The 72089-nt window shown below is 39.2% G+C and overlaps 2 protein-coding genes and 2 non-coding genes across 4 annotated transcripts; 1 reads left to right on the forward strand and 3 right to left on the reverse strand.

Moving 5' to 3' along the window:
* Positions 1 to 24210: 24210 nt before the first annotated feature.
* On the reverse strand, positions 24211 to 24317 carry LOC145013472 (small nucleolar RNA R71). Its single transcript, XR_013665030.1, has one exon. It is a non-coding gene; the product is annotated as a small nucleolar RNA R71 (small nucleolar RNA).
* A 1282-nt stretch (positions 24318 to 25599) lies between these two features.
* On the forward strand, positions 25600 to 26082 carry LOC145009432 (uncharacterized). Its single transcript, XM_078968127.1, has one exon. The coding sequence runs from the start codon at positions 25600 to 25602 to the stop codon at positions 26080 to 26082; it is 483 nt and encodes a 160-aa protein (XP_078824253.1).
* Positions 26083 to 45975: 19893 nt separating this feature from the next.
* On the reverse strand, positions 45976 to 47404 carry LOC145008009 (uncharacterized). The gene has a single exon (XM_078966619.1). It carries the CDS (start codon positions 46830 to 46832, stop codon positions 46095 to 46097), a length of 738 nt encoding a protein of 245 aa, XP_078822745.1. The 5' UTR covers positions 46833 to 47404; the 3' UTR covers positions 45976 to 46094.
* A 23494-nt stretch (positions 47405 to 70898) lies between these two features.
* Positions 70899 to 71005, reverse strand: LOC145013482 (small nucleolar RNA R71). The gene has a single exon (XR_013665039.1). It is a non-coding gene; the product is annotated as a small nucleolar RNA R71 (small nucleolar RNA).
* Between the last annotated feature and the right edge of the window lie 1084 nt (positions 71006 to 72089).

Consider the following 72089-nt stretch of genomic DNA (forward strand, 5'->3'; position numbering starts at 1 on the left):
CGGGCAAGTTAGGCCCCAGATTCATTGGTCTATTCAGGGTTTTGGTTTGGGTGGGTCGGGTTGCTTATCGGTTTGACCTTCCAGCAGAGCTCAGTCGGATTCACATCACGTTCCATGTTTCTCAGTTGCAGAATTTCATGGTGGATGAGGCGGCAGTGGTACCCCTTGAGGATATTCATGTCGATGATAGCCAAAATTACGTTGAGAAGCCAATGGAGATCCTGGATCGCAAGACAAAGGAACTGAGGAATAAGAAAGTCAATTTAGTGAAGATTCAGTGGCAGCATAGAAAGGGTTCAAAGAGAACGTGGGAGTCCGAGGAGGAGATGAGGGAACACTACCCAGAGTTATTTTCGGAAGCAACGGCAGCAGCAGACATTGAGGACGAAGTCTAATTCAAGTAGGGGTGAATTATAATGATCGAATCTCGAGGTATTAATTAATTAATTCTTCTTAATTTATAGTTAGGCCTAGGATAAATAAAAAGGACTTTTGGATTGGACTCAAGCATTTGGACAAAATATTTAGGCTGCCTATAAGACATACGCTAGGCGTAGCGTGGGTGTACGCGGGGAGTAGTGGTCTGCAACGGATGTGGGGGACGCGCACACTTATGCGGAGCGTACCAGGAGTACACGCAGAGTATGTGAGCATATAGCAAACCCTAATTTTTAGGGTTTAAGTCATATAAATACCCCCATTATAGCCTCACCCTAGCTTCTTACCAGTCCCCTCATCCTCAGAGAACCCTTATTGCGCCCCATACTCCATTGTTGTGAGTGTTTGACCCTTGTGAGCTCATTTTGGTGAAGGAAAGTGTTGAAGAAGAAAATGAGAGGTTGGAGGAGAAGCCTTTGAGTGCTTTGAGCTCAAGATCTATATTAAACTCATCTTTTGGCATCTAAAGGAGGTATAGAGCTCTTAACTTTATTCATCAAAGTCTAGATCTAAGGTTTTGGAAGTTTTGGGCCTCTTTAGGTCCAAAGTTTGGACCTTGGCCTTACAACTTCGAATTTGAGCTTAGGGTTGCCACCCTTGAGGCTCAATAAGTTCTTTTATCTGTAAAGTTGCAAGCTTTGAGGCCATTATGAGGCCATGCATGAGATCAAGCCATTCCTATAAGATTTAGTTGTCATTACTCCATGTTTGGGATCATTTGGTGGGTTGCAAGCCACCAAGTGATCGAATTTATGTATTAGAATGATGAAAGAGACTTGGATATGGAGTTGTAGCTTTTGGGACTAAGTATTAAGTGCTTAATGTGGAAAACAGCTTAACAAGGCAGTATGTTGGGCGTACCAGCTAGTACGCACAACGTATAATCCATACAGTAGTTACACGATGTGTATAGATGAGTACGCCCTACTTACTCAGCAGAATGGGGCCTTTGCGTTTTGGGCCTCGGATTGGGCCAATTATTGGACTTTTTAGCTATTGGGCCTCAGTAAGTCCATCAGAAGTCAGATTTTGGACCAAGGGCATATTTGGGCTTATGTAAGGCCCATATGAAGAGTTAGGCCCAATTTAGAAAATTGGGCCATTAGTGGGCCATTGGTGGACTTAGGAGGATTGGTTGGATTTGGGCCTTGGAGTGAGAGTCCAAAGTTAGAGCAGGGGTAATTTTATTAATTTACCCTTAGTAGTATCCTCAGTGTTCTTACTATGTATTATTGTATAGAGTTGGCACGGGAGACGTGGGAGCATCAAGCGGAGATTACCTCACTCGAGTTTTCAGCAGCCAGATTGAAAGGTGAGTTTTCCTCCCGTAGGAACGGGTCCAAGGCACCAATGCCGACCCGTTTAAGTAGTAGAGTATGTCAGGGTTATCCCGATGCAGTTTATATGTTTTCGGACCTCGGTCCGATGCCGGGGCGGTCCCGAGAAGTAGTTGTGTATGCTTGATGTCTTTGTGATTCATGCATGTTTATGTGTTATGTGTTATTTGTTACGGACTTCGGTTTGATGCTGGAGAAAACCTGATGCAGTTTGCGTGATTATGCTATGTGATATGATATATGTTATGCAGTGTTTGTGTCGGGGTAAGCCTGATGCCGGAGCAAGCCCAATGTCGGGGTTATCCCGATGCTGAACAGGATTCCGATGTCGGGTAAGCCAATGTCGGGATTCGTCCCGATGTAGTGGGAGTAGTCCCAGAGTTATGTTGTTTGTTATATGTGTTTTGTATGGTATGTGGTAGTTTGGGGGAGCTCACTAAGCTTCGTGCTTACAGTTTCAGTTTTGGTTTCAGGTACTTCAGCTAGTAAAGGGAAGGGCTCGAGCTGATGGCATTGCATGCACCACCATTGATCAACCTGGGAGTTTACTCTGATTTCATTATGAGACTGTTATTTGTTATCAAATATTATGAGTTTTGAGATACTTTATTTTACGGTTAATTCTATGGCTATGACATTTATGTTTGATAAATGATTTTAAAAACGAAAATTTTGGCTTCTATTTGTGGGATGTTTCATGCTCGGACGAATAAACCCTAGGCCTAGCAGCTCCTCAAGCTGCATAGATAGCTCCTTCATATCGGGCGGAGCTAGCCGGTATGGTGCTTTGGCTATCGGTGCAGGACCCGATACCAAATCTATATAAAACTCTACCTGCCTCTTCGTAGGCACCCCTGGGTACTCTTCAGGAAAGACATCCTGAAAATCTCGTACAATTGGAATACTACCCAAATATGTCGTAAGCTCAACCCTCGTATCTGAGATGTACGCCAAAAATCCCGAATAACCCTGATGGAGAAGTCTCCTAGCTCTCACAGCCGAATAGAGGGTTTGCCCCTGCGAGGTCCACTCTCCATGAATAGCCAGTTCTCCTCCACTTGGGGTTCGAACTCTCACCAGATGGCACTCACAATCTATCATGGCCCCATTGACCCCCAACCAGTCCATCCCAATGATCAACTTCAGTCCCCGCAACGGTATCGGTACCAGATCAACCCAAAACCTCTCCCCAAACACATTCAGGACACAGTCCCGGTATACCCTCGAAACACTCACTGTTCAATCATTTGGAATATCGACCACAAGTGGGGAATCCAACGTTCCCAGAGCATCCCGGAACTTCTTGCTAAGTGCAAGAGATAGAAATGATCGGTAGCTCCTGAATCAAACAAAATGTGAGCAGACATACCGTTGACCAAAAAGGTCCCTATATAGGAGCACGTATATACATATAAGAAAAACAAATCAATATCAAACATGCATAGTAAAATACGTACAGGCACGACATCTGGCGTTGCCCAAGCCTCCTCGGTAGTCAACTGAAATGTGTGGCTTTTCACCGCAAGAGCATCCGCCTTTTATGGCCAGTATGGTCGCAGTGAAAACAAATCAAGCCTTTCTTGGGGCAATCCTTGCTCATGTGGCCCGGCTGGCCACATGCATAGCATCCCGAGCTTGCTGCTCGGCAGGCCCCACTGTGCGGCTTACCGCACTTGGCACATCGACCACGACCATGCTGGCCCCTACTAGAAGAATCCAAGGTCTTAGGCTTTTTATCCTGACCTGCAGCTACCTGAACCTGCTCCAACTTTTGCTTAGTGCTAAGCTCCAACTCCATCTCCCGCTCTCGAGTCTTCTCCACCATCTCATTCAGGGTCTTCCACCCAGTAAAGCTCATGAACTCCCGGATATCATCCCTCGGAATGGAATGCTACCTCTTCCTCCTCATATCCTCATCCGCAGCATACTATGGGATCAACAGTTCTCGTTGCCGAAACTTGGCAGTGATCTCCGCTACAGTCTTGGTAGTCAGCTGGAGCTCCTAAGACTCCCTCGCTAACCATTGCACCTCAATAGATGGTGAAAAATCCATATCAAAGTGTCTGAAAAACTCAGCCTACATCATCACATCCACACCGACTGCTCCCATTTGGCTAGCAACTCCTCCCACCAGTCACTGGCTCGGTCCCTCAACATACACGAGGAAAACCCCACTTTCTCTGCATCGGATCAAAACCTTGTGCATTGGGTGTTCTCCATGTCATCCACCTAGCGTCGACTAGCTATGAGGTCTCCGACTCCAAAGAACTCAGGCGCTCCACACGCTTTGAACTCCCTGAATGAGGGAGCTCGAGCCCTAACCAGGCCCGCAGCAATCTCGGATCGGAAGGACCTGAGCCGCTCCTCCAAGATCTCCATCATCCATTCCTTAACTGTCGTAAAGATCACTAGGGTAGCTTCAAGGATGTCTCTTGTAACCTCAGTCGTGATAAGCTCGCGTAACCTCTCATTAATGGGCTCGATATCGTAACCCGATCTTGATCCTGATCCTGATCACCCAACACCATGTCGTGTCACCACCATACTGCACTTTAATGTCATAAAACATAATGATCAGGATGTCCAAAGAGGGGATCCTCCCACACCGGTTCTCCTTAGAGCTTCCAGATCTAACATTGGTTCGGGTACATATCTTATGCTTTCAGTAGTACGGGCCCAATACTACCTTCCACACCTACCTGTACCTTCCCCAAGGCTCTACCTGATAAGTCTAATTCGTCCCAAAACAAAACATATCTCATAGGCTACTACATAACTCAAATCCTAGGTTGTCCTAAGATTTGCTCCATCCATATTAAACTAGAACTCAATCATACCAGGTTCCCTTACGCATGCAAATTATAAGCAGAACATGATCAAATAGACTTTCGAATAAGACTCTACCCTAAGACCACAACCAGACAAGGAATAGGAAATAATGCCAAATCATTCATTCATAGAAAGATTCATATGATTATCATAATCTAAATATCAGTATAACATGGCTAACATATAGGGGAACTACTTACTTGAGCTTGACCGATCACGCACATTGCACTCTCCTTTTTTTCCATTTTAAGAAGTTGTTAACTTTTAATTTTTGAAAACAGTTTTACCATTTCCTTAGTTTGAGTCTTGACACATCCGAGAGTGTGCCCCGAATCCCTCAAACCAAGGCTTTGATTGTAACGCCCCGAATCTCAGGTATTAATTTTATAGCTTTATTTTCATACTCAAAGGTCTACTCGATGAGTTGGATCCCCTGACTCATCGAGTAGGAACGTTTTTGGCCATGTGTTTAAGTGACCAACTCGACCAGTTGGAGGACACGACTCGACGAGTTGCAGTTGAAGGATGAAACCCTAATTTATGGGGTTTTGCACCCTATTTAAAGGATCCCTTTCCTCCTTAGCCTCCCCTTGCAGCCCCTTGTGAGTCCAGAAACCCTAATTTGTGTGTGTGCTCCATTCTTGTGTGATTCTCAATCTTGGAAGGTGATTTTCAAGGAGAATACTTGAAGTATAATAGGATTAGTGCAAGAGGATTTAGTGGATCTGACTCTTTCGCTTCTTGGCATCATTTTGAAGGTAACAAGTCGTTACCTTGACCTTCCCTCTTTATAGATCTCTCTATGTTGATGATTAGGGCTTTTCTAGTATATATCTTAACCATTTTCGAGTACGGGCCAGGATCTGAAGTTGCAACTTCAGATCTGAGCTTATCTTGGTCTCTATAGCTATAAAATCTCCAGCTTTAGCAAGTATGAACCTTTCCTTTTGAGTTAAACCCCATTATAAGCTCGGATTTGACATGCTAAGCCTATTGAGCCTTGCATGCACGTAAAGTTTGAAATTTTACATGATAAACATGCCTTGGGAAGCTTGATATGCAATACGGAGCTTTGGAATGGCTTAAAAAGCATCTGAATGGAGAAAAAATTGAAGGGACTCAACGAGTTGCATGGCCAACTCGGCGAATCTGATGAAGATTTTCGTGCAAGGATTTCTGCATGCATTTGGCGAGTTGGCTAGGTTTTTCCCGAATTTTGAACATGCATGAACTCGGCGAGTTACAGGGAAACTCGACGAGTCAACAGGGGATTTCATGAATACTCGGGCTCTAGAAGGACTCGACGAGTCAGTGAACTGCACTCGACGAGTTGGGTCAACATAGACTGTTGAACTTGACCATTTATATCGCCATATGTATACATGATTTTAGGCAATGTTTACTTATATTTTTATACATATATTGGTTATTTGCATTGAATAATGATACTTAAAAGTTTAAATTGTACTTTGCAGCCAAATAGAAGCATTCTTGAAGAAAATGGATTAAAAATGACAAAGCTTGGAACTTTGGAAGCTTGGAGAATAAAAGAAGTAGAAACCCACATAAACAGCTCAATTCACGACAGGATTGAAGACTTACGACGTGAGTTAGAATGTTCCAGAAGATAAGATGCGCGTAGAAGACTCCTTGTCCAACACAGATTATTACTATATTCATGTCATGAGACATATCAGCTCACGCCGTGAATACGGAAAATTTAGAAACTATATATTTTCTTGTTCCCTACGACTTTAAGAACTTTTGGCTGACTTGGAGAGTTTCTGGAGTCGAAAATTAGAAGGAGAGAAGGTCTGGAAATTGGTTGTATACCAAGGAAGAAGGAAGAGTTCATACTTAGCTTAATAATTTGGTATATTTAAACATGATTAAGACTATGGTTTGTTTATGTTTGTTTGATAAGATGTCTAGCTAAATCTAGTTGCTTCTGTTAGTTAGATGAAGCTGGAACTCATGGTTTAATACTTTATTAATCTAGACTTTGCTTGTTGGTTATGTCTTGTGTTTGACTGGTATTCCTAGCATGTTTGATTTGCTAATTTAATTGATTAAACTTCTTATTCTGTGTAGTTAATGACCATTATTCTGCATGAATTTGAACCCCTAGTAATTTAGTGAACATTAGATTATTAGTGCTAAGATTGAACAAATCTTAGTTAAGGAATTGAATTAATAAATTAGGCTATGCTAGAGAACTCATGTTATGACCATAATTTGTGTTTGTTAATCTAATCTTACATAGCTCCAATATTATTCAACAATTGATTATGTGTTAAATTATGTGTAACCATGCATAGATATACATTAATTAATTGACAATTAGTAAAATTAGAACTGAATTGCTAATAATGTTTTAATTGGTAACCAACAGGAATTGTCATAATCAATTTATAAACCTTTGAGGGAAAGCGGATTCGAACTAACATAAGTGTTTTGCTTATTGATTGAATTTTGTTAAGAGATTAAGTTCATCTAAACTTGCAAAATTAGATAAAACCACTACTTTACTAGGAAATTAGGTTAATTTAATAGTAGGTAAATTAATTAGTTAAAATTGTTCCCTATGATCGACATCCGACTTACCCAAACTATTCTATAAATCGACTGGGTACACTGCATAGGTGCATTTTAGTTAGTTAAGTTAGTTAGGTTATAAATTTAAAATTAGGAGGTACTTTTGTGCACATCAAGTTTTTGGCGCCGTTGCCGGGGAACGACGCATTTAATTGTTAATTTATTTGCTTTAAATTAATCGATCCTTTTCGTGCAGTAAAACCTGCAAAAAGTTAGTTTTCAATTTAGTTTATTTTCTTCCAGTACTGAACTCATGTCGTGAGCGTTATTGACTCACGACGTGAATCCAGTAGTTTCCAGTTTTCTTTGTTTCTGTAACACCGTAAATTTCAAAAAAAAAATTTCAAATTTTTTTATAAAACATAATTCATTTAATATTCCGAAAACAACCATTTTCAATCATTCAATCCAAGTAATACAAAATCCCAATATCTCAAAATCATAAATCTCGTGTGTGTGTACTAATCAAGACGACGCCTTCCCGCGGTCGTCACTAGTACCTGAAACAATTAACATCAAACACTGTAAGCACAAAGCTTAGTGAGTTCCCCAAAATACCACATAAAACACATATTAGCCACTCGAGGCTATAACTCTATGGGTCCGTGCACCCAGACTCTGTGAACCCTCAGGTTCTAACTCTGTGAACCTTCCGGTTCTAACTCTGTAAACATGCACAACATAAATCACATAGAAATAATGCAGTACAACACATAACATACATAGCGTACAAATACTCTGTCACATAACTCTGGTTACCTACTCAAGGTAAAGCATAGTGAGAAGACTCACCTCGCGTATCTCGGAATCACTAGCGCTCGATCTCGCGAGCTATCGTCCTCCTGCAACACAAACATATCTCTACTTAATACCACCTTTAACCTGGCTGACTAACACTACAAAGTCAAACTAGTCAACTCTGGACAACGGTCAAAGTCAACCCCTGACTGACTCTACTCGCCGAGTCAACCCGATGACTCGCCGAGTCCCCAAGCTCAGAACTTCCCTCAATCTGCGACCTGACTCGCCGAGTCACCCCGAGACTCGCCGAGTCCAACAACTCTGAGTCCACTCGCACCCAACTCACCGAATCATCCCTTAACTCACCGATTCTCGACTCAACCAGAAAATATTGGGACTCTTCGACAAGACTCGCCGAGTCCAAGAACAGACTCGCCGAGTCTAAGGCTATCTTCAACCTTCTCACCGAGTTGTTCATCCAACTCATCGAGTTCCAGCTCATCTTAAAGCAACTCGTCGAGTCCACCCTTGTGACTCGCCGAGTACCACCGGTCTGAATCCATACAGAAGCGTTCCAGGCCATGCAATTGATCCAAAACATAGATCTAGCCTCCTACAACCCATCCATCACGTAAAGTGGCAAACTTTACGTGAATCCAAAGAGATCTAGGCCTTATACACTTTAGAGCTAGGGTTTGGGACATGATGGCTTGACTAAGCACTCAAATACAGGGACTTTAATGCACTCTAGACCTTCCCCCTTCCAGATCTGAGGTAGCAACCTCAGATCTAACCTCCAAACTCCAAAACATACCAAGATAAGCTCCCATAAACCCCAAAATGATGAATCCATATGAGTAACAGCCCAAGAACAAGATATTACCTCAAAAGAACCCCCCAACTGCAATGAAACTCGAATCCAAGCAAAGCCCCTTGCTCCAAGCCTCCAAACTCCCAAGATTTCTTCAACAAAAACCCTTCAAGCTCCTAAATGCACTTTGATCCACACACCCACGAATGCTAAGGGTTTCTGGACTTGAGGATGAGTAAAGAGGCTAGGGAAATGGATGTTAAGTTCTTTATATAGGGCTCAACCCCGAGAATTAGGGTTTTCTCCACTCAGCACCTACTCGCTGAGTCCATCTTTGGACTCGCCGAGTCCATCTTTGGACTCGCCGAGTAGGCCACTTGACACGCAACCAAAATCGCGACCCTACTCGCCGAGTCCACCGATGGACTCGCCGAGTTTCCCTTCAAGATTTACACTTTTAGCCCTTCAACTCTACTCTTGATATTTCGGGGTGTTACAATTCTCCCCCACTTAAATTAGGCTTCGTCCTCGAAGCCTATGGCAACTCATCTCCAAAAATACTCCCACACCACGCCACCTGGCCTTAACCGAACCGGGTCCCTCAAGGCATACCCAACGAAACTCGAACTCACTTTCTCTTTCCTTGCGGTGTCCTGACCACCGTCTCAACCCGGGCACCGGCTTTACCCTCTGATATCCACACACAACAACTGAGTACTTCCCATGATGCATCACTGCTCCAAATCTCAACAATCACTCGACCCATATGAGCTAGAAAACCATGAACCACCGGATCCCTGATCCGAATCCCACTCTATCCATTCCATGCTGACCGAAAGACCCATTCTTCAATCTCAGAGTAACTCCCACGAGTCCTCTTCTTGCAATCACACACACATGCTGCACCAGTCCTCGCACTCTCGAGTTAGGAAAACCCGTCGCACTGACGACATCTCCAACATCCTCAGGGGAACCACCACTACACACACGACTCCCTGATCAGAATCAAGCTGGGAGTCCCAGACTCCATCCCTGTATCCATCCATAGACTCTTGGCTTTACACCCGTGGAATCCCTTCCGCATCCTCAGCAGTCACCCCAACATGATGTCATTCCATATCACCACCGCAATCACGCTGCTCAATGACTACCGATCTAATTGTTGGATAAGGTGTCTAAGTCCATAACTATTTCTGGTATGTACTTGACCCGACCCGACATGGTCCATTTGGGTTGCATGGCATCATGCAATTGGATAGACTAAATGAGAGAAATAACACTTGAAGATTATTAATATATTATAAGTTCTAATATATTAATAATATTATTTGATTAGTTTGATCAAGGATTAATTTAGAATTAATTATGTGATCAAAAGATAACTAATTAAATATATGGGTTGATTATGTAAATCATCCATATCTTGTATAGTGGGCTAAAAGGCTCCATGGACTATCAAGTTGGGTTCCACCCATAGGATGCTCCATGGGAGTTACAAACCCATGGGTCATGGAAATGAAGAGTCATGACACATTAGGGTTTAACCCTAGATGTGTCAACACTATATAAGTATCATGTTCTCCACCCAAAATAGACTACACTAAGAAACAAGAGGGCTTGGCCGATTTTGAGAAGTGTGTGTTCTCTCATAAGTTCTTCCAAGAGCATTTGGTGTTGTGTGAAGCATTTGAGGCATCACACTTGGGGTGCTAGGCTCACAAGGTTTCAAGGAACACAAACAACAACAAGGTAAGTTATTCTATCTATACTTTATGTTAAAATTGTTCCCCATGTATGCTAGATAGGAATATAACCTTGGAATTCAACTTTGCATGATAATTAGACAAACATAGATCCAAGGTTATTAGGGTTGCATGTACACTTAGGAAGTGTTAGAATGCTCTAAACCCATCAGTGGTATCAGAGCCTAGGCTTGTTTGCTCTTATTTGTGCTTAAAAGTTGAAAAAAGAATTGGAAATCTTGCTGTCTGCGAATGGACTCGTCGAGTCTATAGGGGGACTCGTCGAGTTCATGAGTATCTTCAACCAACTCGACGAGTGAGTTCATGCACTCGGCGAGTAAGGTCGACTGATTGCAGAATTTCGATTTAGTTGCTGGAAATGAATTAGAAACATTACCCTAAACTGTTTTGGTAATTGAAAACTTGTTTTTGGTGGTGTAATGTCTTTGCTAATTCATTTACAAACAACTAGTTATCAAAATTACAAGTTTTAAATGTAATTTTTGATTGTGTTCATATTCATGTTCTTGTTCTTATGATGTTTTAGATGATCATAGGAATTATTTGTAACCTATGTGGTAGATTAATTCTTGATCATAATGTGTTTTAATGGAGTCCATAACTTATCCTTAAGTTATGGAAAACCAAGAGTCACACTTGAGTTAAAACCATTAAAACAAATACAAGAGTTAGAAAAATGAAGAATCTTCATTTTATTACTCTATTAAACTCATAAGTTACAAGAAATGAAAAGTTTTGAAAGTTACAAAACTTGCCCTCAAGTTTTGGAACAAGTAAAGTTAAGTTAAAACTTTAAGTTCCAACCCCTAGAATTTTAAAAGTTAAAATTCAATCCTTATACTTATATTATGATGATTTAATAATTATATATATATATATATATATATATATATATATATATATATATATATATATATATATATATATATATATATATGTATAAGAATAAAGTCGTCTTACCGCTAGTACGCCTCATTCACAAAGCCGGTCTATAAGGTGGGTATAAGGTTGTTGCCTATAAAATGGTGACTTAATGGGTGTTTACTCTCACCCACCGCTTGCTTGACTGGTGGAGGGTCGTTAGCCGAACGGGTAAGACAAGGACTTATAAATTCTCATTCAAAGTATGATGAATATAATAAAGTAACTAAATGTTTTATTAAATTCCCAATCTTAGTTACTTTAGGAAAATGTGAATAAGGTGCTAATCCATGAAATTACACTTTACACTTTGTCTAAGTCGTTGGTGGAGCGTGTGTGGTTAACCGGCACACTAACTTGGACTTAACAAGGTAGGTAAAGGGTGACTTAAGGTTTATTATAGTATCGGTGGAGCGTGTGTGGTTTACCGGCACATCGATTGAGTGATAAACTTTAAGGGTACCAAGTGATTTGCATGGTTACTTCACACCTCGTTTTGTGATCCTCGGTATCCCAGTCACAAAACTTGGAGGGCACTCTCGAGATTGAAACATGCCTTTGAAAAGTTCATTGGATCTCAAAGAATCAAGAATTTCTAAAACCAATAAAAACTAAATATCTAATATTTCGGTTTTCGTGGTGGAAATTGGTGAATCGTCATTCACCTACCTTTCAAATATGGTATAGCTTAGATTACGGCATACCTCTTCTAAGTTATATTATATTGTGATTGGATCCTAGCCTTAATATTACATTTGGGTGTTTTATTAAGGACTCTCTTAAATCTATACTAAGCTTGTTCTTCCTTTTCAGATGTCTTCAAATAATGCTTCTGGCTCGAATCCTAATGGCTCCTTTACTCTTATGAGTCTGTGTGGGAAAGTCACCTTTGATGGATCCAACTTCAATAAATGGATCAGAAACATCAGGATGATTACCCGCTACGAGGACAAAGAATATGTCCTTGACAAGGAGCTTAAGGAAATTGATGAGTCCACTGCAACTCCCCAGGAGATCGCTGACTTTCATACTCATGAAAGAGATGCAACCAAGGTGGCTTGCATCATGTTGGCCACAATGACAGCTGAACTCCAAAAGTCTTATGAGGATTTCTACCCTTATGAAATGCACCAAGATTTGATGGAAAGATACCATCAAAGTGCACAACAAGAGAGGTACGAAGTCATCTGCTCCATGATAACAACCATGATGAAGGACGGAGATTCTGTCACGAGCCACATGCAGAAAATGCAAAGGTATGTGGATCGTTTGCAGAAGCCTAATGTGAACTTCCCTGAGGAGCTTGCAATAGATATCATTTTGCACTCCTTACCATCGTGCTATGATCAATTCCACATGACATATCACATGAACAAGGAAGAGGTCACCCTCAGCAAACTTCAGGGACTTCTCAACACCGCAGAAACAGGTCTTAAGGGGAAGTCGGTTTCTATCACTCCTACTCCAGACTCAACTCCGGTCTTGGCAATCGAGCAAAGTCGAGGGAGGAAGAGAAAGAGATCTTCGAAGGGTACCAAGGCTCGGACCCTTGATGGCTCTTCTTCAAGTGGAACCAAGAAAGGTTTCATTACTCCTTCTTCTGACCCAAAAGAGGCTGAATGCTTCTATTGCCATGAAAAAGCTCATTGGAAGCGGAACTGCCCAAAGTACCAGTATGATGTGAAGGATGGGAAAGTCAAACCCAACCATGCAGGTATTTACACTATCATTTCTAATAACTCACCCCATTCGAAATCTTGGGTCCTTGATACCGGTTGTGGTATTCATATTTGTTGTGACTTGCAGGGACTAGGAAGAAGTGAGAATGTGGAGCAAGGAAGAATAAACTTAATCATGGGGAATAGGAAAGTTACATCTGTCACCAAGATTGGAGTTTATACTTTATCGCTAAGTAGTGGGTTAAATTTAGATTTGAATAAATGTTGTTATTCGCCAGAAATGGCAAGAAATATTATTTCCTTTCATGCATTGTACAAACAAGGTTTCACCTTTTCGTTTGATAATGAAGTTGGTTCGATTAATGCTTTCTTTAATAATGTTCTTTATTTTAAAGCATTACCTTGTGATGGTGTGTATGAAGCTGTATCTGTTGTAGATAACTTAGGAAATAATGTTCTGTGTATTGATTCTACTAATAATAATAACTTGGATAAAGCATCATTATGGCATTGTCGTCTTGGACATATAAGCAAGAAACGCATAGGCCAACTCCAAAAGGATGGAGTCTTGGAGTCATTTGACCTAAAGTCAAATGATAGTTGCGAATCATGCTTACTTGGAAAAATGACAAAGTCACCCTTCACAGGCTCGTGTGAAAGGGGTGAAGGTTTGTTGGACCTTATACACACGGATGTGTGTGGGCCATTCAAACATGCCACAAGGGATGCTAATCGTTATTATTTGACTTTTACTGATGATTACAGTAGATATGGATATGTCTACTTAATCAAGCATAAGTCAGAGACTTTCGAGAAGTTTAAGGAATTTAAACAGGAAGTCGAGAATCAATTGGGCCGGAACATTAAGATGCTTCGATCCGATCGGGGTGGTGAGTATCTTAGTTCAGAGTTCCTCGACTATCTAAAGGAATGTGGGATTGTCTCACAATTGACACCTCCCAGGACACCGCAGTTGAATGGTGTGGCTGAGAGGCGTAATCGAACCTTGTTGGACATGGTTCGTTCCATGATGAGTCGAGCTTTGCTACCAATCTCATTCTGGGGGTATGCCTTAGAAACTGCCGCCCATATCCTTAATCTAGTCCCTACAAAGAAAGTTGCCAAAACTCCTCACGAGATGTGGACTGGTAAAGTACCTAAACTAGACCACATCAAGATTTGGGGTTGCGAGGCTTTCGTGAGACGCGAGACTCATGATAAGCTCAAACCCCGAAGCGAGAGGTGTATTTTCATCGGCTACCCATAGTAATCCTTTGGTTACCTCTTCTACAGACCTAGTGACAATGTGGTCTTTGTAGCAAGAAGAGGAGTCTTTCGAGAAAGAGAGTTTATAAGCCAAGGAGACAGTGGGAGGCAAGTTGATCTTGAAGAAATTCAAGAGTCAAGTGGTGAAGGAACTTCAAACTCTAGCCCTCAACTTGAGGAGGAAACTCCTGTTGAGCCAATTGACGAATCTGTACCTCTGAGGCGTTCCACGAGAGTTAGGAGTGCACCTGAGCATTACTATGGATTCCATATTACTGCAGAAGGTGACACACTTATTAGTGATGGGACACTAGTAAGTCAAGATGACCCTAACAGCTACGAGGAAACCATGGCAGGCCCCGAGTCTGCTAAATGGAAAGAGGCTATGGATAGCGAGATACAATCCATGTATGACAATCAAGTTTGGAACTTGGTTGAGAATGTACCAGGTCGAAAGACTGTAGGGTGCAAATGGGTCTTCAAGAAGAAGACCGACATGGATGGTAAAGTACACACTTATAAGGCTAGACTGGTTGCAAAGGGCTTCTCTCAAATTCCTGGAGTGGATTATGATGAGACCTTTTTCTCCGGTAGCCAAGATTAAGTCTATTCGGGTTCTGTTAGCCATAGCCGCATTTCATGACTATGAAATTTGGCAAATGGATGTCAAAACCGCTTTCCTTAATGGGAAGTTGGCTGAAGATGTTTACATGAGTCAGCCAGAGGGTTTTGTCAGCAACAAGTACCCTAATAGAGTGTGTAAGCTTGAGAAATCCATTTATGGATTAAAGCAAGCACCTCGCAGATGGAATCTTTGCTTTGATGAAAAGGTCAAGGAATTTGGTTTTTCTAGGAGTGAAGATGAATCTTGTGTATATATCAAGGCTAGTGGGAGTATAGTTAGCTTTTTGGTATTGTATGTGGATGACATACTACTCATAGGAAACGACATTCCAACCCTGCAGGAAGTAAAGTCCTTGCTTGGAAAGTGTTTCGCTATGAAGGACCTTGGTGAAGCTGCCTATATTTTGGGGATAAGGATCTTGAGAGATCGGAGTAAAAGACTAATTGGACTTAGTCAAAGTACCTACTTGGATAAGGTGCTGAAGAGATTCAGAATGCAAGACTCCAAAAAAGGAGAGTTGCCCATCCAGAGTAACGCCAAACTGAGTAAGACACAAAGCCCTAGCACTGAGGCTGAGATAGCACAAATGAGTCGAGTACCTTATGCTTCGGCTGTAGGATCGATCATGTATGCTATGACGTGTACTCGACCTGATGTAGCTTTTGCCCTGAGCATGGTTAGCAGGTTTCAGGGGAACCCTGGCTAGGCACACTGGACTGCGGTAAAGAATATTCTCAAGTACCTACGAAGGACTAAGGACTGGGTCCTTACCCTCGGTGGGAGTGATGACTTGAGAGTTGTAGGGTATAGTGATGCTAGCTTCCAGACTGATAGGGATAACTTCCGCTCTCAGTCGGGCTGGGTCTTTACCCTAAATGGAGGAGCAATTTCTTGGAAGAGTTCCAAGCAAGAGACAGTGGCAGATTCTACTTGTGAATCAGAGTATATTGCAGCTAGCGAGGCGGCAAAGGAGGCGTTATGGCTGAGGAACTTCATTGGAGACCTTGGAGTTGTACCAGCTATTAAAGAGCCAATGGAAATTTTCTGTGATAGTGAAAGTGATGTTGCCTTAGCCAAGGAACCAAGGGATCACGGGAGATCCAGACACATCGATAGAAAATACCATTTCATCATACATCGGATCGAAGAAGGACTCCTCGTGGCAAAGAGGGTATCATCATATGAGAATCCGGCAGATCCCCTCATGAAGGGACTGACTCGGGTTAAGCATCTCCAGCATGCTCGGAGCATAGGGATGAAGGATGATATTAGATTTAGTAGTTAGATAACCTCAAAATTTGTAAAGTGTAATTGACATTTGATGATGAATAAAAGTGTTTTATTTATGAGTAAAGTGTTGCTATATCTTGTCGATCGTTTACTATATTTCTTTTGCATGTTTTGACTTCCAGAATAATTTTGTTTGGTATAACACTTATTCAAACCTCCACAGTCGGTCATATGTCGGAAGTAGGTATGAATCAAGACTGTCATGTTTGGTTGTAGAGGTCTTGGACAAGGCTACAACAATCATGAGTGCTCATAAGTTCTGAGCATTGGACTCAACCCACGCTCACTGGAATCACTTCATGGAATTCTATCTCGAGTGATCGTGAGACGGTAATATCATATAAGTCTTTAAACCTAGAGATATGATTTGTTACTTACAAGTTGGTTATGCATTGATTGTACGAAAAATGCATTGGTAACTCGATGTTATAAATCGCGCTCTTGTGTGTAATTCAATGAGTAGTAGAACAAACATATGAGTCGAAGTTTATCTGTTCCTTCTTGGATTAGAAGCTGATATCTGGGCCCCTCGATGATTTTGTTTTGACCTATGTACCGGGCCCGGTCAGAACTAAAATTGATGTGTTCAATGAAGTTCTTTGTCAAACAAATCAGAAATCGGGAAACAAATTGTTGGACAATAAGTAAGACATTGTTCCATGTATTTGTCCGACTGATATCTAGAACAGAGGATTATATGATCACTTATCTTAAATGGCGTACCATCATCTTCTCAGTTTCGAGAAACCTTGTAAAGAGCTACGATTGCCGATCGGTTCCTGAAGTCATATTTGCAGTAATAGTTATTAGACTTATCCAAGTGGGAGACTGTTGGATAAGGTGTCTAAGTCCATAACTATTTCTGGTATGTACTTGACCCGACCCGGCATGGTCCATTTGGGTTGCATGGCATCATGCAATTGGATAGACTAAATGAGAGAAATAACACTTGAATATTATTAATATATTATAAGTTCTAATATATTAATAATATTATTTGATTAGTTTGATCAAGGATTAATTTAGAATTAATTATGTGATCAAAAGATAACTAATTAAATATATGGGTTGATTATGTAAATCATCCATATCTTGTATAGTGGGCTAAAAGGCTCCATGGACTATCAAGTTGGGTTCCACCCATAGGATGCTCCATGGGAGTTACAAACCCATGGGTCATGGAAATGAAGAGTCGTGACACATTAGGGTTTAACCCTAGATGTGTCAACACTATATAAGTATCATGTTCTCCACCCAAAATCGACTACACTAAGAAACAAGAGGGCTTGGCCGATTTTGAGAAGTGTGTGTTCTCTCATAAGTTCTTCCAAGAGCATTTGGTGTTGTGTGAAGCATTTGAGGCATCACACTTGGGGTGCTAGGCTCACAAGGTTTCAAGGAACACAAACAACAACAAGGTAAGTTATTCTATCTATACTTTATGTTAAAATTGTTCCCCATGTATGCTAGATAGGAATATAACCTTGGAATTCAACTTTGCATGATAATTAGACAAACATAGATCCAAGGTTATTAGGGTTGCATGTACACTTAGGAAGTGTTAGAATGCTCTAAACCCATCACTAATGACACCTCCTCCCATACAACAGCTCAAAGGGTGGCACACTGGTGGTCAACTGATGGTTGTTGTTGCAGGAAAGCTCTACCAAGGGTAAATACGTGTCACAACTCTCTCCGAAATCTATTAAATATATGCCCGAAGTATGTCCTCGAGCGTTTGAATCATTCGCTTGCTCTGCAGTGTCCTCAGACATCACCAAGGTAAACTCTACCTCATTTCTCATATCCCTCTTCGATACTGAACACCAGATCAGCTTTTGGCCCCACAGCTGAACCTCCAAAGGTCACACATATCATGACCCAAGATATCACACCAACTTCCTCCGTTTGACCAATATTCCGGCCCAGTGACACGCAAGTCACTAAATTCCCTTCTCCTCATACGAAAAATACAATCCGATCGAAGATTGAATCAACTCTGACCTCTGGAGTCTGCTGCGCATATCTCTTGCGCACCTTGCAGAATCTCTCGACAGAAGCAGAGGCCCCAGCCTCACCCCGGTTTAACCACTAGGCTCTGAAACTCAATATTAGGGCTACTCAAGCCTAAAACTCCTCTGCATCGTACACTGATCAGAGAACACTCCATCATCACACTCTCTTGCTGTCTAGCGAGTTCTATGGCTTCCTGCAATATCACGACAGCTTCTGACTAGTGAGTACTACGATTCCTCGTAGCACCACAACGTCAACCGACTAGTGAGTACTACGGCTCCCCGCAGTACCACGACTCCCACTCTCTGACTTGTGAGTACTACAGATCCCTGTAGCATCACAACACCCTCTGACTGGCGAATACTATAGCTCCCCGTAGTATCACGTCTCTCACTCTCTGACTTGTGAGTACTACAGCTCCCTGTAGCATCACAAAACTCCCTGATTGGCGAATACTACAGCTCCCCGTAGTATCACGACTCTTTCTCTTTCTCTGGCTTGCGAGTACTACGGCTCCCCGTAGCATCACAACACCCTCATTCTCATTACAATGCCACACTATGCTCACTAACTCATGCACCGAAGACTATCATAGGTAGTTACACACTTGCCCCAGTATGCATTACAGACTCTAGCGGCAACCGCTATACACAGAACCCATCTCTGCGGAGATCCACTTCCTTAAATAACTCCCTCTTGATGACAATACGCGAAGGGCCCCTACTGGAACCCTAGATACATGATACATCACTAGTCGCTTCAAACTCAAAACTCTAAATAACTCCGAAATCAAGACGCTATACGCGGAAACCACGGAATACCATCACCGAACATCACAATGTCCTGCCTCTACCACTGATTCTCCTACTCCCAGCACCATACATATACAACAATACATTCCTCTGAGCCTCATAATAATTCTTCATTGTACCCAATGCGCAACTTCAGTGTATCCAGACACTCACTTGGAATACAAAGAAAGCATTAATGCTTCACAACACACTGATGATCCTCCGGAATCCTTTCCTCTACTGCTCAGAATCCACGCAAGAATACACATACCGACCCGGAAGTTGGCTGCTCGATGATCTTCTAACCACCCCAAAAAGGAATAAACAATGCATACTTCGACCCAGAAGTTCTCGACTGCCCATACTGTCATCACGAGCCTTCCACTTGAAACGATCCTGACCACCACCAGATTCCTTTCCATTCACCACCTGCCGTGGAGACACCCATCTCTCTCTCAGACATATACCACCTGCATTTTCTCGCCCTGCAACTTTCCCTGATCACCAATGACCCTGATCCCATGAATTCAAGCCGCAGGTTCCTGTATTCAACCTTTAACCGCTCTTGCACAGATCTCTGGTTCCCTCAATAAATACCCGGTTCTCCCCCACTAGGGTTCGAATCGTCCCCAATTGGCATACAACCATCCTGCCAATTATTTTTACCAGCATAATCGCACCTGCCCCTGGCAAGTGCTGCGCAACGCCCGAAAATCCCTTTTAAGGAAATCAATTGATCTCATGGACTCTAATCCTCAGATGAAATCCTCAAGAACTTCTTGTCACGATGGCCTCTAGTCGTTCTAGGTCTCGTACCAATCCAATACAAAACAACTCAACTGCCCAATAACATCACTGACCCATAGACTGAACCACGAATCATCATACTCCCCCACCTCGACTCATCAACCAATGTTCCAACACATGGATCGTCCCAAGAACAGGGACCTACTCCTATATTCAATACCCAACATAGAACGAAAACCACTGCACTAATAAACTCTACTGGACTCCCCACTGATACCACTACAATACGCCCTACTATACTCAAATAGGTGTAACGTGGTCCTCGACTATCTCAGTCCTAACTGACTATCTGCTCATGATACTCACTGCCTCGTGATACTCTCGAGGAAAATCATCATCAATGACAACCTGCAGGGTTTACCCCCAAACCCAAAACCTAAACATCATGCCTCTCATGTTTCGCACACGAACATAAATAACACTACTCAGGTCATAGAAGGTGACATCTCCTCTATCGATTGATTGCTCAACTCAGACCGAAATTCTCCCCTCCCTCTGACTCCTTACCAAAATACTCTGAAAGGCCCTCAACCTCCCTCTCAAAGGATGCCTCTTTGAACTCAATCATGGCCCACATGCCTAAAACCCATAGCACCCAATCATTACCTAATCAATCGAGACCGGAGAACCATAAGCATCATTCACTACGAACTATGGTACCCATCCCATGACATCTCTTCTCAATATTCTCTGGTGTATGGTACCCGAACCATAGCATCAATCCTTCATCTACTCCGATGTATGGTACTCGAACCATAACATCACTCCTCAATCTGCTTCGATGTATGGTACTCGAACCATGACATTACTCCTCCATCTATTCCGATGTATGGTACTCGAACCATAACATCAATCCTCCACCTGCTCCGATGTATGGTACTCGAACCATAACATCACTCTTCAATACGCTCATTAGAAACTTCAGAATACCCCCTGTATCAAGTATGGATCCTCTGCTTTCAGTAGTACGGGCCCATACTACCTGCCACATCTACCCATACATTCCACACGGACTATCCCAGAGCTTCTAAGTAGCTGCTTGACTTTCTCGATCCCCAATTCCGTCACGTGCTTGCTCTCCAGCGAAATTCTCTACTCTGCCAACGCACTCAGCTGGCTACAGATACTCCCTAGGCTCTTCCTAGATTCTCACCCTTCTCTGCCATCAGCTGCTGAAGAGCTCCTAATGATGCCAGCCATCTACCTCCTGAATATCATCATATTCGCTTGGTAGCTGACTCCCATCATCAAGATTTCCACAAAGCACGAAGCAAGCAGCATTCGAGCATCGAAAGATGTATATATCTCACTCTGGGTGATAACTCCGCTTGCTCAGCTCATCCCCGAAAGTACCACCGAACTCTGCAACTCTTCCCCTCTTGGGTTTTAACTACTCCTTTGCTAAGTACCACGGTACTTATCTAGGTATCTCCCCTAGATTACTCTTCTACTCGAATCCCCTCAAGGATTCCAACTAAATATTCTCACTCATCACATACTCAAAAGCACATCGCATAAAACAACAATCCCTAGGCTAAGGCATCACAAATCAGGCCACTCTAGTCCTAAGATATGGAATACCTAGCCTGTCTCTAGCATGCAATAATATCTCATAAAGTGCATCATAAATATCTCATAACACAAAAGTAAGGGTATTTTGTGGATTCACCGTTCGGGCGCTGGCTGACCGTACACACCTTCCACTCTGCTTGTCTCCAAAACTTTTTTATTCTTTTTAGAAAATTTGTAGTTATGGTTGTAAAATTTCTCAAATCCTCGGTTTGAGTTCAAATACGCCCGAAGGTGCATCCGAATCCCTAAAACCAAGGCTCTGATACCAAATTGTAACACCGTAAATTTCAAAAAAAAAATCAAATTTTTTTTTAAAACATAATTCATTTAATATTCAGAAAACAACCATTTTCAATTGTTCAATCCAAGTAATACAAAATCCCAAGATCTCAAAATCATAAATCCCGTGCATGTGTACTGATCAAGCCGGCGCCTTCCCGTGGTCGTCACTAGTACCTGAAACAATTAACATCAAACACTGTAAGCACAAAGCTTAGTGAGTTCCCCAAAATACCACATAAAACACATATTAGCCACTCGAGGCTATAACTCTGTGGGTCCGTGCACCCAGACTCTGTGAACCCTCAGGTTCTAACTCTATGAACCTTCCGATTCTAACTCTGTAAACAGGCACAGCATAAATCACATAGAAATAATGCAGTACAACACATAACATACATAGCATACAAATACTCTGTCACATAACTCTGGTTACCTACTCAAGGTAAAGCATAGTGAGAAGACTCACCTCGCGTATCTCGGAATCACTAGCGCTTGATCTCCCGAGCTATCGTCCTCTTACAACACAAGCATATCTCTAATTAATACCACCTTAATCCTGGCTGACTAACACTACAAAGTCAAACTAGTCAACTCTGGACAACGGTCAAAGTCAACCCCTGACTGACTCTACTCACCGAGTCAACCCGATGACTCGCCGAGTCCCCAAGCTCAGAACTTCCCTCAATTCGCGACCTGACTCGTCGAGTCACCCTGAGACTCGCCGAGTCCAACAACTCTGAGTCCACTCGCACCCAACTCACCGAATCATCCCTTAACTCACCGATTCTCGACTCAACCAGAAAATATTGGGACTCTTCAACAAGACTCGCCGAGTCCAAGAACAGACTCGCCGAGTCTAAGGCTATCTTCAACCTTCTCACCGAGTTGTTCATCCAACTCATCGAGTTCCAGCTCATCTTCAAGCAACTCGTCGAGTCCACCCTTGTGACTCGCCGAGTACCACCGGTCTGAATCCATACAGAAGCGTTCCAGGCCATGCAATTGATCCAAAACATAGATCTAGCCTCCTACAACCCATCCATCACGTAAAGTGGCAAACTTTACGTGAATCCAAAGAGATCTAGGCCTTATACACTTTAGAGCTAGGGTTTGGGACATGATGGCTTCACTAAGCACTCAAACACAGGGACTTTAATGCACTCTAGACCTTCCCCTTTCCAGATCTGAGGTAGCAACCTCAGATCTAACCTCCAAACTCCAAAACATACCAAGATAAGCTCCCATAAACCCCAAAATGATGAATCCATATGAGTAACAGCCCAAGAACAAGATATTACCTCAAAAGAACCCCCCCAACTGCAATGAAACTCGAATCCAAGCAAAGCCCCTTGCTCCAAGCCTCCAAACTCCCAAGATTTCTTCAACAAAAACCCTTCAAGCTCCCAAATGCACTTTGATCCACACACCCACGAATGCTAAGGGTTTCTGGACTTGAGGATGAGTAAAGAGGCTAGGGAAATAGATGTTAAGTTCTTTATATAGGGCTCAACCCCGAGAATTAGGGTTTTCTCCACTCAGCACCTACTCGCTGAGTCCATCTTTGGACTCGCCGAGTAGGCCACTTGACACATGACCAAAATCGCGACCCTACTCGCTGAGTCCATCCATGGACTCGCCGAGTTGCCCTTCAAGATTTACACTTTTAACCCTTCAACTCTACTCTTGATATTTCGGGGTGTTACAGTTTTTCTGTTTTAGTTCATTTTTACATTTTTATTTTTGTTTATTTTGTAGAAGCTCATGACTAGAGGTTCCAACACACCTTTGGTGCCACCACTTGAAGATCCAGAGTCAACCATTCACAAGAAGTCGGATAAGGACGCAAGATTGAACCAAACACCAAAAAAGTCATCCATCAAAGATCTCAAATCAGTCTTTGGAAAGAATTCAGGAAAGAAAGTGGGAGAATCTAGTACATCCTCAAAGGACAGAAACAAGATTGAAGACTTTGATCAAAAATATAACCCACGAGAGTTCGAGTACTAATCCGATCTTGAATTTTCATTACATAGAAGTGAATATGAGGACGAGCCTAATAACGAGATGGTGGATATTGCGGATATGTCCATGGGAGATTACAAAAAGCAAATTAGAGATGATGTTGGTCTTGGCCTAATACAACCTGCAATTCCTGCAACTACCTCATTCGAACTGAAAGGGCACATCCTTAATGCACTAAGGGATGTACCACTTTCTGGAAAGGATCATGAGGATGCTTACAAGCATTTACATGAATTAAATGACATAGCATATTATTTCAATGTCCCAAATGTTCCTAGAGAGACAGTCTTGTTAAGGATGCTACCAGTCACTTTTAAGGGAGCTACTAAAGACTGGCTAAAGGCACTACCACCAGGTGCAATCACTACTTGGGCCCAAATGTGCGAACAGTTTTTAGAAATTTTTTCCCACCTTCCAAGATAGCTAAACTCAATAAGGCAATAGAAAATTTTGAGCAAAATCCGGGTGAGTCAATTTATGAGGCATGGGAGCGCTACAAGGGATTGTTGAGAAATTGTCCTCAAAATGACCCCAATATTCAAAATAAAGTGTCAATATTTTATGATGGTGTAAATTTCATGACAAGGCAACTCCTTGATTCTCAAGGACCACTAACTAAGAAAAATCTGGGGGAAGTTAAGGAATCAGTTGAAGAATTTGCAAAGCATTCTCGTGAGTACCACAATCCAAGAAATGAAGGAGTGAACAGAAGTGGGGGAATTATGGAAAATATTCTAGTGAACTCCAAATGAAGGAGTGATAAACCAAAACAATCTGAATTTTTCTATTCAGACCGGTCCCACGTCGTGAGCATAGAGGGCTCATGTCGTGAGTTCGGTGCTTCAGCAATAATATTATTTTCGATTTTTGACTTCTTCGGTTTTGGTTCATCTAGTTTTGGCTCCTTCTCTAATGCTTCTAAGAACTCAGAAATGGCCTCATCTTCAGTCTCGATCAGCTTGACATGGGATTGTGTTTGTTTTTCGGGAAATTTTGAGGATAATTTGTTGTTCACTAAATTTGTTAGTTGACTAAGTTGGGCTTCAAGATTATAGATCGATGCTTGATGATTTCTTAATGACGCTTGCTGATCAATCATCATTGCATGTTGTTCTTTCATCATCCTCATGTGCTCTTTCAGCACTGCATCAATATCACCATGCCTTTTCTCAGAAGCTTCCATAAATTGGGTTAACATGTTTTCGAAATCAACTTTCTTCTCGGCTGGTGGTTACTCTTTTTGATAAAAGTATCGACCTGTCTGCTTATATTTTTCTTCTTTTTGCTTCCTGTATTCATCATATGACAACCACTCCTTCTTTGGTTTTCTCCAGTCTCCATCATATTTATCCCCACTATAATAGCAAACTTGAGCTTTTTTTATACCCATTGTCATCTAAGTGGCAATCTTTGGTCAAGTGTGGACCATTACACCTTTCACATCCAACCCTTATAGCATATATTGTCTGTTCAAGTGTGGACCATTACACCTTTCACATCCAACCCTTATAGCATATATTGTCTCGTGAGTACCACAATCCAAGAAATGAAGGAGTGCAAAGCATTCTCGTCCTCCTTTACCGTTTCCATCTCGAGCTAATCTTAGTCCACTGGAATGGGAACATTTGGAGTTTATAAAGCACGTAAATGGTATTCCTATTAATACTCCATTTATTGAGTCATTATCGAAAATTCCCAAGTACGCGAAGTTCCTACATGATTTGGTGGACACTCTTCAACAATTGAAGACAAATTCCAAGGTTATTCTTAGTGAACAAAGTTCAAAAGTAATATTGGGAGAATTACCTAAGACAATGGGAGATCCTGGACGCCTCACTCTTCCGTGTGAGTTTAGGAATCATCTGAAGACCTATGCTTTAGCTGATTCTGGGGCTAGTATAAATTTTATGCCTTATTCATTTTATCAGAAGCTAAATATTCAGAACTTGAAGGCTACAAAAATGACTATTCACATGGTAAACCGTTTAGTGATGCAACCCAGGGGCATTATGGAAAATATTCTAGTAAATATTGGGAATTTTGTTTTTCTAATTGACTTTGTGGTTTCAGATATGCAAGAAGAACCCAATGTTCCAATTATTCTTGGTCGCCCATTACTTAATAATATAGGTGCCTTGGTTGATATTCACGAGTACAAGCTCACTTTGAGAGTTGGAAATGAAAAGGAAACTTTTGGAGTAGAAGATGGTTTCCAAGGTAGGGATGTTCAAGGTGAGGTTTTCAATATTGATGAAGAATATGAACTTGGAGAGTTGGGGAATTTAATGGAAGAATAATTAAAGAAAATTCAACAAGTCAAACGCACAAAACCAAGAGCATTTGTTCCATTTTTTGTTAAAGTGCTAGCTTATACGAATCCAACTACTTGGGTAAGCGAGGAACGTAACAAATTATCGAGTGACAAGGATGAAGACGAGGTTACTTCAAAGGAAAAGAGCTTGGTTATGGATGAAAAGATACTTCTTGCGGAGTTGGGATAAGAGGAAAAAGTAGACAACAACTTTCAAGTAAATAAAGGGTCCAAAAGAAAGCTCAATGCAAATGAACTTAAAGCTAAAAAGGAGAATTCGAAAAAGACATATAAAGGCCGATTTCAAGCTTACAAAAAGCGATGGAAGGAGAAAAATGTTCAGTTGGTGATGGACTCTTTGGACAACTCAACATAAGGAGGCACGGAGTCTGGCTCACGACTCTATAAAAAAGAAGCGCTTCTCGGGAGGCAACCCGAGTCCGGTTTGAATTTTCGTTTTATTTTAGTTTTTAGTAAAATTGATCATCTCATCATCTAAGTAATATAATGAATGGTAAAAACATTAAGTGTGGCATCCCTGAACTAAGAGGTAATTAATTAAGATTTATACTAAATAAAAAGATAGATTTAATATGCAATTATCTGATCAGATATAAACTCACGACGTGAGCATGTATGCTTCACGACGTGAGTCTAGAAGGAATTTATGGACCTGGCTCTATTATCCCAATGGTTATATTAAGCCCACTTGTTGTTAATCAAATGGCCCAAATGACTAATCCACGAGAACTCACAACATGAATTCTTAAGAACTCACGATGTGAACTATGAAACACACGGGACCACAAATTAAAGACATAAACCATTTGACCCAAACCACGTTCTTATTCCCCATGAAGTGAGAATGGTTCCTGGTCCCCCCCCCCTTTATTTCGATTTCGTCCTATTCCACCAAATAATCCATTTTTGCTTACGTAATCTACACTTTAAGGTATTTCTTTCTAACTTCTTATGGTTAATTCTGCTTTAATTGTTAAGTAAAGGGGCTAGGGTTTGTGTTTAGTTTAAATGGTGAAATTATGCCCTAAAAATTGTGTTATACCTCCTGCATGTTATTTGTTTATGCTTAGAATCAACATAGGAGTAAACCCCAACAACATTCTTGGATTGATTTTGGCACTACCGTGACCTATTTATATGGGCAGGACGAACTCACGACATGAGTTCTTAGGAATTCACGACGTGAATTCTAGGTGTATCAGAACTGATGTTGTTTAAAACCTAATGTGCTGGAAAATTTTGTTTTTTTTTTGTTGTTTCTTTGTTTTTTCAGAAAATGGCTCCTAGGCGTGAAATTCCAGCTGAGGTGGCTAACTTGCACCCATTTTGTGTATTCCCAACGAATGTATCGAGGGATGTTCTCACACGCTATAACAATCGGTTAGGTTGGTTAAACAACCGAGAGTTTGTGATCGCCCCGATTGTAAAATGGAAAAGATTAAGAGAATTTGGATTGGTTAATAGGATGAACCCATTTCTTACGGAACTATTTATAGGGAATGGGTATTCTTTCACGTGCAAGGGGTGGAACAATTTTTTCGCTATTCAAGAACGGGTTTATAAGGAGTTGCGCGTGGAATTTTTCTCTACCGTGGCATTTCACAAAAATGTCCAAGATCTCACTTTTCCACAAGCATTAGTTTTCCGTTTAGGCGGAGAATATCATGAGTGTAGCTTGGTTGAGTTTTCGTGGAGAATAGGTTTGTATGAGGCTCACGAGGCCATGTCTCCCGAGTTCGATATGTTTTTACGGGAGGCTGTCCGTGGTTATGAGGGAGAAACATCGGGGCTTCAATTATGGGGCAATATCTCATCGGATGTGTTCAATTTTAGGGTGTCACCGAAAAGTAGTATCAAGCCGCCCATTCACCGTCTTATTCACTGTTTCATCACCGTTTCCATTCACCACAAGCGTCGTGGGCTCCCCCAGGGTCTTAGACCTATGCGCCATTGGATCCCGCACATGGTCTTAGTTGCTTGACATGGGCTCCCCCACGTGTTCTTTACCTGGAATGTCATCGGCTCCCCCGCATGGTCTGATATCTGACTGCCACGGGCTCCCCCGAGATCTTCTATACTTAGCATATCACATATCGCATAACAAATTAATATATTATGCAACACATAATGGGTCGGCCTTGGTGCCTTCGACCCATTGATATGGTGAGGAGACTCACCTCTCAAGAAATGATGAACTGATAAAGTTAATCCCAACTTACAGCTCCAACTCAACTGCCTACAATCATCATGTGACTAACTTTGTCAAAATCCTGAGATTCCAGAAATACCCTTAAGGTCAAACTTAGTCAACCATAGTCAAAGTCAAGGTCAACAGTCCATGTTGACCCCAACTCGTCGAGTGCATCTAGCAACTCGTCGAGTTCCTTCAGAGTCTAGAATACCAAAAACTCCAGTTAACTCACTAAGTTACCATAGTAACTTGTTGAGTTCTTCAGTGTCCAGGAGACCAAAAAGTTTCATCAACTCGTCGATTCATCTCACCCATTCGCCAAGTTCACTCAGAATCAAAAAAGGCAGGTAAACCAGTCCAACTCGTCGAGTTGGTTATGCAACTCGTCGAGTTCCTTCAAACTTTTTTATGTTCAGTCCTTTCCACTTGAATCCAAAGCTCCAAACTACAGATCCAGTCCCCTAAGGTGTAGTTACCACATAAAGTTGCCAGCTTTACGTGCAATCAAGGCCTTAAGAGGCTAAAACACACAAAACTAAGCTTATGAAGGGGTTTATGGAATGGAGAAAGGCCAAGGCTTGATAAAGCTTGAATCTTTAGCCCCAAGGAGGCCTAAGGTGTCCAAATCTGAAGTCACAACTTCAAATCATGCTCAACTCCGAAAGTGGCTCCCAAAATGGGTTAAAAATGCACTAAACTCCCATAGGAGGAGATCTAAGAAACAAGAGGTCAAGGTAGAGATTTTTTACCTCCAAATGGATGCTAACACAGGGTAGATGTCGGATCTATAGCCTCCTCCTCACTTCAATCCCTTCAAACTTCGAGTTTCCTTCCAAAGAGCACAAGATTCACTCTCCAAAGCTCATACACACTCAAGAAAGCACTAAGGCACGACTAGGGTTTCTCTCTAGACAGTAAGGACGATGAGAGAGGCCATAGATGAGCCATAAGTTTCTTAATAGGGTACAAACCCCTGAAAATTAGGGTTTCCCTTTACATCATCTACTCGTCGAGTTGGGCCGTTCAACTCGTCGAGTAGATCCTAAATCCCGCCTCCAAAATGATCTCTACTCGACGAGTTGGAGCTCCCCAACTTGTCGAGTTCTAGTCTAAAACCCTAAAATCTTGAAAAGTAATTGATACCTGAAACGAGCAGTACAGGAGCTCTTTAAACAACAACCCAACACCAAATAAATCACTAATATAAGCATAAAACCTTAGATCTAGAACTAATGACTCATAAAGCTTAAAGCTTGAATACTTACATAGGTCCATAAGGTGTTCAGAAAGGTGAGACTAACTTTCTTCTTGACTTCTTGCTTCACCAAGAGCACAAACTTCTCCTTCAAAGTGTAAGAACAACCAAGATAAGCTCAAGCAACACAAATGAGGCTAGGATTTGGTGGAAATTTTCTGAGGGTAATGGGGCCCGAGGGTTGAACAAACCCTAGACATAACATTCTATTTATAAGGCTTGAAATATGAGATCCAAGGTTTTGGGCCCAGGCAACGTGACTTAGGCTTGGTCTCGACGTGCCCAGCGCGACGTGATTAGGTATGGTCTCGGCACGACAATCCACAATTCCTAAATCTTAACTTGAACCATCCAAATTAAATTAAATAGTTTATACCTACAAAAAGGGCGTTACACACATCTCACTAAGAAGGTTTTTATGATCATTTACATAGACTGTAAATTTATTAAATCGCATAAAATCTTCCCTAAATGTAACCTTGCGTAAACTAAAATGTAATTTAAATAGACTCAAACAGAAATATTTTCAAAAAATTTGGATATCTTCAAAATTTTCAAATCACGTTTTCACATGAAAATACTTCGAAAATAATAATGAAAATATAAAATTACCACAAAAAGTTATTTTCAAAATAAGTTTATATCAAATAACATATTCTAAGAAATATAACTTAGTTCCAAAAGTTAGAAACTCGTAATTTTGAGGTTGATTTACGTCAAAAAAATCGAATTTCAAAGCCGAATTTTCGAACCTTGTTTGGAAATTATATCTCAACTTCACAAATTTTGATTTTCGAAGCACCTAAGAAATCAAATTTCAAAAATGACATTTTCTCAAGATCATAGTCATAGTCATGATGATATTTCCGGAAAACATGATTATAATGTGAGACACAATTTTGTTTTTGTGGCCAATGAGTTCATAATCAATATCTCTTAAAAATATATTATCACAATAACAATTTTAATACATTTTTTTAAGAGTGAGTTACCATAAGATTTTATCTAGAGCTTTTAAGAGCTTCAATTTTTATCCTTAAAGAAAATCTTCAATTAAAGAAAATGCTCTCTTTAGGAGTATAAACTTATAATTATTATTTTATAAAAAAAAAAAAAAAAAAAAAAAAAAAAAAAAAAAAAAAAAAACCTGCAAACTCACGAATAATTTCAAGTAATATTTAAAGAAAAAAATTGAATCATATTATGACAAAATATTTATTGTTGCCTCTAAAAATTATGAATTTTTTTACGAATGTGTCATTTTATATAATTTTATAAATTTCAAAAGTTTATAGATAATCTCTAAATATTATTAAAAGAGAAATCTTATGACTTCATCTTAAATAATTTGGATCCTTGAGTGTATTTCAATCTTATTTTTTCCACCCATAAATCAAATTACTGACATCATCTTCCCCATATAGAATGTATTTAATTACAATATATTATTTCCAATCGTCAAACAATAACTTACATTAGTAATGGGATTTATGAATCTTTGATGATTGTTGATAATTTTGGAAATAATGTTTTGAATATTGATTCGTCTACTAGTCTAGACAAAGCATGCTTGTGGCATTGTCGCCTTGGCCATGTCAACAAGAAACGCATAGCCCAACTCCAAAAGGATGGAGTGTTGGAGTCATTCGACCTTAGGGACGATGACACGTGTGAGTCTTGTTTACTTGGGAAGATGACCAAGTCACCCTTTACTAGCACTTGTGAAAGGGGTGAGGGTTTATTGGATCTCATACACACTGATGTGTGTGGGCCCTTTAGATCCACCACAAGGGATGCTTGCCGCTTCTATGTGACTTTTACAGATGATTATAGCAGATATGGATATATCTACTTGATCAAGCAAAAGTCGGAAACCTTTGAAAAGTTCAAAGAGTTTAAGAATGAAGTGGAGAATCAGCTGGGCAGGAAAATCAAGATGCTTCGGTCAAACCGAGGAGGAGAGTACCTAAGTCTTGAGTTTCACGACTATCTAAAAGAATGTGGAATCGTTTCGCAATTGACGCCTCCAAGGACGCCACAATTGAATGGTGTGGCTGAGAGACGTAATCGGACCTTGTTGGACATGGTTCGTTCTATGATGAGTCGGACTTCGTTACCAATAGCTTTCTGGGGGTATGCCTTAGAGACTGCCGCCCATATACTTAACTTAGTTCCCACTAAGAAGGTTTCCAAGACTCCTCACGAGATGTGGACAGGGAAGGCTCCCTCGTTGACACATATTAAGGTTTGGGGTTGCGAGGCTTTCGTACGACGAGAGACTCACGACAAACTAGAACCTCGTAGTGAGAAGTGTTATTTCATCGGCTATCCGCAGAAGTCTTTTGGCTACCTTTTCTATAGACCAAGTGACAATGTTGTTTTTGTTGCTAGAAGAGGAGTTTTCCGAGAAAAGGAATTGATAGGCCAAGAAGACAGTGGGAGGCAAATTGAAATTGAAGAAATTCAAGATCAAAGCGATGAAGGAACCTCTGACACTGGCACTCAACTTGAGGAGGAAACTCCTGTTGAACCTGTTGACGTGTCCTTACCTCTTCGACGTTCCTCTAGGGCTAGTGTTCCACCCCAGTTTTATGGTTTCCATATTACTACTGAAGGGGATACGTTTATTAGTGATAGTACACTAGTAAATTTGGATGAACCTAGCAGCTATAGGGAAGCCATGGCAGGCCCAGAGTCCGCAAAATGGAAAGAGGCTATGGACAGCGAGATTCAGTCCATGTACGACAACCAAGTTTGGAATTTGGTTGATAATGTACCGGGTCGTAAGACAGTCGGATGCAAGTGGATCTTCAAGAAGAAGACGGACATGGATGGGAAAGTGCATACTTATAAAGCGCGATTGGTTGCGAAGGGTTTTACTCAAACTCCCGGAGTTGACTATGATGAGACCTTCTCACCAGTTGCGAAGATAAAGTCTATTAGGGTGATGCTTGCCATAGCTGCGTTTCATGATTATGAAATATGGCAGATGGACGTGAAGACCGCTTTCCTTAATGGAAAGTTGGCTGAGGATGTCTACATGAATCAGCCAGTGGGTTTTGTCGATGTGAAGCATCCGAATAGAGTATGCAAGCTTGAGAAATCTATTTATGGATTGAAACAAGCATCTCGCAGATGGAATCTTTGTTTTGATGAGAAGGTTAAAGAGTTTGGCTTTCTGCGAAGCGAAGATGAATCTTGTGTGTATGTCAAAGCCAGTGGGAGTATAATAAGCTTCCTCGTATTGTATGTCGACGACATATTACTCATAGGAAACGATATCCCAACCTTGCAGGAGGTCAAGTCCTGGCTTGGGAAATGTTTCGCTATGAAGGACCTCGGAGAAGCTGCTTATATTCTGGGAATAAGAATAGTAAGAAACAGGGAGAAGAGACTGATAGGACTCAGTCAGGATACATACTTGGAAAAAGTACTAAAGCGTTTTAGTATGGAAAATTCCAAGAAAGGGGAGTTGCCAATCCAAAGCAATACCAAGCTGAGTAAGACTCAGAGCCCGAGTACAGAGACAGAGATAGCTGATATGAGCCGAGTACCTTACGCTTCCGCAGTAGGCTCTATCATGTACGCTATGACTTGTACTCGCCCTGATGTGGCCTTCGCTTTAAGCATGGTCAGCAGATATCAAGGGAATCCTGGTAGAGCACATTGGATTGCAGTTAAGAATATTCTTAAGTACCTTCGGAGGACCAAGGAATGGTTTCTAGTCCTCGGTGGGAGTGATGACTTAAGGGTACGAGGGTACAGTGATGCTAGTTTTCAGACGGATCGGGATAACTTCCGATCGCAGTCGGGCTGGGTCTTTACCCTAAATGGAGGAGCAGTGACTTGGAAAAGTTCCAAGCAAGAGACCGTAGCTGATTCAACGTGCGAATCAGAGTATATTGCGGCGAGCGAAGCGTCAAAGGAGGCTATATGGTTGAAGAACTTCATTGGAGACCTTGGAGTTGTGCCATCCATAAAGGAGCCCGTGGAAATTTTCTGTGATAATGAAGGAGCGGTTGCCTTAACCAAGGAACCAAGGGATCATGGCAGATCTCGACATATCGACAGAAAATACCACTTTATTAGACATCGGGTAGAAGAGGGACTCCTCGTTGTTAAGAGGGTATCGTCAGAGGATAACCCAGCAGATCCCCTTACGAAGGGACTGAGTAGGGTCAAGCACTTGCAGCACGCTAGGAGCGTAGGGCTGAAGGACGATATTAGTTTAGCTTAGATAGGTAGGAAACTTGTAATATTTAATGTCGTATTCAACGAATGATGATTAAATAAATGTGTGTTATTTATAAGAAAGTTTCTATCTAGTGTTGATTATTTATCTATTGTTTCGATTTTGCATGTTTTGACTTCCTGAATAATGAGATTATACGAACAGTCCACAATCGCTCATATGTTGGAAGTAGATATGAAGAAAGATTGTCATAAATTTGTTTGTAGATTGTCTGAAAAGTTTTAGACATAGCAAAGGTTTGCTGAAAAGTTTATGAGTGCTGATGAAATTAGTATTGAGCATTGGAACAGACCCACACTTGCTGGTATTACTTCATGAATGTCATCACAAGTGATCGCAAGATGATAATATCATATAATCTTTAAACCTAGAGATATGGTTATTGTTTGCTAGTTGATTGTACATTGATAATGCGAAAACGCATCAGTAACTTGATGTTATAAAACGTATTATTGTGTGTGGTTTAACTAGTAAATGATAAAGGCATATTAGTCGACGTTTTTCTGTTCCTTTTATTCTATGAGGATAAAAGCGATATCTCGGCCACTTGATGATTTGGTTTGACTTATGTGCCGGGCCCGGTCAAGATGAAGTTGATGTGTTCAACTGAGTTCTATGTCGAACAAATCAGAGATCAAGAAATAAAATGCTAGACAATAAGTATTGTTAGCATGATATCTAGAACAGAGGATTATACGATCCCTTATCTAAAGGACAGATTATTGGTCAGAGTTGACAGCGGCGTTTGGAAGCTACGATTGCTATCGGGTTCGGAAGTCATATGTGAGATATAGTTACTAGACTTATCCAAGTGGGAGACTGTTGGATTAGTGTCTAAGTCCGTAACCATATTTGGTATGTACTTGACCCGAATGTGTATGGTCCTTTTGGGTTGCCTTCACCAAAGCAACTTGACAAGGTAATTTAATATGAGAGAGGAGATATTATGTTTTATTAATATATTATAAGAATAATATATTAAAGGAGAAATCATATTTATTTAATTAGTATTAGTCATAAATTAATTAGGAATTAATTTGGTGACTAAAAGAGACAAATTAAATAAAGGGGTATAAACTGTCAAATGTGTGATAGTTGAGTTTTGGGCTAGGAAACCTAATGGACTAAGGGGGAACGAAATTATGATGAAGGATCATCATATTTTCGTCCAAGGCCTCATTCCAGAAGGTTCCTTGGGCTGCTTGGTGGCTAAGCTGTCCATTAGGGTTTTGACTGAAACCCTAGCACCCTATAGTATAAATACATGCCCTATGCTTAAATTTGAGGTCACTTGATTCCAAGGGAACCCTAGGGCCGAAATTAGCATCATCCCTCTCTCTCTCTTAATTGCCTTCTTGCTTCAAGGTGTTTGTGAGCCATTAGAGGCGCTACAATTGTGGTGCTTGCTTTCAAGAGTTCAAGAGAGTTCAAGAAATCAAGGAAACTAGTTGTTATTGCTGTATAACAACAAAGGTATGTCCACTACACTTCTATGTAAATTTCGAAAATTATAGAAGCATGCCAGGGTTTATTTTGTGTTCATATAGTTGTATGTCTTATAGTGAAAACATAGATCCAATATAGGGTTGTATGCACACATAGGATTGTTTGTATAAAACCTAACAGTGGTATCAGAGCCATTGGTTTTTTGTTTTCAATTGGATTTGATGCATATTATGAACTTGACAAATTAGGGTTTAAGGCAAGTAAACCCTAAGGCTTGGTGATTTTCGCAAATTAGGGTTGCAAAACCCTAGTTGGCAATTTTTTGATAGGGTTCTTAAACCCTTTTTCCTAGCCTCCAAAATTTCGAAATTAGGGTTATGAAACCCTAGGGATTTCGAAAATCCCTTGTCCCCAAGATAAGGTCCCAAGATTTTAGGGATATGGATAATACTATCTTTGTGATTATCAATTTAATTGTTTAAACTAGATAATTGAAGATCTTGTGTTATCCTTTCCATATATTTAAAAAAATCAAAAGGATTAAATAAATTAATAGTTTAATTTTATGATAATCCCTAAAGATTTAATAATTCAAATTAATTGTTTGATTTTGATAATTATTAAATCAAAGTATTTTTTGGTGTTTAAAATTTTAAATTAAATTGCCTTAATTTTTGAAAATTTTAATACACATTAAGATACTAGTATTTTTGAAATGTTTTAAAATACACCCTTATACAATTATGATATTATAAGATTAATTATTATATATGTATAAGAATAAGCTAGTCTTATCGCTAGTAGGCCTCATTCACGAAGCCGGTCTATAAGGTGGGTATAAGGTTGCTGCCTATAAAATGGCGCTTAATGGATGTACACTCATATCTACCGCTTGCTTGACTGGTGGAGGGTCGTTAGCCGAACGGATAGGATAGGGCACTTAATTCCTCATTAAAAGTATAATGGAAATATCAAAGTAACTACATTGTTTTACAAATTCCCACTCTTAGTTACTTTAGGGTAAAATGTGAAAATGATGCTAATCCATGGAATTACACTTCGTACCCTTGTCAAACGTTGATGGAGCGCATGTGGTTAACCGGCACATCAATTTGGGGATGACATTGGTAGCGAAGGGTGACTCGATGTTTGTCATAGATCAATGGAGCGTGTGTGGTTCACCGGCACATTGATTAGGTGATAATGACATTGAGTGCACCATGTTGATTCGCATGGTTATTCACAAATTTGTTTGCGATCCTCGGCATCCCAGTCGCAAATTTGAAATGCATATCGAGATTTAAACATGCCATTGAAAAGTTCAATGAATCTCAAATATCTAGGAGTTTTCAATACATTTAAAACCTAAATTGCTTTTTCGTTTTTCATGGTGAGAATTAGTGAATCGTCATTCACTTACCTTCAAATTATTTACTTTTAGAGTACGGCATCGCTTTCTAAGTTGTAAATAATGTTGTTGGATCCTAGCCCTAATTACTCATTTGGGTGTTTAATTAGGGATTCATTTCTAATCAAACTTTGTTCCTTTTCAGATGTCTACAAACAACAACAACAACGCTTCTGGGTCATTCTCGTTGATGAACTTGTGTCAGAAAGTGACATTTGATGGTTCAAACTTCAACGAGTGGATGAGGTATATCCGCATGATCACACGCTACGAGGACAAAGAATATGTCCTCGATGAAAAACTTGAGAAGATCATCCCAGATGTTGCTACTCCTGAGGAATTGGCCGCCTTTGAGGCCCACGAGCGTGATGCCACGAAAGTTCACTGCATCATGCTGGCCACCATGAACCTCGAACTCCAAAAGTCCTATGAGGACATGTATCCATATGAAATGCATCAGGATTTGCTGGAAAGGTATCACCAGAGCGCGAGGCAAGAGCGCTATGAGATCATTACTAACATGATCACCGCTAAGATGGGGAGTGGAGAATCCCTAACCTCTCATTTGCAGAAAATGCAGAGGTATGTTGATCGTCTTCTCAAACTTAATGTTAAGTTTGATGAGGATTTGGCTATCGACATAATCCTCCACTCCTTGCCCTCCTGCTACAATCAGTTTAGGATGACCTACCATATGAACAAAGAGGAGGTCTCCTTGAGCAAGCTCCAAGGACTCTTGAGGACTGCTGAGAGCAACCTCAAAGACAAATCCGTTGCACCGTCCCCTGCTGTGGCCGCTCCTGTGATGGCGATAGGTCAAGGAAAGGGTAAAAAGAGGAAGGCTCCATGTAAGAGTCACCATAAGGGGAAACCCCGTGATGGTTCGTCCTCAAGTGGGACCAAAGTAGGCCCCGCTAAACCCTCTTCCGACCCTAAAGAAGCAGAGTGCTTCTATTGCCATCAAAAGGGCCACTGGAAGCGAAGCTGCCCACAATATCTGCAGGACATAAGAGATGGGAAGATCAAGCCCACATTTGCAGGTATGTATTCTATTAAATCTAATAACTCATCATTTGCTACTTCATGGGTTCTTGATACAGGATGTGGTTACCACATTTGTTCTGATTTACAGGGCCTAAAAAGAAGTAGGGAAATGGAGCATGGGAAGATGAACCTGATTATGGGAAACAGAAGATCATCACCTGTAACCAAAGTCGGTGTTTATTCTTTAGTGTTGAGTAATGGGTTAGGAATAGATTTAGAGAATTGTTGTTATTCGCCAGATATGGCAAGAAACATTATTTCTTTTCACGGGTTGTTTAGACAAGGTTTCAGATATTCTTTTGATAATAGTAATGGTTCTATTAATGTTTATTTGAATGGTGTCTTTTATTTCAATGCATTACCTTGTAATGGGATTTATGAATCTTTGATGATTGTTGATAATTTTGGAAATAATGTTTTGAATATTGATTCGTCTACTAGTCTAGACAAAGCATGCTTGTGGCATTGTCGCCTTGGCCATGTCAACAAGAAACGCATAGCCCAACTCCAAAAGGATGGAGTGTTGGAGTCATTCGACCTTAGGGACGATGACACGTGTGAGTCTTGTTTACTTGGGAAGATGACCAAGTCACCCTTTACTAGCACTTGTGAAAGGGGTGAGGGTTTATTGGATCTCATACACACTGATGTGTGTGGGCCCTTTAGATCCACCACAAGGGATGCTTGCCGCTTCTATGTGACTTTTACAGATGATTATAGCAGATATGGATATATCTACTTGATCAAGCAAAAGTCGGAAACCTTTGAAAAGTTCAAAGAGTTTAAGAATGAAGTGGAGAATCAGCTGGGCAGGAAAATCAAGATGCTTCGGTCAGACCGAGGAGGAGAGTACCTAAGTCTTGAGTTTCACGACTATCTAAAAGAATGTGGAATCGTTTCGCAATTGACGCCTCCAAGGACGCCACAATTGAATGGTGTGGCTGAGAGACGTAATCGGACCTTGTTGGACATGGTTCGTTCTATGATGAGTCGGACTTCGTTACCAATAGCTTTCTGGGGGTATGCCTTAGAGACTGCCGCCCATATACTTAACTTAGTTCCCACTAAGAAGGTTTCCAAGACTCCTCACGAGATGTGGACAGGGAAGGCTCCCTCGTTGACACATATTAAGGTTTGGGGTTGCGAGGCTTTCGTACGACGAGAGACTCACGACAAACTAGAACCTCGTAGTGAGAAGTGTTATTTCATCGGCTATCCGCAGAAGTCTTTTGGCTACCTTTTCTATATACCAAGTGACAATGTTGTTTTTGTTGCTAGAAGAGGAGTTTTCCGAGAAAAGGAATTGATAGGCCAAGAAGACAGTGGGAGGCAAATTGAAATTGAAGAAATTCAAGATCAAAGCGATGAAGGAACCTCTGACACTGGCACTCAACTTGAGGAGGAAACTCCTGTTGAACCTGTTGACGTGTCCTTACCTCTTCGACGTTCCTCTAGGGCTAGTGTTCCACCCCAGTTTTATGGTTTCCATATTACTACTGAAGGGGATACGTTTATTAGTGATAGTACACTAGTAAATTTGGATGAACCTAGCAGCTATAGGGAAGCCATGGCAGGCCCAGAGTCCGCAAAATGGAAAGAGGCTATGGACAGCGAGATTCAGTCCATGTACGACAACCAAGTTTGGAATTTGGTTGATAATGTACCGGGTCGTAAGACAGTCGGATGCAAGTGGATCTTCAAGAAGAAGACGGACATGGATGGGAAAGTGCATACTTATAAAGCGCGATTGGTTGCGAAGGGTTTTACTCAAACTCCCGGAGTTGACTATGATGAGACCTTCTCACCAGTTGCGAAGATAAAGTCTATTAGGGTGATGCTTGCCATAGCTGCGTTTCATGATTATGAAATATGGCAGATGGACGTGAAGACCGCTTTCCTTAATGGAAAGTTGGCTGAGGATGTCTACATGAATCAGCCAGTGGGTTTTGTCGATGTGAAGCATCCGAATAGAGTATGCAAGCTTGAGAAATCTATTTATGGATTGAAACAAGCATCTCGCAGATGGAATCTTTGTTTTGATGAGAAGGTTAAAGAGTTTGGCTTTCTGCGAAGCGAAGATGAATCTTGTGTGTATGTCAAAGCCAGTGGGAGTATAATAAGCTTCCTCGTATTGTATGTCGACGACATATTACTCATAGGAAACGATATCCCAACCTTGCAGGAGGTCAAGTCCTGGCTTGGGAAATGTTTCGCTATGAAGGACCTCGGAGAAGCTGCTTATATTCTGGGAATAAGAATAGTAAGAAACAGGGAGAAGAGACTGATAGGACTCAGTCAGGATACATACTTGGAAAAAGTACTAAAGCGTTTTAGTATGGAAAATTCCAAGAAAGGGGAGTTGCCAATCCAAAGCAATACCAAGCTGAGTAAGACTCAGAGCCCGAGTACAGAGACAGAGATAGCTGATATGAGCCGAGTACCTTACGCTTCCGCAGTAGGCTCTATCATGTACGCTATGACTTGTACTCGCCCTGATGTGGCCTTCGCTTTAAGCATGGTCAGCAGATATCAAGGGAATCCTGGTAGAGCACATTGGATTGCAGTTAAGAATATTCTTAAGTACCTTCGGAGGACCAAGGAATGGTTTCTAGTCCTCGGTGGGAGTGATGACTTAAGGGTACGAGGGTACAGTGATGCTAGTTTTCAGACGGATCGGGATAACTTCCGATCGCAGTCGGGCTGGGTCTTTACCCTAAATGGAGGAGCAGTGACTTGGAAAAGTTCCAAGCAAGAGACCGTAGCTGATTCAACGTGCGAATCAGAGTATATTGCGGCGAGCGAAGCGTCAAAGGAGGCTATATGGTTGAAGAACTTCATTGGAGACCTTGGAGTTGTGCCATCCATAAAGGAGCCCGTGGAAATTTTCTGTGATAATGAAGGAGCGGTTGCCTTAACCAAGGAACCAAGGGATCATGGCAGATCTCGACATATCGACAGAAAATACCACTTTATTAGACATCGGGTAGAAGAGGGACTCCTCGTTGTTAAGAGGGTATCGTCAGAGGATAACCCAGCAGATCCCCTTACGAAGGGACTGAGTAGGGTCAAGCACTTGCAGCACGCTAGGAGCGTAGGGCTGAAGGACGATATTAGTTTAGCTTAGATAGGTAGGAAACTTGTAATATTTAATGTCGTATTCAACGAATGATGATTAAATAAATGTGTGTTATTTATAAGAAAGTTTCTATCTAGTGTTGATTATTTATCTATTGTTTCGATTTTGCATGTTTTGACTTCCTGAATAATGAGATTATACGAACAGTCCACAATCGCTCATATGTTGGAAGTAGATATGAAGAAAGATTGTCATAAATTTGTTTGTAGATTGTCTGAAAAGTTTTAGACATAGCAAAGGTTTGCTGAAAAGTTTATGAGTGCTGATGAAATTAGTATTGAGCATTGGAACAGACCCACACTTGCTGGTATTACTTCATGAATGTCATCACAAGTGATCGCAAGATGATAATATCATATAATCTTTAAACCTAGAGATATGGTTATTGTTTGCTAGTTGATTGTACATTGATAATGCGAAAACGCATCAGTAACTTGATGTTATAAAACGTATTATTGTGTGTGGTTTAACTAGTAAATGATAAAGGCATATTAGTCGACGTTTTTCTGTTCCTTTTATTCTATGAGGATAAAAGCGATATCTCGGCCACTTGATGATTTGGTTTGACTTATGTGCCGGGCCCGGTCAAGATGAAGTTGATGTGTTCAACTGAGTTCTATGTCGAACAAATCAGAGATCAAGAAATAAAATGCTAGACAATAAGTATTGTTAGCATGATATCTAGAACAGAGGATTATACGATCCCTTATCTAAAGGACAGATTATTGGTCAGAGTTGACAGCGGCGTTTGGAAGCTACGATTGCTATCGGGTTCGGAAGTCATATGTGAGATATAGTTACTAGACTTATCCAAGTGGGAGACTGTTGGATTAGTGTCTAAGTCCGTAACCATATTTGGTATGTACTTGACCCGAATGTGTATGGTCCTTTTGGGTTGCCTTCACCAAAGCAACTTGACAAGGTAATTTAATATGAGAGAGGAGATATTATGTTTTATTAATATATTATAAGAATAATATATTAAAGGAGAAATCATATTTATTTAATTAGTATTAGTCATAAATTAATTAGGAATTAATTTGGTGACTAAAAGAGACAAATTAAATAAAGGGGTATAAACTGTCAAATGTGTGATAGTTGAGTTTTGGGCTAGGAAACCTAATGGACTAAGGGGGAACGAAATTATGATGAAGGATCATCATATTTTCGTCCAAGGCCTCATTCCAGAAGGTTCCTTGGGCTGCTTGGTGGCTAAGCTGTCCATTAGGGTTTTGACTGAAACCCTAGCACCCTATAGTATAAATACATGCCCTATGCTTAAATTTGAGGTCACTTGATTCCAAGGGAACCCTAGGGCCGAAATTAGCATCATCCCTCTCTCTCTCTTAATTGCCTTCTTGCTTCAAGGTGTTTGTGAGCCATTAGAGGCGCTACAATTGTGGTGCTTGCTTTCAAGAGTTCAAGAGAGTTCAAGAGATCAAGGAAACTAGTTGTTATTGCTGTATAACAACAAAGGTATGTCCACTACACTTCTATGTAAATTTCGAAAATTATAGAAGCATGCCAGGGTTTATTTTGTGTTCATATAGTTGTATGTCTTATAGTGAAAACATAGATCCAATATAGGGTTGTATGCACACATAGGATTGTTTGTATAAAACCTAACACATATAACATTTAACATTCTGTAAATTATATTATATAACTTTATTTGAATGAATGAAATAGTTGTCAATATTAATTGCAGTAGAAAAAACGATATATTGGTTGTCAATATATGTTTAAATTAGATAACCTTATTATGGAAGGAACGTCTAATTAAAATGCTTATAATCTCTAATATATAAATATTATTAAAAGAGAAACCCTATGACATCATCTTAAATTATCTGGACCCTTGATTGTATTTCAATCTTATTTTTTCCACCCTTAGATCAAATTGCTGACATCATCTTCCCCATATGGAATGTATTTAATTCCAATATATGATTTTCAATCGTCAAACAATAACTTACATTTGTTGAAATGAAATGTATTTAATTCCAATAAAAGATTTTCATATTTTAAATTTTGAATTTCCGGTTATGAAGATTTTGATATGGTCAATTTTAAAAGTATATTACTAACAAACTATTTCAATCAAGGCATTAATATCAATCATTAATAATAATCCGTTTATATTAGTAAACCATTAATATAAAATCTATTTTTATTAGGAAATCATTAATACCGAAAAATCATATTAAAATTATCACATACATATAAAATTCATCATTGAATCCGCAGCTCACACTTACTATCAATCGTTTATTTTCTTCAAACCTTCTCCTACAGCATCATTATTATTGTTTATAAGTTACATCACTATTCTCTGCTTCAAACATTCGTTCTTGTGCACTAGAAGATCAGTACCTTCTTTCGTTTTTTATATTTTTTTCAATTATTTTTTTGTTCCTATATCAAGTGTATGTATTCATATAGTTCGATATTTTTTGTCACAAATTACATGAAATCAGTTAACTACTTTTCTGAAACTTTTCAAATAAATAAGAAAAGATATTACGTATATTTAACAAAATAGAAATTAACTATTTTAGGAACTGACATTAATTACGAAAATGTTACTTTTATATATTAGAGATGATTATGATTTTTTTTAAAATTTTTATATCATAAGAATTCGGTTAATTTTGGCATGTTTTTAAAATATCATTGAAACTAATATGTTTTTGTATATCATATCAACATGCTTTTTTATCTTTATATAGTAACAATAAAATTTATTATTCAAAGTTGTGCCAAAACTAATGCAAAGTTCTTGTGAACACCAAATAAATAAAAACAAACATAAAAGCTATGACTCATATTCATAATCAATTTAAAATAAATCAATCATGATTAAGAAAAGAATCTCCATTGTTGATATACTAAAATTAAATTCATATAACATCTAACATTCTATAAATTATATTATATAATTTTATTTGAATAAATGAAATAGTTGTCAATATTTAATACAATAGAAAAAATGGTATATTGTTTTTTAATATATGTTTAAATTAGGTAACCTTATAATGGAAGAAACATCTAATTAAAATGCTTATAATTATATAACAATATCATAACTATATGAGACGATGAAGGTCGTTCAATTAATAAAACAAAAAATGTTGTCTACAAAGAGACCCTTCAATTATTATAGATATTTATCATTTTCAATGTATTTTCTATACATTTCAATAATACCATAACCATATATATATTTTTATAATCATTATGCAATTTCTGTAAACGATTATGCGTTTCCCGCGTTTAACGCGAGCTATAATCTAGTTTAATCAAACAGTTTAACACAACTAAATGTTATATCTCCGACTACAAATAAAAGTTATAACTTCTATCTCCAACTTCAACTACTAGCATTTTTTTTCCCAAATATACATTAAATCGCAAGTAATCAGTCACTAGGTCATCTTGATGGAGGTTAACAACTTAAATATATGAAATAAAAATATAAAACAAGTTTATAAGCATTTGAACATAACTTAGAATTTGGATGAATATTATGCAATTCTATTTTTTACCAAACACATTAAATCTCAAGTAATTATTATTAGGATTCAAGTCCCATCTATTAAAAAAATGTAGATTAAGTATAAATAGTGGTTGTGTTTGTTCTTCTAAAATAGTCAAAATTTGGGATATATTGTTATTTTATCAAATGGGACCACTACATGAAGGTGTTATCAACAACTTACGAGCAACCTCAACTATGATGGCTTTACCAAAGAACTTGTAGTTCATCGGTATCCGATGTAGTGGAAAAGTGTCTATCCCCAAGTGGTTGAGGGTTCAAGTCTCGTTGTATACAAATGAGTAGATTTAGAACTAAGATTAGTGAATGCGTGTATCATCCGTTCCAAAAGAAGAAGAAAAAAAACTATGATGGCCGAGTATGTTGTTTATGATGCAACATGTCGATCTACGAGGACTCAAAATCATGAATACCGTATCAAGACCATTGAATATATATTGTGACAATTCCATTATTGTTGGTCTTTCGATAGTAATAGTTCAAGTGGGGTCAGATACTAAGTATGTGGGGTCGGATAGTATCTTGATACAAAGTACTTGTTTGTAAAGAAACAAGTATAAGAAAACAACATTTGCATCTCTTATATTAGCACTCACCATATGCTAAGGGATCCGATTACGCAAACTCTCAACCCAAAAGGTTCCAAGAACATGTCATTAAAATGGGCTTTTATGTAATTTTCGGAGCACATTGCTTTATCGTCTATAATTGTGGTTCCATCATATTATTCAAAATTGTGTACAATTGTGATTTGCGTACACTTGTGATTAGATTTGTGGACAAATTTGTAAGATTTGTTGTACGGGTGATTTTAGTTTATTGCAATGTCAAATCATTGTGTTAATACCATGTAGTATAATTGATGAGGTCTAATGTCGATGATGACACATTAATGAATGCAAAATCTTTTGCTATATGAAAGCAAAACGTTGAAAGTTCATACTTGGCCAAACTTATGATAAATGATTTAGGAGGATAATGTTAGAATATATATCTTCAATGTGGCCTAAATATCATTTTTGTAAACTAATTTTTGTTGTAGGCGTTTTCATCCAAAACTACAACTTTAATCATTAACAAATGTTACAATTTTTCACAGCATCCATCTATAAGATTCTTGCATCATATCATTATAAAAAAGAGGTAAACACTTTTGTATGCCACCAAATTGCATTTATTTCAACCAAACAAAATAAATTAAATGGAACAGAGTGTAAAAAAGAGGTAAACATTAAGATTATATTAAAACAAAAGAAGCACTCCCATTTTTCCATGGCCCCACCCCCACCTTCACTTGCAGTCTGTACAAGAATATTGTCCCCCACCTTGTCAATAACCACTGGATGCTACTATTTCATAGGTTTTATTTAATGTTAAAAGCAACTGAATCACTTGAATCTTTTCTTCTAAAAAGACACTAAATTAAAAATTAGAAAGAAAAGAAAAGTCATGCAATAATTTTTCAACAACACAAATGTAGAGCAGCATTTTTCAGTAAAGTGACTGACAGCAAATTCAGAGAGGCTTCTTTTGAGATGGAACTTAATTAAAAGTTAATAAACAAGTAACGGGTTAAAACTTTGCTAAAATTCATTCAAAAAAATTTATAAATTTTTTGCACAAATAACAAGGAGAGGTTGAAGTCACTGTGATTATTTGAAATGACACGTAATTGACTTTAAGCAATGATTAATCCTCCATCTCTTTGTTTTTGGAGACGATTAATGTGATAAAAGAACCATTTTCATCATCTTTCACTCCATCATCATCTTGAAAAATTTCGATTTCTTTTCTTCTTTGAAGTTTATCTTCAGCATCTCTCAAGAACTTGAACTTAGGAGGTGGTGAAGCCCATATCCTGTTGAATTCCGAATCACTTGATACCTCAAAAAGAGGACTAAAAGCTCTATAAGAATAATCTCCAGGTGTTATAGGAGGTGTTAAGTATGGTGGTGAAGCAAGTGGGGTGAAAAATGGTGTATCCACTGAAACGACATCACTTAAACTCCTTCTTGATCCTCTCTTACTCATCTCTTCTGATTCCAAATCTTCTTTTGTTTCTTCTTTGATTGTGAAAAGGAATCTTGGTGGGACAGAGTGTAAGGCTTCAGAGTCAACTGTGATGTTGTTGTCATGTTCTTGTTCTTCACCAAATGCTCTGAGCCATATGTGAGCTGAAGATGATGCTTGTGGTTCATGGACTTGGGTGTCTGTTGTTAGACTATTGGAGGTTAAAGATGAGGGTTTTTTCCAACAAAACATGTAGAAGAATTCTCTTGCTGGACTGTTGTAACTTTCTTGAATCATTTCTCTGTTAGTTATCCTTTTCTTCCACCATAACAGATAGTAAAGCTCAGCGAAAAGAGCTAGTAACAGACACCCAAAAACAAGGCTTAAACCAAGTCCTACACAGCTTGAAGCTCTCATCGTCTTTCCACTCACATTACAAGAACTGAATAAACTGGTTTCTGACTGGAAACTTCGCAAAACATACAATGATGAACCTCACAGGACTTTTCACAAACAGTTGGTGTGCATAAGAGCTTCGATGAGCCTCAGCAGAAAAAAACCCATGAACGGGATAATAGCTCTTGTCTCCATAAAGTGGGTTTTAGCTAGCTTACATAATCACCGTACTCGAAAGAACGAAATGATACCTTTCTCTTTTGCTGAATGTCACACTCTTTGATGATCAAGCATGATTGAACTGATGCACCTTCATCTTTTCACTTTATACCAGCAAATTTGAACCTGCATTTATGACTAGAAAACATCTAAATTAAGTTTCCTAAGAAACTTGACTGTGTATTTACAAAATTGATTGAATGGAACATTGCGTTATATACTCTAGGATAAGAGATGCAAAAAAAAACGAGGGAGAATGAAAAATTATACAGAAAAGAGTGGGAAGAAGTCGGCAAATCCAAAAGGGTAATTTATGGTAAGGACTCTTCCTTCGAGAGATGCCACCCAAAATCACATGGCATCACTAAGAAAGAAAGTGATGTATCAATAAATGGTGTCAGTTTCTGCTCCTCAAACAAAAATAAAGTATAGACAAAATTTCAAAATTGGTCCTTATGCTTTTTAAGAAATGGCATGTTGAGGACAGCTTTCAAAACAAACTTCAAATATGCCAATGTAGTTTAAAAAATAACATGGTTGGTTCTTTTGTCTAACTCTAACTCTAATCATGTTAATAATAAGGATTAAATATTTATAAAAGACCATAATATCCTTCCATATTCTTTTATTTTTTTCTTAAAAAAATGTAGCTCTCTCTCTCTCTCTCTCTCTCTCTCTCTCTCATATTCTTTTTTATCATCGTCTTTGTAACATTTAGGGGTGAGCAAAAACCGAACCGCAAATCAAAAAACCGAAAAAACCGTATAAATCGAAACCAAAATGAAAACCGATGGTGCGATTTTTAGTTTTGCACGAAACCGCACCGCACCGCATATATATATATATATATATATATATATATATATATATATATATATATATATATATATATATATAAAAGTTTTTAGTTTAACAAATATCAACACTTTATATATATATATATATATATATATATATATATATATATATATATATATATATATATATATATATATATATATAAAGTGTTGATATTTGTTAAACCAAAAACTTATGACTATTTAAATTTTTTATAAATGTAAATATCTATCTTATCTATCGGATGATGATTGTATATTTTTAAGCATAGATTCAGTGGTATTTACAATAACAAATAATGTTTATGATATTTTTTTAACATTTAAATATGAAGAGTACTGGTGATATAGTATCATTTTTATTAATACATTAATTGATATTATCATGAGTGGTTATATAATTTGATTTCAAACCAAGAGTGGTGGTATCGGTTTATCTCCAATAAATGATTAGCACTCCTCATCTGAGTCAACGTAACTCGCTGAGTTACTTGAGTTTGAGTAAAAAGGGTAAAGAAAAACAAAAAAAAACTAACAAAAAACCGCAAAAAACCGCAATAGAAAACCGCATAAAACCGAACGGTGCGGTTTCTAAATTTCAAAAAACCGAAGTTGCGGTTTTCGGTTCGGTTTTGACCAAAAACCGCACCGAACCGCACCATGCTCACCCCTAGTAACATCTATATCTCGAGGTATGAATTTTTAATTATTTGTTTGAAAATTTAGATGGCCACGACGTGGTGATGGCATCACCACGACATGACAAAATGTCTTGGATCCACGAATCTTAAATAAGTGCCACGTTGTGGCGCTAGGTGGCCATGACGTGGCAAACGGTTTGGGCCAAACTCTAATCCACGGGGTTTGAGCCATATTTAAAGGAATAAGGAGGCTAAGGTTTGTTCGCCCCCATCCTCCATCACCCCCTAAGCCCTAAGGAAACCCTAATCTCTTTCCTCCATTGTTGAAACTCATTTTGGTGCTTTTGGAAGATCTTGAAGGAAGAAAGAAGAAGAAGAAGTGCGCCTAGACCCAGCAAGCAAGTTTCCATTTCTCATCTTAGTACACTTATGGACCTCTGTAAGTATCCAAGACTCCACCTTTATGTTATTAAGTTGCTAGATCATTAGTTTGGTCCCATATTCTTCTTGTTCTTATTAGTTAGGGTGGTTAGATCCCATAAAGGTTGCAACTTTATGAATCACTGGGTCATTTTAGATCCCATAAAGGTTGCATGGAAGACCCTGGGGGTAGCATGTGGCATTTGTATGAAATGTCATAGGGGTTACCAATGGAACTTGTGTGTAAGACCTTGGGGTATCCAAGGCAATGCGATGGAAGAGAATATAGGCAGCCCATGGAAATGGTATGAAAGACCATGGGGGTAGCCCATGACATTTGTATGAAAGACCATGGGGGCAACCCATGGAACTTGTATGCAAGACCATGGGGGTAGCATATGATAATGTTTTTGTGGTATCTTGTTTTTTAGGGAGCTCACTAAGCTTTGTACTTACGATTTTGGGGTTTAATATTTTTCAAGTACTTCCAGTTCGAAAGGGAAGGGTCTGACATGATTGCACAACATCCCCCTTATGATTTCCGCATCGATGATTATTTTATTCTATTATTTTGGATACATTATTTATGACGATTTGAGACACATGATGTAAATTTGGATGATTTAAAAATGAAATTTTGTATCACTATTTTAGGGTTATTACAAGTTGGTATCAGAGCATTGGGTTAAGGAGTTCTAGTACACTATAGGGTGTATCAAAACTCAGACTGAGGGGTTGATAATATTTTTAAAAGAATATTGAGTTTTCTAAAAAGGCTTTTACAAATAAAATGGGGTGCGATGTGTGCAATCAGTTAAGCTCAAGTAAGTAATTTCCAAAATACCCATACTTAAGTATTATGACTAGTATGTTCGTTATGTGAAAATTACATGCTAGAGTAGGGCTAAGGATACCTTCAGGAATCATATGCTAGAATTTCCTGATTTGGATTATGTCTTATAGCCAGGGGGATTGGATGCTATGTATTACTTAGGATTAATATCGACTCAATTAATTGCTAAGTATATGCTTTAAAAATTGTATACGAATTCATTTAGTATTTTCAATATTTAATCTTTAATAATTAATACCCTTTTAGTTTCTAAAAACATTAATTATCAAAGTCTAGGATCCAAGCTGCAAAACAAATAAATGGTTAGGTGTCCTTTATCCCATCCATTTGAATTCAACTCGGTAGATATCGATTATATCTTGCTATATAATTCCTAGATTTATAGGATGTCTAATAACAAATTTAATTAGACATGTTTGATCCCATCTCTATCTCGAAACTCTCTTGCTTAGGTATCCTATATCACAAAAGATTTTCGATCAAATCATCCAATTTGAAAAACTTGTGTAATCGGCCTATAACTTGGTTATAGAAATTGTGAATACACCTCAACCATCAAAAGATAATACTAAGCGGTTGGGTATCCTTTATCCCACTAGTACATACAAGAGATGTGCGAGTGTTTTTCAAAAGGATTGCATAGATTTGAGGTTTGTAAAAATGGTCTTTATATGTTTTATAATTCTAGATTAAAAACATATGATATCATGGTTATTACATGAATATAATAAACCATGGTATCAATTTTCAAAAGAAACGTACATTTTAAATGTTCTATATAAAAAGCTAGTTTTATATAATTACTCAATTCAATTTTAATAACCGATATTAAGTTTGAATCCATTTGAACCTTTTATATCTTTAATAAAACTTCCTTTTATTACTTATGTATTTGGAGTTTGTATAAGTTATAAACATCACCATTTTAAAACTTATAATGGAGTATTTCAAAATCCGTCGTTATTAACGATTTTATAAAACCGGGTTTTATTTTAAAATAATAACTTGTTACATCTTATGTGTTTTGAAAACTGTGACATCCCCAAAATCTCGGCCAGAAAAGACCGATTTCATTTATGCTTTTTAAAATAATTTTCAGAGTAAATCCTTTTAATTTTAAAAGAGATGCGGAATTTGTTCCCAAAAACAAAACATGATAAAATAGATATTTATCAAAACATTTCATAAAGAAATATGATTTCATTTCACAATCAAAAGTCGGGATGTCATGTTCCGATACAGATCATAAAGCATAAACGATAGCATTACAAGTCATTCAACAAATATATACATATACAGACTTGTAAACAAAACAACTTGATGTTCACCCATCTTAAGCTCTTGCGCCACTTCCTGTAAAATAAATCAACTGAGTGGGTCAGGCTTGGGAGCCTGGTGAGCATATAGGGTTTTCAACCCACAATAATTATATTTAATTTCAACAATCAACAATAAACCCGATTACCCATTCCCGTTATCCTCACCTTACGTTCCTAAAAATAACGTCTATTATAAGGAACCTATTTCAGGATTTTTCATCGGGACGGACATTACTGCAGAGGGGCTTCCTCAACATTAAGTGTCCTAAAGGCAACCATGTGGGGGATATAGTACACCGGTGAACACGTCGTTCACAACACCTACAGGTAATGAGCCTGCTAGTGTTCCACAGGACAGTCTAGAATAGTCCGTGGTCGTCATCCATACTCTGCTGAATGACTAAAGTAACACCAATAACACCGAGGCCTCTCATCTGTTTATTACACACCAGTTACCTACCCATGTTCTACCCAACATATTAGTAGATAAAAATATACATTTTTATACATTGTTTAAAAACCTGTATAACATGTTTTAATCAACACATATTCCACATAACAGATGAGGCATACACACATAACACGTATTTCATAGAGAATACATCATATCTATAAGATAGAAGAGAGTGAATATACACTCACACGTATAACAACCAAATATATACACATAACACGTATTTTATAGGAAATACTTCATAATATTGCGTTGGAATGAAAATAACTACACACTCACTTGATCAGAAGATGATCGGGCAGCACTACGGCTTGCAGAAGAGGTGTTTCTCCGTAGATCTGGAAGATCTTCACAAAACCGGGCTCCTTGCGGGCAGCGTTTCGGCTCGGGAATAACACTCTTTGGGATCCTCGGGGCTTCGGATCTTACTTCGGGGCTCGGGAATATTACCGGGGCTTCGGGGTATAAACGGCACGCAAAACGAGGCAAAACTTAGAGAGAGGGAAGAGTTGAACAAGAGAAAATGGCTGAATTCGAGTTCTATTTATAGGCTGCTGGGTCTGGGATTACGCGGGGCGTACTCGGGTTACGCGGGGCGTACTTTGACGTCACTGCGTGCGTCGACTGGTGGCACTCGAGTATTGGTCAGACAAGTTGCATCCGACTGAGTACGCGGGGCGTACACAAATTACGCGGGGCGTAATTGACTTGTCAAACTTCTAAATTGCGTAACTTTCGCATACGAACTCCGTTTTCGATGTTCTTTATATCCACGAGAAGGTCAGACCATACTCTACAACTTTCATTTAGACTCCGTCGGCTAATTTTGACTTTTATTTTTATTATTTATTTTTAGAAGGCCGGGACAAAAAAACTTCGTTATAAATTCATAACTTCTTCGTCTGACGTCCGTTCTCGCCTAACTTTTCATCGTTTCGCTACTAACAATGAGATATTCGATTCTCATTTAGATTGTTTCGGCTAAAAACCGCTCGATCTCAAATCGAGTATTCGGGCTGCATACTGCTAAGTCGAAACTTAGAAAAATCATAACTTCCTCATACGAAGTCAGATTTGGGCGTTCCTTTTATGCACGCTCTCGGTTTAACGAAATCTACGACTTTCGTTTAGATTGCTAAGGCTAAATATCGCTCTATCTTAAATTCATATTTTACGTCATTCGGCGTCGTGTCGGTTCTGTCGCGAAACTTCGACAGGTCATAACTTCTTCGTTATAACTCAGATTTTGGCATTCCTTATATCTCCGGAATCCTTGTTTCGACCACTACAACTTTATGCAAAGATGTCGGGCTTATCTCACACTTAAATTTTGATGCTTATTTTATTCTTAATTTATTAAATTATAAAAATTAAGAAAATACACACATAAATCACATAATTCAAATAATTCACAAATAATACATTCTTATTATTTCAAGTTGAGTTACAAGGTTAACCTAGACTATTACATTGCTAAAAATGGCAAGCCTAGAAACACAGGCGTTACAATTCTCTCCACCTTAGAATGATTCCGTCCCTGGAATCACACACCAGCAAACAAATGTGGATAGCGACTCATCATGTCACTCTCCGTCTCCCAGGTGAGATTTGGCCCATTCGTGTGTTTCCATCGGACAAGCACTAACTCCACCATCTTACGTCGCAATTTCTTAGTCTTTCGGTCAACAATTGCCTCCGGTTCCTCAATCAACCTTTTGTTCTCATCGATCCTCAACTCTGAAAGTGGAATTATGTCGGGAACTTCTCCCGTGAACTTCCTCAAATAACACACATGGAAAGTGTTATGAATTCCATTCAGTTCTTCTGGTAGTTCGAGCTTGTAAGCTTGGTTCCCAATCCTCTAAAGAACTTTAAACGGTCCAATAAACCTTGGACTTAACTTTCCCCTTTTTCCAAAATCTTATAAGTCCCTTCCACGGCGAGACTTTAAGCAAAACCGAATCTCCAACTTCAAAAGTCATCGGTCTTCGCTTTTTGTCAGCATAACTCTTTTGACGATCCTGAGCTGCTAACATTCTCTCCCTAATTATTTTCAACTTTTCAGCAGTTTGATGGACTATCTCCGGCCCCATAAACTGCTTTTCCCTAGCCTCAAGCCAACAAGACGGCGTACGACACTTCTGTCCATACAAGGCTTGATAAGGTGCCATCTTTATGCTCGAGTGAAAACTATTATTATAGGAAAATTCTACCAAAGGTAAATGTTCATCCCAATTACCTAGGAATTCCAAGGTACACACTCTCAACATATCTTCAAGTGTTTGTATCGTCCGTTCGCTCTGACCATCAGTCTGCGGATGGTAAGCTGTACTTAAACACAACTTGGTACCCAATTCCTCTTGTAGACTTTTCCAAAATCGTGAGGTGAAACGGCTATCACGATCCGACACAATCGTTAACGGAACACCGTGAAGTCTCACAATTTCCTTCACGTAAGAATTCGCAAGCTTTTCCATAGACCATTTCTCATTGGTTGCTATGAAATGCGCACTCTTAGTGAATCGATCGACGACCACCCAAATCATGTCGTGACCATTCTTTGTTCTGTGCAGTTTAGTGACAAAATCCATAGTAATGTCTTCCCACTTACCCATAGACACAGGCAATGGTTCTAAACTCCCGTACGGTTTCTGATGTTGTGCCTTGACTCTTGCACAAGTCACACACTCGGCCACATACTTCGCAATGTCGAGCTTCATCGTCGGCCACCAATAATAGGGTTTCAGGTCCCTATACATTTTATTGCTACCGGGATGAATTGAGTACATGGTCTTGTGAGCTTCTTCCATCAGAAGATCTCTGACTCCTCCTGTCTTAAGTATCCAAATCCGATCTTGGAACACCTTCAGTCTGTGACTGTTTACACCGAACACCAACGTTTTGCCCAAACGTTCTTCCTTCCGGTCATTCTTCTCCGAAGCTTCCTCTTGAGCTTTCTTTATACTTTCTAAAATGGTTGAGACAACTTCAATTCTCAACGCTCTTGACCTTCGCTTTTCAAGATTGACTTTCCGACTGAGAGCATCAGCAACAACATTGGCCTTACCGGGGTGGTAAAGTATCTCACAGTCGTAGTCTTTAAGTAGTTCCATCCAGCATCGTTGCCTCATATTCAATTCTTTCTGACTAAAGAGATATTGGAGACTCTTATGATCAATGAAAAGTTTGCACTTCGTGCCATAGAGGTAATGCCTCCATATTTTCAGAGCGAAAACTACCGCTGCCAACTCCAAATCATGAGTCGGGTAGTTCTTTTCATGCTCTTTCAGCTGTCGAGATGCATACGCGATCACCTTATCTCTTTGGGTCAAAACACAACCCAATCCAACACCAGACGCATCGCTATAAACAGCGAAGTCTTCAACTCCATCGGGTAGAGAAAGTATCGGTGCCTCGCATAGTTTCTTCTTTAGCTTCTCGAATGCTTCTTTATGCTTATCACTCCAAGCATAAGTAGCTCCTTTGTGGGTCAAAGCTGTTAATGGACTAGCAATCGAAGAAAAGCCTTGGATAAACCTTCGGTAATATCCGGCTAATCCTAAAAAGCTTCGAATCTCCGTGGGACTTTTTGGTTGTTCCCACTTCATTACAGCTTCAATCTTTGCTGGATCAACCATTATACCTTCTTGGTTGACCACGTGACCCAAGAATTGGACTTCTCGAATTCAAAAATCACATTTGGAGAACTTCGCATACAGCTTCTCCTTCTTCAAGACTTCCAAAACTTCTCGCAAGTGTCTGCCATGCTCCTCTTGGATTTTTGAATAAATCAGAATGTCATCTATGAACACTATCACAGATTTATCAAGGAACGGGTTACAAACTCTGTTCATTAAATCCATGAATGCTGCGGGAGCATTGGTTAGTCCAAACGACATAACCAAAAACTCATAGTGTCCATATCGGGTTCTGAATGCAGTCTTCTCTATATCCTGCTCTCTTACTTTTAGCTGATGATATCCTGACCTCAAGTCGATCTTTGAGAAATAACTTGAACCTTGTAGCTGATCGAATAGGTCATCAATCCTCGACAACGGATATCTATTCTTTATTGTTGCCTTATTCAGCTCTCGGTAATCAATGCACATCCTCATGCTTCCATCTTTCTTCTTTACGAATAACACCGGAGCTCCCCAGGGTGATGAACTAGGTCTAATGAAACCTTTGTCCAATAACTCCTGAAGTTGCATCATTAGCTCCTTCATCTCCGTCGGTGCTAATCGATAAGGTGTTTTTGCAATTGGCGTTGTTCCGGGCAACAAGTCAATACGAAATTCTACTTGTCGATCGGGCGGTAATCCAGGAAGATCTTCGGGAAATACTTCCGGATAATCACACACAACAGGAATATTTTGCATCACCTTCTTTTCCTTCTTAGCATCGATCACGAATGCTAAATATGATGTACATCCCTTGGTCAAACACTTTCTGGCTTTCATTAGGGAAATGATTCCAGAATTTACTCTGCGTTTATCTCCATACACCATAAACGATTCCTTTCCAGGCGAATTCACTTTCACTATTTTCTTCTTGCATAAAATTTCGGCATCATTGGCACTAAGCCAATCCATTCCCAAAACAATGTCGAAACCATTAAGTTCTATAGGTAATAATTCCTCGTGGAACTTATTCCCATTCAAATCAATTAAAATGTTTTTCATACGATGGCTAACAGGTACAATCTTGCCACTAGCAACTTCGACTAATAAAGCATTATCTAGTCTCACAATAGGCAAAGCTAGTTTTCTACCAAATTCATGCGATATAAAGGAGTAGTTGGCTCCAGAATCAAATAAAATTTGGGCAGGCAATTTGTTAATGAGAAAGGTACCTGAAGCGACATCAGCTTCATCTTTAGCAGCTTCCAGTGTCATCTGGAATGCTCTCGCCTTTGGCTTTGGCGGAATGTTGGGTCTTGCTGCCTCCTTCTTCTTCGGACAATCCCTTGAGATGTGCCCCTCCTCACCGCAACCATAACAAACATTCTTGGTGAAGGTGCATTCGTTGGCATAATGCCCTGGCTTTCCACATTTGTAGCATGTGGTTTCCCCGCCGCACTTCCCATGATGCTTCTTCTTGCACTTGTCGCACCATTTCGCCTCTACCTTTCCTCCACTTCCTCTCGAACTAGACTTCTAGAATTTACTTTTCTTGTTGGACCCTGAAAATCCATCGATTTTCCTTTTCTCACCAACCTCTGACCTTTCTAGACCTTTTTCCCTGATCTGGGTTTCAACATTTCTAGCAGCCCAGATGGCGGCTTTCAATGTGGTTGCTTGCTTAACCATTGGACCATAGTCCACTGGTAGTCCAAGGGAAAACTTGTTGACCTTAGAGAGTTCTGTAGGCACCAAATATGGGATAAACCTCATATTTTCCGTGAAACTTGTAGCGTATTCAGTAACGCTCAATTTCCCCTTCTTCAAATTCTGAAACTCATTACTGATTTCCAGAAGGTCCTGCTCGGAGCAGTATTGCAGTTTTAGTTGTTCCAGAAAGTCTTCCCAAGATATTTTGCTTGCTTCTCCCTTGGGCATAGAGTCAGCTAACAGCTTCCACCAACTCAACACGCCAGATTTTAGAAGAGGGATCGCAAGAGTGGTCTTCTGCCTGTTGCTGCATTCGCAACTTTCAAACATAGTCTCCATTTCAGAGACCCAGTCCATAATTTGCACCGGCGTCGGGCTTCCGGATAGGCATGGTGGTTTGGATGCCATGAAATCCTTATACTTGCACCCACGACCATCATTTCCTCCATACTGGTTATTGTGTCTAAGCACTGGTTGTTCGTCTTGACCAATGATCCCACTAAAGTTTTCTCCTTCAGACTGCCCTCCATTCTCCTCGGGCTCTTCCGCTTGAATTGACGGTTCTTCACGATTCTGCCTAAGTAGGCGTCTTGTTTCTTCCATCTGACGATCCAACATCATTTGAATCATCATTTGTACACCAGCCATTGTTATCGGCTCAGGTGCAGCAACTACGACAGGTACTTGTTATTTACAGGCAGTTGATTCCTGTTTTCATCAGCATTTCCAACTCCGCTTCTTGTTCTCACCATTTTGATCTATACACCGAATAATTTCACCTTATTACTCCAAACGATTACATGCTAGTTCTAATATCGTACATATACGCTTAGAATCCTAAACACATAAACCTTCAGATCCGGTTGGCAACAAACCATAGATCCGAACAAATAATATCATATATGGCAACATATAACATTTAGCACATAAAAGCATTTTAGGCAACTTTCCTAAAATAAACTAGTGCTTGTGTCTAAAATCCAACAGACACACACCTCGTAATCTCCACTTAGCATCCTAAGTTTAAGTTTAGAAATCCTACAAATTCCTAATTCGCTTAAACTAATGCTCTGATACCAACTGTGACATCCCCAAAATCTCGGCCAGAAAAGACCGATTTCATTTATGCTTTTTAAAATAATTTTCAGAGTAAATCCTTTTAATTTTAAAAGAGATGCGGAATTTGTTCCCAAAAACAGAACATGATAAAATAGATATTTATCAAAACATTTCATAAAGAAATATGATTTCATTTCACAATCAAAAGTCGGGATGTCATGTTCCGATACAGATCATAAAGCATAAACGATAGCATTACAAGTCATTCAACAAATATATACATATACAGACTTGTAAACAAAACAACTTGATGTTCGCCCATCTTAAGCTCTTGCGCCACTTCCTGTAAAATAAATCAACTGAGTGGGTCAGGCTTGGGAGCCTGGTGAGCATATAGGGTTTTCAACCCACAATAATTATATTTAATTTCAACAATCAACAATAAACCCGATTACCCATTCCCGTTATCCTCACCTTACGTTCCTAAAAATAACGTCTATTATAAGGAACCTATTTCAGGATTTTTCATCGGGACGGACATTACTGCAGAGGGGCTTCCTCAACATTAAGTGTCCTAAAGGCAACCATGTGGGGGATAGAGTACACCGGTGAACACGTCGTTCACAACACCTACAGGTAATGAGCCTGCTAGTGTTCCACAGGATAGTCTAGAATAGTCCGTGGTCGTCATCCATACTCTGCTGAATGACTAAAATAACACCAATAACACCGAGGCCTCTCATCTGTTTATTACACACCAATTACCTACCCATGTTCTACCCAACATATTAGTAGATAAAAATATACATTTTTATACATTGTTTAAAAACCTGTATAACATGTTTTAATCAACACATATTCCACATAACAGATGAGGCATACATACATAACACGTATTTTATAGAGAATACATCAGATCTATAAGATAGAAGAGAGTGAATATACACTCACACGTATAACAACCAAATATATACACATAACACGTATTTTATAGGAAATACTTCATAATATTGCGTTGGAATGAAAATAACTACACACTCACTTGATCAGAAGATGATCGGGCAGCACTACGGCTTGCAGAAGAGGTGTTTCTCCGTAGATCTGGAAGATCTTCACAAAACCGGGCTCCTTGCGGGCAGCGTTTCGGCTCGGGAATAACACTCTTCAGGATCCTCGGGGCTTCGGATCTTACTACGAGGCTCGGGAATATTACCGGGGCTTCGGGGTATAAACAGCACGCAAAACGAGGCAAAACTTAGAGAGAGGGAAGAGTTTGAACAAGAGAAAATGGCTGAATTCGAGTTCTATTTATAGGCTGCTGGGTCTGGGATTACGCGGGGCGTACTCAAATTACGCGGGGCGTACTCGGATTACGCGGGGCGTACTTTGACGTCACTGCGTGCGTCGACTGGTGGCACTCGAGTATTGGTCAGACAAGTTGCATCCGACTGAGTACGCGGGGCGTACACAAATTACGCGGGGCGTAATTGACTTGTCAAACTTCTAAATTGCGTAACTTTCGCATACGAACTCCGTTTTCAATGTTCTTTATATCCACGAGAAGGTCAGACCATACTCTACAACTTTCATTTAGACTCCATCGGCTAATTTTGACTTTTATTTTTATTATTTATTTTTAGAAGGCCGGGACAAAAAAACTTCGTTATAAATTCATAACTTCTTCGTCTGACGTCCGTTCTCGCCTAACTTTTCATCGTTTCGCTACTAACAATGAGATCTTCGATTCTCATTTAGATTGTTTCGGCTAAAAACCGCTCGATCTCAAATCGAGTATTCGGGCTGCATACTGCTAAGTCGAAACTTAGAAAAATCATAACTTCCTCATACGAAGTCAGATTTGGGCGTTCCTTTTATGCACGCTCTCGGTTTAACGAAATCTACGACTTTCGTTTAGATTGCTAAGGCTAAATATCGCTCTATCTTAAATTCATATTTTACGTCATTCGACGTCGTGTCGGTTCTGTCGCGAAACTTCGACAGGTCATAACTTCTTCGTTATAACTCGGATTTTGGCATTCCTTATATCTCCGGAATCCTTGTTTCGACCACTACAACTTTATGCAAAGATGTCGGGCTTATCTCACACTTAAATTTTGATGCTTATTTTATTCTTAATTTATTAAATTATAAAAATTAAGAAAATACACACATAAATCACATAATTCAAATAATTCACAAATAATACATTCTTATTATTTCAAGTTGAGTTACAAGGTTAACCTAGACTATTACATTGCTAAAAATGGCAAGCCTAGAAACACGGGCGTTACAAAAACCCAAACTCCATGTGATGATTATTTTGTCCAAAATTATTTTAGCATGTGAAAAACTAATTTATCAACCACATATAATAATTGCATAAAATAAACAACACAAACATGCATAAAAAGATATGTACATAAATATAACCAACTAATGACATTTTCGTGAGCCACCACAAAAATGCCAAGTCCATTCCTAAAGGGATATTTAAGCAGACCAAAAATCTTCTTGTAATGTTGTTGAAGAAGCTCCCACTTAAATAAGCACCCACTACTTGTAAAAGATTGGGAAAACTTCTTCACGACTAAAATTCAGCAACTGTCGCTAAAATCAACAACCCTTTGTGAACAACATTAGTGACACTTTTCAGAAAATATCACTGAAAATCTTGCACACCTTTTAGACTTCAAAATTGCTCTTTTGTTTTCCAGAAATGGTTACAACTTGATTTCTTGTTACATTTTTGTACAAATAAATTAATTCTAAAAACCAATCTATTACTTTACAAAAACAACCAAGAAAAGCTAATATATTTAATTTATTACATGTCATATGAATAAATAAATTAATAAAACCATTTTATAACAAAAATAATCAACACAACAACATAACAACACATTGGTCATTGGCTAGTTTATGCACATCATATACATCAATATACACATCAAAGAACCTTTGTTTTTCTAAGACGACTTTAGATGACAAAAGATGCATGAAACTTTTGTCACATAAAAAAATAACAATTATAAAGTTATCATAGAAAATATATATGAACTTATTTTTATACAAAAACAAGTTATCCATATTTCCCAAAAACTAAGATTTCCAAAAATCAAAAAATCTAACCAAACTTGCAAGATGGTTTCGATACCAATTGTTTGGTTTTAGGTCAAAAATAGTTTCATAAACTAGAAAAATATCGCAATGGAAGACTTACATTTTTGAAATAACATAAACATTTTATATCCACCAAGGATCTTCTTGCAAGTTATAGAAAGATTTAAACACCAACCAAAGAAGAGATGAAGAAATAACAACCTTTGTAATTCTTTGGGTGCTCTTGAGAGGCTTGGAAGTTGATGAAGAATATGGAACCTTTAAGACACCAACAATGAATCAATTTGATGTAAATGCTACTCCAAAACTCTTAAACCCTCAAGCTTGAAGTTCATAACCAAAGTATAAACTTCAAGAGAGTATTAATACAGGTAATCTCCAAGTCTTCAAAGCAAGACTATAGAGAATGAGAAAAGAAGAGGAACTTGCGGCCATATGCCTCAAGGAAGGAATGAGCACTCTTGCCAAATTCAAGCCCTCTTATTTATATGTATAAAGTGTAATGACGTGAATTTTCAAAATAATTTTTCATTTCTTAAAAACATATTTTCATCCAATCAACCATAAAAATCCAATGTATCATAATCATAATACAAATCATGTCAAATCCCAAGATCATAAATAAATCTTCCCACAGTGTGTACAGATCATGTATGCGCCTTCCCACGGTCCTCGCTAGTACCTAAAACACATAACACAACAATTGTAAGCATAAATGCTTAACGAGTTCCCCAAAATACTACTTACACACATACGCCTTTCCAGGCCATGACCTTCCGGTCCATGTGTCTCAGGGGACTTCCGTCCCAACCCGGTAAACCTTCCGGTCCTACCCATGTCAACCTTCCGGTCCACATCACAATGCCTTCCGGCCCATAACATAATGCCTTCCGGCCCATATCAAACATAGCATACATAGCACATACAAAACGGTTAACTTAATCACATACAATGCATACATTTTATAACATATTCGAACTTTCGGTCACACATAAACACCCTTCCAGGTACAGTATAGTGAGAAGACTCACCTCGTAGGAAGTCTAGAATCTCACGTACTCGATATCTCTGAATCTCGAAACGACGAACCAACCCTGCCTATTCACAACGAATAATCATTCTAATTAATATAGGCTTCCAAGACTGAGCTACACTCTTTTTCACTATCCCACAGAGGGGTAAAGGACCATTTCACCCCTCCTTGACTCAAAAGTCCACATGTTGACCAAAACCCTAAAGTCAACAAAAGTCAACAGCAAACGGTACGCGGGGCGTACGTCAACGAACTACAATCGGGGTCTCAACACCTTACGCTGAGCGTACTGAGAGTTACGCCCAACGTAAGTCTCAGTTTCAGCCATTCCATGGATTTTGGTCTTAAAGGGTTAAGACACTCCTTCAACTTCCAGATCTGGCTCTCCTTAAGCCTCTTATCCCATAAAGTTAGAACCTTTAAGCCTTGGCATGGCTGTAAAGGTCCCTACACCCTCTAACACCTTTCCTTTTTCCTCCAAAGGTCTAGATCTCATGCATGGCTCAATATTTACGTCCAAGATTACATTTTTATGAACATACAACTCATATAGTCCTGGAATATGATAGATCTAGGCCAATGGAGACTACTTGCTCATAAAGTCTCCATCTTGGGAGCAAAAACCCTAGAAATTGGTCCAAGAAGCACACCCTAAAAACTACAAGGCAAGATCTGAACTTTTTACCTCAGGAAGAAGCTCCACCCTTTGTTGTCCTTGGATCTACACTTGTCCACCAACTTCTAGCCTCCACAATGGACTCCTCTTCTCTTTTGCTACCTTGAAATGACACTTTAAAGCTTAGAACACTCACACCCAAGCTAAAAACGAAGGAAATACTCTCTTAGGGTTTTCTTTCTGAAGGATGGTGGTTGAGGGATAAGACCATCTCATTCCTTTTATAGCCCTCAAGTCATATTAGGGTTTTGGGTCTGGACTGGTTATGCCCAGCGTACCCGGGTGACAACGCATTTCAATTAAGCGTACGAGTATGCGTAGCGTACTTTTTTGTACGCCCAGCGTACTCGCCCAACACAAAGGGCCAAAATGACATTTATGAAAAGATGAAGGGTTAAATGGTCGTACCTGAATTGTGGGTTGTTACATAAAAGGAAGTTATTAACCATTAGTCCTTAACACTTTAAGCAAAATTGTCTGCATTGTCATAAGCATGTCTCTCATGCCTTTAAAGAATGATTAAACAAGTCATACACTTCTTCTTTTTATGCATATCATGAAAATTACATGAAGAAGATGTAAGAAAGTCAAACTTTTATAAACTCTTTTATAAAATATAAACCTTGTATTTTAGGAAAAATACAAAAGGATTCAACTAGTCCAAAAGTTTGTACATGACTTATAAATCATACCATATGATATATATTAAGTTACTTTTTAATGAAATTTATTATTTCCATGAAATAAATACTTTCAAATTTAATTATAAGAGCTTTATTGAATTTTATTAAAATCAATTTCTAATAAATAATCAATTGTGTCAAGTTGTTGTTAGTGTGACCCATTAGTATCATATGTTATTTAGCAATATCACTTTAATATGAGTCTTGAGCATATTGGACCTTTCAGACTAGGGATGGGGTCCTTAACCCCAAAAACTCAAGTGATTCTCACGCCTTGAACTCCCGAAACGAGGGAGTTCGAGCCCCAATCTGACCTATGGAAATATTGGCTTGAAATGACATGAGCCTCTCCTTATGATCTCCATAATCCCCTTCTTGACGGTACCAAAAATCACTGCGGTAGCATCAAGGATTCCGTGAGTAACCTCGGCTACGATAAGCTCATGCAGCCTCTCATCAATCAACTGAGCGCCTGAACCTGAACCTTAACCAGAGCCCGATCATGAACCTAAACCTCCTAGTGTAGTCATTAGCATCCTCAAACTGAAAATACAACATAGAAACAATTGATAAAGAAGTTAGAGGGGATTCCTCCTCACCAAAATCCTTAGAGTTTCCAGGTCTGCTCTCGTCTCGGGTACAAGTCATGTGTTTCCAGTAGTTTATGCGCAATACTACCTTCCACACCTACCTGTATCTTCCTCAAGGTTAGACCTTATTCCTCTAATTTACCGACTATACTCAGAAACATAACTTATACAACATAGCGCACACATCCTAGACTCCTGTAGGATTTCTTAATCATCACAGAATGTCACACCCCAAAACGATGAATGGCGGAAACATTCTGGGGCAGAGGATGTCATGTACAGTATCACAACAATGAATAGTAGTAAACAAGCAACAACATCATCCATTTCATTAATATTATAATTTCATACATGTGTGTTCTGTCAAAGTTATAGACACCAAAAATATACATATCAAAATAAAAGACGAGTCTTGAACGAACTTCATCGTCTCAAAAGCCTGGCACCTGTACCTGTCTAGTGGTGACCTAAGAATACAAGTTATTTTGAAAGCGAGTATCAGCTTAATGCTGGTGAGATCATAAGTATATTAATGTCTGAGTTTGTATGAAAACGTTTGAAAGTTGTTTCTGTAAAATGTTTTGTACAATGTTTTTGAACTCTCCTAGAAAACCCTATGTTTTCTACTAACTGTAGCCTTCTACCAAGGCATCTCGTGTTCGTGTATATGTCTCTTGTTAGAGTGTGTGTGTTTCCCAAATTCTGACTATCATTAACCAAAAATATAGTTACTACATTACCGTGCATCGTGTGAATATTCACGAAGTGAATGTAATTGGAAAATATTATCGTACCGTAGTATTTGTAATAAGTGACTACCATGGTACTAACTACCTTAATACAAAAAGGTATTTTCAAATAACATGTGATCGACCTGTATCCTGCTATCGAATCTAGTAAAACGACGATGTAAGATGCCGTAAGAAATGACATTTGGCACCCGTAGACTTGCAAGTCCCACTGTAGCGAGCAGCAAGGTGTAGGATAGTCAATCCAGTATAGATCTATACGCAAACTCATATACTCTTCAATTAAGGAGATTCGGGATACAAGAACGGTCGTGAAAGGAAGTGACATGACCCGCTTAATGGTTCACATAACTGCATAAATGTATATGTAATAAATGTGCTAACTGAAAGTGTAATCTTCCTCTATCTAGCCTGTGTGTACTGAAATGTTCTGCGTGTGCTAGCTGTAATGTACGTTCTCTCTATCTAGCATGTATACTAATGTACTGTGTGTACTACTCGAACTGACTCATGAATGAACTGACTCATTGTATGTTTCTTTGTTCTAGTTATAGTATTAGTATTTTCCTATGCTACCCCTATGGTAACTTACTAATGATGTAACTGGTGCGTATGAACCTGGAAGTATACCCTTCCTATCCAAGGGTAAGAAATGAACTGGAAGGACCTTTATGACTACATATGTACACATGATATATAATTAATATTTAAATGACCTTCGGACGGATACCCCATATCCCACCAAACCACATCTCAAGCGCGAAAAGGAAATAGGGCGGGCAGGCCTTCCTAACCCTTTTAAACATTTATTATATAAGTATACATACATCGACATGCAATTGATAATACGTATTAAAGAGTTTAAGTAAAAGTATTTGATAAGTAAAAGAGTTTGTAAAATAGTTTGAAACAATACAGTTTGATAAACAGTTTGAACGGTAAGAAATCATTGGTTTTGTAGTTATTAATCACATGTGATTGATGTAATAAATATAAGTATTTAACTTGTATTCCCCCCCCCCCCCATAAAGCATTTAAAAACATTTAAATCATTGGTTAAGGGGTATGAACTCACCTGTAGTGAGTGGTTTCGATGAACTGAAGATGTAGGATCGCTAGGTGACAAGTGAAGTCTTGAACACACTTTATAACCCTAGTTAACATATAATACCACATATATGTATCCAATTAGTCTTAAACTACTAATAGATAATGTTAAGACATCCTAGAACATAATAAACACTTTATATAAGTGTTATAAGCCCTAAGGATTGCATCTAAGCTATTGTGGGACAAGGCACTTGGGTTTAGGGTTCCAAAGGACCCTATACTTGAAGCCTTCTTGGAAAATACCTACAAAGAACTTCCCGAGGAGGTGGTGGCATCAACATGGTGGAGTATAATTTCTAACCGAGTCTACATACCTTCCACTACTCAAGAAGGTCATATCCGTTCTCCGATCCACCGACTCATTCACCGGTTCGTTGCAAGCACGATCAACATGCGGAAGGATGGGGACAAAGTTCCCACCCTTGACATCTTATACTTGTGGAGTATCATCACTCCCGACGTCTTCTGCAACCTTCCATACTGCATTGCTAAATTTCTTGCGGAGGGGGCGGTCAAGGAGCAGATAAATTCGAAGATAAATGGGGGCATGTTCATTACTCGGCTTGCGAAATCATTTGGGATCTTGGACTTGCCGCAAGCTCAAGCACTAACGATTATCCACCCTCCTCTGTTCAACACTGCACTTTATAGGAGGGCTCGGATAGTTGAAAATTTTGGTGATTCCTTTACTATTCCGAATGAAGATGAGCCGGCGGTCCCCGAGGAGCCGGGAAGGAGGGTTAGGCCAAGGAGCAAACGGGTACGGGAAGACCCACCGGTTATTCCGGTGGAGGATAACGAGGGTTGGAACCAAGTAGAGTATCGACACTACTTGGATGATATTGGGCGAGAGGTTAATTAAACCAATCAATCCTTCGAGTATCTTTTCCAACAAATGCACATTGCCCCGAGGCCTGGACCCGGCTACCCTTATATTATGGATTGGGACGAGAGGATGCGGAGAAGGGGTGGAGAAGGAGGTAGTGGAGCTGGAGGAGCCGGAATGGAAGAGGAAGATTGAAGATTTTGCTTTGTTTTGTTTTGTTTTTTTTTATGATGTTTTGTTTTTAGACAATTGTGGACATGTTGGATTTGGTTATGTGGTTGAAATATTAGTGTTACTGTTAGTTTTCTTTTCAGGTATTGAAGCTAGGAAGCATGCTAATTAGGAAGGGTCAAGGGAGGAAAGAGAGACTTTTTGAGTGATTATGGAGTCTTGTTCCTAGGATTGAGTCCGTACGAGTCAAGAGTCTTATGGAGTGTTGCTGTTTAGGAAATTCGCGTGAGAGTACATTTATATTTCCATTTCAACACCAAGGTCAAGAGAGACAACAGTTCAAAGAAATATGGAAATATACGCCCTACTCGCCGAGTGCACTAACACTACTCGGTGAGTACATCTACTTTTACACGAACTGCTTTGCCATCAAGTTCTACTCGCCGAGTCTATACGCCTACTCGCCGAGTAGCCTGCTGCATGAGGAATTTCTGAATTGCTCTCGCTAATTTTTTCTGCACCATTCATATACTCTTTATGAATTACTACTGAAGATTTTTCAACACCCCTGTTCCTTGGAGTTTTTCGAGCTATCAACCACACGAGACGTATGATGCCCGTGCCATGGATGAGCTGTTCCCATGGTTAAAGTCAATAGAAGAAGGAGTTGAAGAAGAGAGTGTCAACCTAGCGACTGCTACCCCAGGGGAGTTTGTTCCAACTTTCTCTCTATTTGCATTTTTAGTTGGTATAATATGCAATGAGGGCATTGCATAAAATAAGTGTGGGGTAGGGGGTTAGTCACATCTTAGAACACTTAGAATCTTAATTTAGGCTAATTTTTAAAAAAACCAAAAAATGCTTAGGTCTTAAATTAGGAAACTTTGGTAAAAAAATTAGGATTCCATATTAGAATTGTGTTAATAATTGCATGAAAACCCAAATGTTTAGTTGAGCCTATATACGTTCTAGTGCATTTGTGGCTTCCTTATTTCAGTGAAATCATGAGACAAAAACACGACCTTGCTCAGCCTGAGGGATGCAATATGTTTAGCAGCCTAAACCTGAAATGTATCCAGGAAAGTTTTTATCATTAGCCAATAAAGGTTGAGATTGAGTGCTCCTGCTTAAGCATGTAGGGATTTGAGTGAAAAATTTGAGAAATACATGAAAAAAAAAAGAAGAGAATTACTAGAAAAGTTGTAGGAATTTTGGAGCAAATGAAGTGAAGATCTAAAGATCAAAATTCCAAGAAATCCAAAAAGTTGAAGATACCAAAAGTCAATACAAGTTGGTGAATTCAAAGATATCAAAGATCAAATATCAAGAAAGTGAAGAATTCAAAGAGCTCCATAGTGGTATCGAAAAGTTGTAATTCTAGAATATGTATGCTTGGGTTGCTCAATTAAAAATACCTTGAGGGTAAAGAGATTTTCTGAGGATGGATTCGAAGGGTTGCATAAAATGAGCATAGTTCGGGGTGAGTGGGCGAATGTTTATGAGGATTGTGAGTATTTGAAGTATGGGGGGTTTTTAGGAAATTTTAGACACAAATGCATGCGTTACGGTCTTGGCATAATGGCTGGGTTGGATTGGAGTTATTATATGTGATTCTAATATGTTTAAAATCTAGTTTTCCTTGAGGGCAAGCAAAAGTCAAGTGTGGGGTATTTTGATATGTGCATAATTAGTTAATTATTTAGCATATATTCTTAGTTGTTTTTGATTAATTATGTGAATAATGTGGACAAAAGGTACTTAAAATGTTGTGAATTGTGTTTTCAGTCCAAAAGATATGCTTGGAAGCAAAAAGGAGAAAAGGGAAGCAATTGAAGATCAAAGAGTGAAAGAAGGGGATATACTTGGCGAGTAGATCGACCCTACTCGGCGAGTACACGAGGATATTCCAGAAGATAAAGACGACTGCTGATTCAAGACGGATAAGTATGGATCTACTCGGTGAGTTGATTCTACTACTCGCCGAGTACACCCTGTTTTGGGATATCTATAAAACACGAATCCTTATCTCATGGGATCATACTCCTGGCGATTTTTGAAGGTTTAGCTATGACTAAGAGACTCAGAAGACGCTAAGGAACCCTAGGCTTCAATATTTGGAAGAATTCAAGCAATTAGGTTAATTCTACCACTTAGACTTAGGAATTGAATATGTTTGCTTTAGTAAACTTTGTTTTTATGTTTGTTTCTACTGCAATTATGAGCTAAATTCGTTTTTGTTTCTGTTTGGGGAATACCAAAGAACTCCTATGGTTTGATTATTGATTATTGCTTAATTGTCTATTGGTGATTTATTAAATTAAGTTTGTTAAAGAACCTTATGTATTAATCACTACTATTTTCTGTTAATTGGAAGGCAATTAGGTTGCATGAACATCACTTAATTGTTAACCTCATATGTCTATGTGACTGCTAAACCATATGCTTAGAAGTATATATTATGAAACTAAGATTAATAATAAAATAGGAAGATTAATGTGTGAGCTTGTTTGAGAAACCATCAACAAGAGGTTAATTGAATTGATAACTTAATTGACCATTACAAATCTTATTTAATCCAAATAATTAATCTAGGGAATTAATTAGTTTAAACACTTGATCAACGCTTAAATTAGTTAATTGTCTAAGGGTTAGGAGTAATGAATATGAACCTAACTATTATAATTGGTAACCAATAGCAATTAATCTACCTTAAACTTAAATAACCATAGGAGTGAATTGGTTGAACCTAAATAGAAACATCTTTATCAAATTTGGTGAATAGTTGTTGCTTTAGTTAATTAGTTAATTTAGTTTGTCTAAGTTTCTAGTCTTGCAAAACTAGAGAAAAACCCTTTACTTTTATTATTTGTTTTAGTTAAAATTAGTTATTAGTTTAATTTTCCGTTCCCTGAGTTCGATACCTTACTTATCAATCTATACCACTTAAAGACAGGTTCACTGCCTTTGTGTGCTCAATTTATTAATAAAAAGTAGGGATAAAACTAGTTGGTTTTACACACATCAAGTTTTTGGCGCCGTTACCGGGGAACGGTTCTAAATAATTAAGCTAATTCCTAATTTTTTCAATCCTTTGTGTGAGTTTACTTGCATAAAGTTCATTTACTGCAATTTAGTAATTAGTAATTAGGTTTTAGTATCTGTTTTAGTAGGTTCACTTAGAATTTTTTTTTGAAATACCACTGATACTCGCCGAGTGCAATCGCACCTACTCGGCGAGTAGCAGTTTAGTCAGCAGTAGATTTTCTTTATTTTTACAATCTTTTTGTTCTTTTTACGCTTTTTATTTTATTGATTTCAGGACTTTCATGACCAGAGGAGCAAACACACCACTAGTACCCCCGTTTGAAGACCCCGAATCCGCATTGAAAAGAAACAAAGGGAAGGACGCGGAGAGTTCAAGCACACCAAAGAAATCACCATTGTCCAACTTGAAGACTGTTTTCGGGAAAAAGAAAAGCAGTAAATCAGGAGCTTCTAGCGCTTCCTTGATAATTGAGGAGCCAATTCAAGAAGATATTGGATACGAGATCGAGGAAGAAGAGGAGGCAACGTACGAGCAAGAAACCGAGTCGAAGGAAGAGTTAGCGTTCACTATGGCTAACATTGATGAAATCCCCATGGGAGAATGGAAGAAGAGGATGCGCGACGACCATGGCCCGGGACTTGTGCAACCCGCAATTCCTGCGACTGCTACCTTCGAACTAAAAGGTCATATCCTAGCTTCACTCAAGGAAATACCTTTCTATGGGAAAGATCATGAAGATGCCTACAAACATTTGGATGAAGTCAATGATGTTGTTGATTACTTCAATATTCCAAATGTAACCCGCGAAACTCAACTACTTCGTATGCTTCCGGTAACCTTCAAGGGTGCTGCTAAAGACTGGCTCAAGTCACTTCCCCCCGGAATAGTCACTACTTGGGCCAGAATGAAGGAAGAATTTATTGATCACTTTTGCCCACCATCCAAGATAGCCAAACTGAAGAAGGCCATTGCAAACTTTGAACAACTAGCTGGAGAGTCTTTATATGAAGCATGGGAGAGGTACAAAGGTCTGCTAAGAAACTGCCCACACCATGATCTAAACAGCCAGCAAGAAGTTTCCATCTTCTATGATGGAGTCAATGTCACAACCCGACAGTTGCTAGACTCGCAAGGCCCACTTACAAAGAAGCCACCCCCGGTGATTAAAGAATTGATTGAAGAATTCTCTAAACACTCTAGAGAATACCACAACCCGAGGAATGATGTCACGAGGGGAGCCGCGTATGCTGCTACTGAAGATTTATCCGCGGTCATGGCCATGTTAAAAACCATGGATAGGAGAATGGACAAAATGGATCAAACTATCCATGCTATTCGGGTGGGTTGTGAAAACTGCAATGGACCTCACCTCACTAGAGATTGCAATTTGGATGAGAATGGCAACAAGAAGGCACAAGCATGTTATTCGAGCGGTGACCGGTATGATGAGGACTGGCGCAAACAAAAGAAAGAGTGGCTGCCTTACGAAGAGTACAAGAAGGCCAAGGAGGAGAAGTATAGACAAAAAGGGAGAGGCTTTTATCAAAAGGAGGAGCCGGTGCAAGAGAGGAAGCCAAGCTTGGAAGATATGCTTACTAAATTTGTGGCTGCTTCCGAGAAAAGACATAGTGACCATGATGATGCTATCCAAGAAACAAGAACCATGCTCAGGAACCAGCAAGCATCCATCCACAACATAGAAACGCAGCTTGGGCAACTTGCTCAACAACTAAACCAAAGGTCACCGGGTGAGCTTCCTAGCAAAACCGAGAACAACCCACGAGGCGCACAAGTAAACATTGTCACAACGAGAAGTGGGAAGATCATAACTCCCCTGGCCCCCATTCGAACTGAAGCAACCAGGGACTCGCAGAAGGAAGGAACTGAAGAACAAGCAGAAAACCAAGATTCACAATCTGAGAGTTCTACTCGCCGAGTAGGGCCGATGGACTCGGCGAGTACCCCAGCAAAATCGAATGAACAGCCTCCCTTGAAGCCATACCAGCCTCCAATGCCATACCCAGCCCGAGCCAAGAAAGAGAAGCATGAAGAGGAATATCAGAAGTTTCTAGACCACATTAAAACTCTTCAAATCAACATTCATTTCATTGAAGCCGTCATGCAAATGCCCAAGTATGCTAAG

The sequence above is a fragment of the Lactuca saligna genome, chromosome 8 (assembly GCF_052625555.1).
Source record: "Lactuca saligna cultivar CGN05327 chromosome 8, ASM5262555v1, whole genome shotgun sequence".
NCBI classification, from domain to species: Eukaryota; Viridiplantae; Streptophyta; class Magnoliopsida; order Asterales; family Asteraceae; genus Lactuca; species Lactuca saligna.

Coding starts and splice junctions, on each gene's coding strand:
- LOC145008009 (XM_078966619.1), bottom strand. CDS start 46,832: ATGAGAGCTTCAAGCTGTGTAGGACTTGGTTTAAGCCTTGTTTTTGGG.
- LOC145009432 (XM_078968127.1), top strand. CDS start 25,600: ATGGGAGATCCTGGACGCCTCACTCTTCCGTGTGAGTTTAGGAATCAT.